A 71,822-nucleotide genomic window follows, 5' to 3' on the forward strand; every position below is an offset into this window, starting at 1 on the left:
TTCTACCAGGGAAAAAGCCACCCCTAACTTACGCAAAATGTAGGTTACATGAGGGTGCATGGGAACATAACCCTCACATAAATCGAGGGTCTACTGTATATGTCCCACATCAATCACCTTAAGAACAGAATCCACCTATTGGTTTTTTTGGATGTAATGAACTCCTATTTCTGAAAAAGAGTTTCCCAATATCACCAGGATGTAATGTTAGTTGACATTCTTGCAGGAGAGAGACAATAGAAAAAGTGTTACAACACTGTTCTAGTTCCTGATTTTTATCAATTTATTTTCAAGATAAATTAAATATAATAAATGACTAAGTTGTCTTGATTGTTTAAGTCATGGCAGCCTCAAAAGGCACAGAAACAAACTTGTATCAGAGAAACAATTATTAATAATTTGGACTTGCCCATCTCTGTTTCTCTAGCCTGTAACTTTAGTCTTTTTGAGTTACAATTACTTGGCACAAAGTGCCCTATCTCACATGTGAGACACTTCTTTCAAATGAAGTCTTATAAAGATTCAACCAAAACTGGAAAAGAAAGCTTTTCAAATTGCAAAATAAATTGCTGGCAATGCATCCATAAACTGTAAAAAAAGCATCATTTTCTCTTCTTGAATTCAATGATGACGATCATTCTACTTTTGCTGAATGTCTAATGATTTTCTTACACAGGTATATGACAATTTGAAAGCATATCAGTTAAAGTGCTTGAAAATAAAGAAACCTGCATTAGTAAAGTGTATGATGATGAGATGATGAAATCAGGCAAAAAATTTGAAGGCCAGGCTGAAAATATACTTTTTTAACCTTTTTTTAAAAACTAAACTGTGTTTCTGTCTAGGAAGTCGTCCTTTTAAGGGTAACTAAAATGTAGTTGTCAAACATATAGCCAGTACACGTGATACAGCCTGTGAGATGTATTTGCTGTCTGCAAAGTGTTTTCAGATTCTAAAATACTTTTATAATAAAACTTTCTATTTTTTACTCATTTATGGAAAGTAACAAAAAATGGAACTGAACCCTCTCCATACAGTTAGAGTGATGGCCTTGGACTAAGTTGATCAGAGGAGCCTACAGAAAATGGAAAGGTTCTCTATGGCTATGTCTGGAGAGTTTTGTTTGTCGAGAAAACCCACAGAGCGTCCACATTCCCAAGGTGCCTGTTGACAGTAAATTGACAGAACATGGTACTTTTGTTGACTGCATTCTGATGCTCCCCTATAAGGCAGAACACCTCTGTCAACCGAAATTTGTGGACAGAAAGCCAGTCTGGACATTCCTGGGAGCCTTCTGTCAACAGACATGGCTTCCGGGACACTGGGCAGCCCTGTCTGCTGTGCTTTTGGTTGGCCATTTTGTCGAGAGAGCCACGAGGCAGTCCAGCCACTCTCTGTAGACAGAGCAGATCACTCTTTCAATTTGCTTTGCAGTCTGGTCTCAATTTGTCGACAGAAGTTTTGTCAGAAGATAATCTTCCGACAGTAAATTCTGTCAACAGATTGAGGGTATTGATTTTTGGCTTACTGCATTCCTGTGTCACATAAGCTGCGTCTACACGTGCACGCTACTTCGAAGTAGCGGCACCAACTTCGACGTTAGGCGGCGAGACGTCGAAGTCGCTAACCTCATGAGGAGATAGGAATAGCGCCCTACTTCGACGTTCAATGTCGAAGTAGGGACTGTGTAGACGATCCGCGTCCCGCAACGTCGAAATTGCTGGGTCCTCCATGGCGGCCATCAGCTGGGGGGTTGAGAGATGCTCTCTCTCCAGCCCCTGCGGGGCTCTATGGTCACCATGGGCAGCAGCCCTTAGCCCAGGGCTTCTGGCTGCTTCTGCGGCAGTTGGGGATCCATGCTGCAGGCACAGGGTCTGCAACCAGTTGTCAGCTCTGTGTATCTTGTGTTGTTTAGTGCAACTGTGTCTGGGAGGGGCCCTTTAAGGGAGCGGCTGGCTGTTGAGTCCGCCCTGTGACCCTGTCTGCAGCTGTGCCTGGCATCCCTATTTCGATGTGTGCTACTTTGACGTGTAGACGTTCCCTCGCTGTGCCTATTTCGTTGTTGGGCTGAGCAACGTCGAAGTTGAACATCGACGTTGCCGGCCCTGGAGGACGTGTAGACGTTATTCATCGAAATAGACTATTTCGATGTCGCAACATCGAAATAAGCTATTTCGATGTTGGCTGCATGTGTAGACGTAGCCATAGTGTTTCTTTGGGACAATTTTCACTCTGCTGATGATCAAGGAGCAATCACTGTCACAATCTACGCTGTGATACATGCGTGTAATTTTGATGGCATTGAGAGGTTTCCTGTGTATCAGTACAGGGTCAAGTTGATGCCAGTGACTGGATCTGTGGTGGCACCATGAAACCATGTGACAGTTTAAGAAAGTATTAATGATGCAGAGCTGATTCTGAGAGCTGAATTTGAGAAGTCTTTGACCATTTTCATTCATTTTCCCAATACCGTGATGACCGAAGCACATGGGCCAGGACTGATAGTCGTGTTCAACTCTTGCATTGAAGTTGCCAAGGATGTACAGTTGTCACCAGTTGGAAAGGAGTCGATAACTTTCTGAAGATTATAATAAAAGCAGTCCTTGTGTTTGGCACACGATGCCAACATGGGTGCATAAGCACATAAGCACTGATGATGTTGACATATCCTAACTTGGTGCAGCGCTTCAGGGATATAATATGTTCTGATTCAGCTGTGAGTCTATTGATAGATATCAGCAGCTTGTTCTGAACAGCTAATCCAACTCCGTAGAAGCGGTGTTCCTCTGAACTCAAGCCCTTCCAGAAGACGGTGTAATTGGTGTCTTTCACTGACTCAGCATCTGCGAGCCTGGTTTCCTGGAAAGCAGCGATGTTGACGTTTTGTTTGTGTAGATTTTGATCTATGACTGCTGTTTTTCATATTGAGTCACTGTTCATAAGGTAATGGACAGATTCAAGTCTTGGACACATGGTCTGCACATTCCAGCTACTGAGCTGGAGGCAAGTTGATTTATAATTTTGTTTTTTGGTGGGTGTGTCATTTACATCTACTTTTCCATTTTTGGTCTATCCCCATGCACACAGTGATGAAGACAATGTGGCGGGTCAGCACCTTATTGACCAGGGGCTGCCCAGCTTGAGGCAGGCAGTAGCTGACCACTGGAGACTGATGACTATTCCCGCTGACAAAAGTGACCCATGATGTACTCCTCTTTGCCAGTTCAGGAGAGCTTATAACCCATAACTGCCAATTCCTGCGTTGTTTCCATGCTATCAGCAAGGATGGAGTGTCCTTTCCATTTGGCACCCTCTTGCATGTTGCATTGCCTGGGCTAGTGTTTGAAGCAAGTGCGTTGCCCAAGAGGCCCTAGTCCCCTCTTTGTTGCCCCATTTGAATCCAAAGGAAAGACTGAAGTCAGTATGTTCGGAACTGAGGTGACTGCAAGGAGATGCTGCAAAGCAGGTTGGACAAATCCTCCCTGCTAACCGCCTTAGGGTCTCCACTCCGGATTTTCTGTCTGGGTTTACTCCCATAGCCTACCCACACGGCAGTGGGAAATTTTCTGACAGGGTTGTCTTCCCTTGGGTGACGTAAGGAGTCACGGTCCCTTGGATACCAGTGACCAAACCATGGTTCACACACCATTTGGATTAACCATAATAATCCAGGGACTCAAGTACCCCAGACTCTTGTCTCATGCAGAATGAGGGCGTAGAAGTCGGCTCAGTCCATGGACCATCATTCTTAGGGGTCCGCGCTGCTCACCTGGCGCCTGCAGGCTGCTGGTGCTGCTGCTGCTGCCCCTGCTTGGGGCTCGCGGAGGACCATGTGAGCAAGAAGAAATAACACATGGCAAATGGCAGGGAGGATCGGGCCAGCTCAATTCTCTCCACCACCTCCCTCTCTCCTGTCGCTGAGCTCCTCCCCTGCCCACAGCCCCCCCCCACATCCCCTCAGCCCAGCCTGCTCCCAACACTCCCCTGCCCACACCCTCTAGCCCAGCTTGGCCCATTCCCAGCAACCCCCCAGCCCACAGCTCCCCCCACACCCTCCAGCCTAGCCCACTCCCAATACCCCCCTGGCTCACAGCTCCCCTTGCACCCCACGGCCCAGCCTGCTCCCAACACGCACCGTGGCCTGGTCCCCAAAACCCTCGACCACTACTCTAGCTCGCCGAACTCTCCCCACTCAGGTACCACTGGTGCAGCCCTGAGGAGCGAGCTGCCACCTCCTCCACTGGAGCCACCATCTTGGAAAAAAGCCTCCCTGGCTTAAAAGTACATAAATTCAGTCACACTGTATACAATCACTTTTCAATTGTTTCCTGCCATCTTTTGAGACCAGGAAAGCTTTGCAATGCATTATTTGAAAAGTAAATCCCAAACCAAGCCTCTCTCTCTCCTGCTGGGTGTAGATACCATTGATGTTTTTCTCTACATGTTAGTCTGAGATTTTCCTCCATCCCTAGTTAGTCTGATAGGTCTGTTTACACAATATGTAAATACATTCCACTTGTCCTTCAAAATACTTTTGAAGTAGTTCCCAAATGGAGAAAACACATTTCTTTGTTAGGTGCAGAGCTGTTTGCCAGCTCCCCTGACACATCTGGCTTACATACGCTTGTCATAAGATCAATGACTTGTTAGTTTTCAAATGATACTTCACAAGGCATATTTTGCACAAGGATTATTACAAGAGCATGCTGGGTGTGAATATCAGAGTGCTTAATGTCACAGTGAGCTTTCATGTCAGTTTTCAGTTCTTGCACTAAGTGGCAGATTGCATTTGAAATAAATATCAATGCAAGAGCTAAATGGCCTGCAATGTCTATGGGAAAAAACTTCCTGCCAGCACAGTTGAACAATGGAATAAACTGCGTAGGGATGTTGTGGAATCTCCATCAACGGTGATTTTAAAGAGCAGGTTAGACAGACAGCTGTCAGTAATGATCTAAATGGTGCTTGGTCCAGCCATGAGTGCAAGGGACTGGACTTGACCTCTTGAGGTTCCTTCCATTCTGGTATTCTGTGACATTACAAATTCTGAATCTTGCATGGATGTACACCATTGGTGCAAAAGTTGGAAGCCATTCTCTCTCATGTGCTAGTCTATTAGTTATTTAAGTATTAATCTATGGTGGATCAGTCATTGGGCCAGAGAGCAAAAGTGACTGTAGTCCATCAGGTACTCAGTAACCCAAGATTCAGTCCCTCCAGCCTTTTCCAATTACTCTTTCATTAGCTAGGCAGAGTGCATCACCTTCAACAGGAGACACTGAAGGAGCTTTATATCAGAGACTATCCCATATCTTGAGGGTTACCATTTCTAAATAGGGTAACAGGATACCCCTGTTCAAATCCTTTCACATACTGAGGCAGAAGTGAACCTGGATCTCCTTTGCATGGTGACAAGTATCAGAGAGGTAGCCATGTTAGTCTGTATCTGCAAAAACAACAAGAAGGCCTGTGGCACCTTATAGACTAACAGATTTTTTTGGAGCATAAGCTTTCATGGGCTAAGACCCACTTAGTCTAAGATGTATCTGTGGGTCTTAGCCCATGAAAGCTTATTCTCCAAAAGATCTGTTAGTCTATAAGGTACCACAGGACTTCTTGTTGTTTTTGCATCTCCTTTGCTTCTGGCAAATGATGGGATAAAAGTTATGGTCTGGCCAAAACCTCTTCCCCGCTGCACTGATCTTATGGCTGAGAGCTGATTTGGTAGGTGGCCTGAAAGCATCTCCACCAGCTTGGGCCTTGCAGGTGAGTTAGCTGGCCAAATGCCTGTCTTCCCCAGTTTGTGGAATACTTTAGGGCTTAAGCTGGAATCTAGGCATTTGGATGTCTAGAGGGAAGCAACAGTATGCAGTCCCAAAATGTAACGGCTATGGTCACACTAGCGAGTTTTGCCGACAAAACACTGATTTTGTTGACAAAACTGGTAGAATGTCCACACACAAAACTCAGCACTTTTGCTAGCAGTGTTCTGCTTGTCAGCCATTTGAGATTCTGTCAACAAAAAAGCTGTGTAGACATTCTGCCGGGCCTTCTCTCGACAGATAGGATATCCAGAACAATGGGCAGCCCTGCCTGTTGTGCTTCCGCGTGCCTGGTTTGTTGAGAGAGCAGCCAGGCAGTCTGTCTACTCCGTCAACAGAGCCCAGTGCTCTTCCGATTGTGTGTGGTCACACTCTGTCAACAGAAGTTTTATTGGGAAATCTCTTCTGACAGTGACATCTATCGACAGAGCACTGTAGTGTAATGGTAGCCAATGCCTATGGAAATCTTCCTCTGAAAAAATTAAGGTGCTGAGTATTTTAGGCACCTCCAGGGTTTGGAAGATGTTCTTTAGATCCAAACTGGGACTTAGGTGCCTAAATCTAAGATTTGGGGCATTTAGGTGCCAAATATCAGAGAGGTAGCCAAGTTAGTCTGTATCTTCAAAAACAACAAGAAGTCATGGAGATGGGCTGCAGGCTTTCTTAGAAAAACGTGCAGCACAGATTCCCAAAGGTGAGCATAACAAGAATGATTAAAGGTCTAGAGAATATGACCTATGAAGAAAGGCTGAAAGAATTGGGCTTGTTTAATTTGGAAAAGAGAAGACTGAGGGGGGACATGATAGCAGTTTTCAGGTATCTAAAAGGGTATCATAAGGAGGAGGGAGAAAACTTGTTCTTTTTGGTCTCTGAGGATAGAGCAAGAAGCAATGGACTTAAAAAACTGCAGCAGGGGAGGTTTAGGCTGGACATTAGGAAAAAGTTCCGAACTGTCAGGGTGGTCAAACACTGGAATAAGTTGCCTAGGGAGGTTGTGGAATCTCCATCTCTGGAGATATTTAAGAACAGGTTAGATAAATGTCTATCAGGGATGGTCTAGACAGTACTTGGTCTTGCCACGAGGGCAGGGGGCTGGACACGATGCCCTCTCAAAGTCCCTTCCAGTCCTAGCATCTATGATTCTAGGATTCTATGACAAGCTCTACCGAAGACTTGCTCCCGTTGCTAGGCAACATCCTCCTCTGTGCGCCAGGGACCCGCGCGGCCGCACTACCCTCACCCGCAGTCGGCAGTGGGCCCCCCCATTGGTCAGCTCGGCCCTGCGCTAGTTCGCACTGGGCGGCCTCTCCCTGAGCCATCTTCCCATTGGCTAACAGCAATCTGCCCAGGACGCGTCACGCTCTCACACCATGCTCCAGCACCACCGCCGCGGGTTGGGAGTGGCGACAGAAGTGGGGCCTGAGACGGGGACTCTGATTGGACGGATGAGCCGCCGCTTACTGTTCAAGCGGCCGCAGGGGCGGCGGAGCTTTTTTAAAGGCGCCGCTCCTGTTCTCAGGCCGCATCCAGTGGCTGAGGCGCGGAGAAAACGAAGCGGCGAGCCGCAGCCCGCAGGTGAGAGCTGGGCAGAGGCGCGTTGTCCGCCGCCCCAGCCGCGCGGGGGGCGGCGCTGAGCGACCCGGCTCCGCTTGGGCTGGGACCTGTGCACGCGCTCGCTTAGGACCCGGGACCTCCGCGTCCCCGTCCCGCTGCGTGCGGCGGGGCTGTCGGTGGGATCCGCCCCACCTCGGGCTCGGCGCGGGCTGCGGCAGGTGCCAGGGCCCATTAGGGCTGCGTCGCTCCTGCTCCGCAGGCGCGGGGGCAGTGGGAGGTCAGCGCCGCTTGGTCGGCTGCGTGCGCCAGGCCAGGGGCGCCCAGCTGCATGGCGCGGGGATGGGCGCGTTTGCCTGCAGGAAACAGTGACTCGGTGCCCGGCTGGCCGACGAGCCGCCCGGCCAGAATTGGGCCCAAGCTGCTGGTCTGTCCCGGGGTCGTCACAGGCTCAGTGAGCCTTGGACGTGTGAGTACAAGGCGTCCTCCGCGGTAGGCTATAGCTCATTCCAAACCTGCTGGAACAAGGCACGTCCGTAGACACTCAATGAAAATCGGGGCTGAATGCCAACCAGGGTATGGTGCGGTGCTTGGCTTTGTGCTTTATCGACTATACCACATGTGCCAAGTTACTCCGGGCGCATAGCCAGACGCAGTCGCTGCCCTAGTATCAGCAATAGATACTACCAAGGTAGACAGTCTCTTACTGCGTGATGGTTGTGCCACCAGACCTTCCCAAGAATGCTCTTCAGCTGATAGATGATTTCCATAACCAATCTTCCATGCATCTGGACAAGAAAGCAATCATGTAGCACTTTAAAGACTAACAAAATAATTTATTAGGTGATGAGCTTTCGTGGGAAAGACCCACTTCTTCAGATCAATAGCCTTACAAGATCAGACTCAATATATAAAGCACAGATGTCCAAAAGTTATCAAGGTTGACAAATCAGAAAAATTATTATCTCTGTCATGACTCATCTGGGTGTGAATGCTGCAGGGAATTTTACCTTCCATGTATGGGACTGCTGAGGTCAGAAAATTTAAGGACTTTTGTATGTCTTAGAAAAAAATAAATCAAAGGAGTTGGAAGAATTGTTCTACTGACATTCAGCCACATACTAAAATGCATAGTTTAACTGTTTTTTCCACTGAATGTCTCTTCTACACAAGCTTAAAAGTGAAGCTCAGTAAGCAAAAGCAGGAATGAGTGCAAGCCTTAAGTTCATGGATAATAAAACAAAAAGGCAGTTGTGTGGCACCTTTAAAGACTAACAATATTATTTATTAGGTGATGATCTCAGACTCATTTATTAAGGGATGAGCTTAAAGATTAACCATATTACTAGGTGATGAGCTTTTGTGGGACAGACCCTTTTGAGTGGCTCTGTTCCACAAAAGCTCATCACCTAATGATACTATTTAAGGTGCTACAGGACTGCTTTTTTTTGAGAAGATAGACTAACAGGGCTACCCCTCTGAGACTTTGTGGATAATTCCTATTATCTGTGTATATGCATTAAATACATTTGTTTCTGCTCTACTTCACTACAGTCAAAATTCCAGGTTCTGCAATCAAATTGTTTTCATCTCCTTATGTCAGCCCTCTTTACCATTGATCATATAGTAAGCCAGCTATTAAATCTCTCCCCCACTGTAGCAAAATCTTATTTGTGGAATCATACCCAATCACAAAGTTAAACCTGTGTTTACTGTACAAGGGCTTTGTAATAACTGAAATCCTGTATTTGCTGCATTAGTCACGTAAAACCTGATATGGGGAGAGAGACTATGTCTTTGAGTAATTCTTATGTCCTAGTTACCTTCAGAGCTTCTTGAGAAGTGTTGCATGACATTAATCTGAGGGATAGACATATGAGTCTGTATCTTCACAAAAAAACAAGCAGTCCTGTAGCACCTTTAGTCTTTAAGGTGATACAGGACTGCTTGTTTTTATTTTTTTTGTATGTGATATTGTATATACACTGCACTTCTTTTATAAATGCACACTGCCTAACATATGAGCTGTAACCAGAAGAGTGCTGCATCTCATGAACTTTCATGGTCTACCAACACCTTTCTTAAAACTGCTGAATAGCTGCAGGTAGTCTGCATTCTCCTATATTTGGTAGAACTAACAACTTGTGGAGCATTCAGTGTCTAGTACATGCTATGTTCAATGCACATGGATTAAATATATTCTGAAATGGGTGGAGAAAAGAACTACATTAAATTAATGGGCACTTAAGTGATTATCAAATTCATCATAGCAATATTTCTTCAGAAACAAAAACAATGTTTTTTATTTTATTTATGAAGCATATTTCAGGAATAAAAGGAAGAAAAGTGAATGACAAATTGTGTTGCCTGCAAGAAACAATTATTTGAGTTCTTATCCTGTTTTGTAGCTTTCAGCAGACTTTTTTCTGTGGAAAGTACATGTTCAAAAATAAAATTGTGAAACAGTCTAGAGAATAATCTCAAGTAGACTAGCACAGCTTGTTCTAATTTAAAAAATAAAATATGTGCCACCACATTATGTCTTTCCCATCATGGAAAAACTGTGCTAACAGCATTTTCTAATCATGGCAAGGACTGATGTGGTTTGCATATTATGCTTCGTAGATATTCTTTAAAAGGTACAAGGTTAAGTCACTTAATTTTTTCTGACCTACGTTAAAACAACTTGCATCATTAAAACTGAGAAAAACAAACCCACGTTAGTTTCATTTCTCTAACTTCTAACAATGAAAATAGATTATTATGGTAGAAGGTGGAAATTTGATTCAGAAGGCAGATGGGCCTCCTTGCCCTTCCTCTCTTTCCCCATCTCTTCAAGCAGTCCTTTCTTTTCTGCAAAAATTAACTTTTTTCAGCTGTACCATTGTCTCATTGGGCCTGTAAACTCTCCCTGCAAAAGGAATGTATCTTCCTCCAGGTGTGTGAAAGTCTATGCAACAACTAGAAATGGACTGTTTTCAGGTGCTTTCCCCAGAGAGCTGTCAGATGTCAAAGACTCTTTAGTCTCTATCAGTGTATTAGTTGGATTTGAACTGAAGGGAAAGCTGAATTTGAGACCTTTCAATCCTCTGAGCCGCGTGGTCCTTCTTGGTATTGTTACAGTGACAATGCTGGCATCAAAATATTCTTGTTTTTGACTCAACAGCATTTGATATTAAAGTTCCAATTTAATTTTTGTATTTTGGTAAGTCAAAAAACATGAGTAATATTTGAGCCCTGTCTTTTATATAGTGTTTTATCTCGAAATGTTCTGTATACATGACAGTAAAAAGTACTTTAACTTCAAGGCATGGACTCACTTAACATAGCAGGAGAGTAAAACTTTTGATAGTCAGTGCACTGTTTCTGATTCAAACAGTTTTGCAGCTGCATTTTATTTACCACTGACATTCCCTATTTAGGGAGTTCCTACTGAGTGTTACAAGTGAGGAAACTGCATTTTTGTTATGTAGCAGGTTTTAATCAAATCCGTGATTGTCCATCCTCAGTTGACCCCAACTGGGCTGATTTAGACCAGTAAACTGTGTTTAGAATCTCTTGTAATAAATGGCCTAATTAATCATTAACATTTCATTTCAATTTTGGGTTTATCTGATTACATGTAAGGAGTAAATAAATAATAACTTTGTCGTATAACACTAGAACTAGGGTGTCACCAAATGAAATTAAGCGACAGTGGGTTTCAAACAAATGAAAGTATTATCTGTTCCACACAGTACAGTGGCAACCTGTGGAACTCTGTGCTAGGTTGTGAAAGTCAAGAACAGCAGCTGCACTAGGGAGGACAAGCCCACTCATTGCCCCCTCTCCAGCCCTTCCTCCGAGTTCTGCCTCTGCTGTGCTTCTTCACACCCCCATTCCACCCCTTCCTTCAAGCCCTCTTCTCCAAGCAGTGTGACCAGGGGAGTTATTGGGGGAGCCTGGCAGCAACAGTGGTTCCCCCCTTCACCCCACTCATCATGGCAGCAAGAAATAGAGCAACCTGGCCCCAGTCTGCTGCTGCTGCTTCCCTGGCCCCATGGCCCCACCCCCCTCAAAGCACAAGGTCCAGGGTGCCTTCCCCAAATTGGCCAATGGACAGCACAGCTCTGGCCGAGACTATAACTGGGTTCAAAAGAGAAGTAGATACATTCATGGAAGACAGGTCCATCAGTGGCTGTTAACCAGGGTGGGGGTGGGGGGGAGCGGGGGTGGGGATGGTGTCCCTAGCCCGTTTGCCAGAAGCTGGGAATGTGCAATATGGGATGGATCACCTGATTGCCTATTCTGTTCATTCCCTCCAGGGTACTTGACATTGGCCACTATAGGAAGACAGGATACTTTATCAGACAAAAAGTGCAACCTGCTTTTGCTTTGCATTCTTATAACAAACATGCTAATATTTCAGACTATAGGATACTATTGTGATTTAATCTCTTACTGAGATGAAGCTGCAGTGTCCTGTTTCATTTCACTGATACTCAGAAATACATGTCTGCAGTATTCCACATGCATCACATAACTACCTTAGCACTTCAAGAATAAGCAAAAAGAACAATATCTGAATTACAAACAAATTTTAAGCCTGTTGAATGCAGAGTGAGTAATTTAAACTGATTAGGAACTTAAAAGTTAAGACTAATTATTTTGGTTCTTCCAAAATGCATGAGAAGAGAACTTAGCAAGTGGAACACAGTGTGATTAAACAGTTGTGTTGGGTCATAGTATCACTTCAAAATATCATATGTGCTGATACTTCTTTTTTTAGGTATCCTTACTTGTCACTTCGAAGCATAAGTACAATCAGTTCAAAACCTTTGGTTCCATGTTTATACAGCAATAAATGCATGTGAGTGTTTATATCAATCTTTTAGGTAGCAACTAAATGGGCAAATTAAACATGTATAGTTTTTCTTAACCCTTCTGTAGACATTCATCCCTAATTGGTGTGAGTAGTTTTTTTTTAAAAACAATCAGTTGCCAGTCTATGTAAAACATGATCACAAAGCCACTCCTTGGACACATGCTTCCAGTAAAACTTTTGACTTAAAGGAGGCTATTAAAACAGCATGGTCTAAGGCAATGTCTACACAACAGAATTGTGTTGACTTATGATAGACTACAGCCGCCAGTTATTACATTGCTTGTGTGTGTGCACACACTTTTTTCTGTTATCAGTGTATACTTTCACAGGGAGTGCTTGTATGGGGGTTAGGGGATATTACAGCTGTGGGTGGGCCCATAAGCCACCCACTACTTGGATCCCAATAGGAGGAAAGCTTGTATTGGTTGTACTGTCAGTGGGGGGGAATCTTAAGAGGCCAGAAACCGTTCATGGAAGGAATGAAGTTTCAACACATGACCTAATTACCTCAACTGTGACATTGCTGCTCCATAAGGTGGTGTTTCTAGACAAGTGGGGAGAGACATTCAGGGGGGAGGGAAGGAGTCAGTTTTAAGTGAACAGACTTCCTCAGCTAGGCTGCTGCAAAACGGCTTACCTCAACCTAACGACCTAGTATGGATCAGGCCTAAAGGGGACACCAGAAGTTTTTATAGCCATGCAACTTTCTCATACAGACAAGTCTATGCCTTCCCTTGAGGTAGCAACACCTACCTGTGCTGTGTAACAAAATTCCGTTCAGCTAAAAGAAAATCATGTTGCAACTTGTCATGCCTCAGTCTCTCTTCCCTGCTGATGGGCGTTAGCACCTCACGGAGGAACCACACCTCATTATCAAGGTGGTTAGGAACCTATGCCAGTGTTTCTCAACACCTGGTGTGTGGACCAACACTGGTTCCTAAGATTTCCCCGATGCAATTAAGGAAAACACCAAGCTAGTTCCTGGTGTTGAAAACAGTGGAAAACACCGCCCTAGCCCACCTCTAGCTTCTACAGAGCCCAATCCCCCTAACAGCAACGAAGGGTCCTGTGGCACCTTTATAGACAAACAAAAAAGTTTTGAGCATGAGCTTTCGTGAGCACAGACTCACTTCATCAGATGCTGGTCTTGGAAATCTGCAGGGCCAGGTATAAATAAGCTAGACCAAGGGTGGGGATAACAAGGTTAGCTCAGTCAGCAAGCGTGAGGCTTACTACCAGCAGTTGATCTGGAGGTGTGAACACCAAGGGAGGGGAAGCTGCTTTTGTATTTAGCTGGTCATTCACAGTCTTTGTTTAAGCCTGAGCTGAGGGCATCTAATTTGCAGATTAATTGTAGCTCAGAAATTTCTCTTTGGAGTCTGGTCCTGAAATTTTTTGCTGTAGGATAGTTACTTTTAAGTCTGCTACTGTGTGGCCTGGGAGATTGAAGTGGCCACATCAATACCACCCTGTACCGTAAACCCACTGACCGCTACGCCTACCTTCATGCCTCCAGCTTCCATCCCAGACACACCACACAGTCCATTGTCTACAGCCAAGCACTAAGATATAACCGCATTTGCTCCAACCCCTCCAACAGAGACAAACACCTACAGGATCTCTACCAAGCATTCTTGAAACTGCAATACCCACCTGAGGAAGTGAAAAAACAGATCAGCAGAGCCAGACGTGTGCCACGAAGTCTCTTACTACAGGACAGGCCCAAGAGAGAAACCAACAGAAAACCACTAGCCGTCACCTACAGTCCTCACCTCTACAGCGCATCATCAGGGATTTACAGCCCATCCTGGACAATGATCCTGCACTTTCACAGGCCTTGGGCGGCAGACCAGTCCTTGCCCACAGACAGCCTGCCACCCTGAAACAAATCCTAACCAGCAACTATACACCGCACCAGTCACTCTAACTCAGGGACCCATCCATGCAACAAACCTCATTGCCAGCTCTGCCCACATACCTACACCAGCAACACCATTACAGGACCTAACCAGATCAGCCACACCATCGTGGGTTCATTTGGCTGCACATCTACCAATATAATTTATGCCATCATGTGCCAACAATGCCCCTTTGCTATATACATCAGACAAACTGGACAGTCTCTATGTAAAAGAATAAATGCACACAAATCATATCAGAAATGGCAATATACAAAAACCCATAGGAGAGCCCTTCAATCTCCCAGGCCACACAGTAGCAGACTTAAGTAGCTATCCTACAGCAAAGAAATTTCAGGACCAGACTCCAAGGAGAAATTCTGAGCTACAATTCATCTGCAAATTTGACGCCCTCAGCTCAGGCTTAAACAAAGACTGAATGGCTGGCTAAATACAAAAGCAGCTTTCCCTCCCTTGGTGTTCACACCTCCAGATCAACTGCTGGTAGTAAGCCTCCCCCTTGCTGACTGAGCTAACCTTGTTATCCCCACCCTTGCTCTGGCTTATTTATACCTGGCCCTGCAGCTTTCCAAGACGAGCATCTGATGAAGTGAGTCTGTGCTCATGAAAGCTCACGCTCAAAACTTTTCTCTTAGTCTATAAGGTGCCACAGGACCCTTCGTGGCTGTTACAGATCCAGACTAACATGGCTACCCCTCTGCTACAATCCCCTAACTGTCCCATCCGGGAAGGGAGTCAGGAGAGGAAGCAAACGGGCTGATCCTTGCCCCTTCCACCCCGCGTAGGTAGGCCAGCTCCACTCTCTGTCGCTGCAGCATCCAGCGCGGGCTGTATTTCCTAGGGCAGCGCTGCATCCTGGACAGAGGCGCTGGTATCCGGCAGGGCGGGCTGCAGCCATCGCTGCGACCGGTGCACGTGAAGAGCCTCCCGCCAGGAAGGGAAGCGTGCGCTTCCCCCAGCTCGCGCACTGCAGGGGGCTCGCCCTGTCCGCGCCTGCTGAGCCGCGCCCGCGACTGTTGGTGTCTCCCTTTCTCACGAGCGCGGGGAAGGCGGCCGAGCCAGATCTGTCCGTCTTCCCTGCGCGCTCCCCGCCCTCGTCTCCGAGAAAGGAGCGGGCGGGGGTGGGGTGGTGGTCATCTACTGCAGCAGCGCGCATGCGTGAGGCGCGCGGAGGGCGACATCGGTCCGCGCATGCGCCCTGGGGTCTCCCCGCCCAGCCCGACCTGCGGGACTGCGATGGGATTCCGTAACATGTGAGTGAGTGTGGGGGTTAGGAGGGGTGAGGCGATTCCTGCCCGGGCCCGAGATCCCGGCGCCCGGGCCGAGCCGGTCCCGCGCAGTGCCGCGGCTGCCGGGCTGTGCCGCATGGGCCGGGGCGGGAGGCCGCAGGCGCGGGGTGGGCCGCGGCCGTGCAGCTCTGCCCTCTGCGGAGGACAGTGCCCGGGGCTGGGGGCGGCCTCCAGCGAGCCTGAGTCCGGGCCGGCGCGGGGCTGAGCGCGGGCAGTGTCCTGCGGCGGCCCGGGCGTGGCGCTCGGACTCCCACCTCCGCGTGAGGGGCGACCTTGGGCGGGCGAGTCCAGCCCTGCCTCAGTGTGTCCGCAACAGGGGCAGTGGTCCCGGTTCTGCTTGCGGAGCGCGGCCGGCCAGCGGCGGGAGCGGCGTGGGGACTGTCCGAGGCGGGGCTGTCACAGAGGAGGCGGGGGGGGGGGGTTGGTTTGGGGGTTCTGGCCGAAGTGTTTTGTCTTTCTGACATTTCGGCAGCAAAACTTTAGCCTTTCGGTTGAGCCCAGGATTGAGATTTGCCCGCCCAGCCGAGCCCCGCTGCACCGGGGGAGTGGGGCCAGCATTTGAAGGGCGCAACCACGTTGTCTCTTCTTCCCCGGCTGGATGTTACCGGGTGGTTTTCCTGTTGTGCGACCTGGCAGGGGTCTGAACTTGAATTCCTGCTGTGCTGCAGGTTGCTCCAACGCTGCAGCGTCTAACGCATTAGCCACATGTGGGTATTTGGCCAGTGGAGTGTGACTAGTTGGCTTGAACAATAAGTATATGTTCAGAATAATGTGACTCGTTCTCTGTATCTTCAGAACTAGTTAGACACCACAGCTCTAACGGATTCATCCCAGTTTGTTGAAATGAGCAATTTTCCTTCATAGTTAAAGGTATTGGAAATAAAGAATGATTTTGTCACCCTGCTTTATTGTTGACCTAAGCACGTATCTGTTAGGCATAGGATTATGCTTGGTTGGTGTTCCTGAAAGTTTCATCAAATGGCATAATACCAAATTAAAGACTTTAGGACAATCCTGGAGGGTTGGCAAACACAGACAGTGTAGGCAGGTGGATGAGAACCAAATGCTTGTATGGAATTGGCTGCTTTGGTCACCTTCCTGATATGAAGGGGTCTTATGTTTATTTTTTCAGATATTGAGACCTTTTAGATCCTACCCAACAATCTTGATCCAAGTGCTCGTCAGCACTAATGGTAGGACTCCAGGAGGGATGTGCAATACAAATGTCAAGATCAACCACTGACACCTACTGTCACTGAAGCGCACCTTTTTATTTTGAATAGTAACAGAGAGTAAGCCGTGCTAGTCTATACACTTTTTTTATTTTATTTTACTTATCAGGGAAGAACTTTAAATAATAATAGTGGCCTCACTACTGCAAAGATGGGGGGAGGGGGCTCATTGCCCCTGATTTGCTTTCTTTGAGATGAGGAACACTGAATGGGTGTCTGCTCCTAAGTATACAAATTGGAATGCTAGCATCATTGCATTCTGTGTCATGCTTAGACTTCACTTTAAAACTTTGTTCATGTAGTAGTTATTCATGAGAGCAAACCTCTGAGCCTAGATCTCTATGGGAGACCCCGACTAGGTACCCCATTTCCATTGGCAGTAATCTCCTCACATTACTTATCCAGTTGACATCAGTGAGCTTATTAATGTGCATAAATGGTTGCATCTTCAGGGACTAAGTATATTTTTTTAATGATTTCAAGAATTCATAGTCATATCAAACTAGAATTGTTACTGACGATTACAAAATCAAAGAAACCAGTACAAAGCATCCACTAATAAAATGAGAAGAAACTAAATAACTAATAATACATACGTAGAAACTTACCCTTAAGAAAATCAAATTGTACTTTTTTTAAAAAAAAAAAAAAAAAAAAAAGGGGATCTTTCTGGAAGTGAAGCATGTTTATGATGTGTGTCACTAATGAAGATAGCACTCCATGTTGGTAAGAGAGGGTGGGACATGTCATAGCAAACAACATTAGACAAAATATGTAGGAAATAAAGATTTTTTTCCAGGAGTTAGTAGAACATTAGAAGTTTACTGCACAGTTACTTATTAAAGTGAATGTATCCAAACAAGTTTTGGTGCATGTTTGTTTCTTTTTCTCCTCCTCCAAGCTCTACCACAATGCCTGGGTCACTTCCTGTGAATGCTGAAGCCTGTTGGCCGAAAGATGTGGGAATTGTTGCACTGGAGATCTATTTTCCTTCTCAGTATGTTGACCAGATGGAATTGGAAACGTTTGATGGTGTGGATGCTGGGAAGTACACCATTGGTTTGGGTCAGTCGAAGATGGGATTCTGCTCAGACAGAGAGGATATCAACTCACTCTGCTTGACTGTGGTACAGAAGCTTATGGAAAGGAACAGTCTCTCCTATGATTGCATTGGGAGATTAGAAGTTGGAACAGAGACAATCATTGACAAATCAAAATCTGTAAAGACTGTCTTGATGCAGCTCTTTGAGGATTCTGGTAATACAGATGTAGAAGGGATCGACACAACAAATGCATGCTATGGAGGCACTGCTGCTATCTTTAATGCTGTTAACTGGGTTGAGTCTAGTTCTTGGGATGGTAAGTTTGGTGTCTTTGTGGGAAACCTGCATTTTAAGTCTTTGTCCAGTAGTCTTCGTATCAACTACCTTGAATGCACCGCACATTGCTTTTTGCTTGGATACTAAGTCTTAAAAATATTTTACAACATACATTTCCATTTCTGTAATTAAAAATGCCAAGCAAGACAGACATTGGTCTTCAACTTAGTTTTTCTTGGAAATACACGAGACGGAAGATGTGTATTTCCAAGATGACTTGCATATCTAGAAATGTCAAATAGGGATGTTAAAGAGCAAGTAATCTGTTGACCAAATAACCACCAAGATGTCTGTCAGTTACTTGGTTAACCCCTCTCTGCTCCTCCCCCAGTCACCGCTGCTGCTGCTGCTTGGCATTTAAAAGGCTGAACTGCACAGGCTGGATTGGTTCTGTCCCTGCTCCCCACCAGTGCTACTCTGCATTTAGAAGGCTGAGACAGCACACAAGCTGGCTCGTTTTCTGTCCCTGCTGTGGGGATTGGGCTCTTCCCCTGCTGTTCTGCATTTCCCCAGCCTATGTGCAGCTCAGCCTTTTAAATGCAGTAGGTGTGGGGATCAGGGACAGATGCTGAGCCAGCCTGCTTGCTGGCTCAGCCCTTTAAATGCAGAATAGCAACATGGAGAATCTGCCTGATTCTGCCACAAGCAGAGACAGAGGCTGAGCCAGCCACTCCTTATTTATTTGGGCTGGTGGGAGACAGGGAGTAGCTAGGAGCACTAACCGATGAGCAGATGCTTATTGTTTAGCCAAGTAACCAGATACTCTATTATATCCCTAATGTGAAATTAGAATGTATTAGCTCAGTGGTTTGAGCATTGGCCTGCCAAACCCAAGGTTGTGAATTCAATCCTTGAGGAGGCCGTTTAGGGATTGGGGCAAATAGATGTCAGGGATGGTGCTTGGTCCTGCCAAGATGGCAGGGGACTGGACTAGATGACCTCCAGAGGTCTCTTCCAGTCCTAGGAGGGGTGTGTGTGTGTATATATGTATTACAACGTGTTTGAGATCCCTACTTCTTGCTGATCTTTTCTTGTAAATCTATATGGAAATGCTTTATGGAATGAAAATGAAAGGTAGAAATAAATTCAGAGAAATGTCAGTTGATTGGAACACTTACAGTCCTGCAGCCATATCTTCCTGGAAATTGAAGAACCAAATGTTGCAAACTAAAATTTCCAAGGGACTTCTTTTGATAGTTGTTTTTTCTCTTGCAGGTCGTTACGCGCTTGTTGTTGCTGGAGACATAGCTGTGTATGCCACTGGAAATGCCAGGCCAACTGGTGGAGCTGGTGCTGTTGCTATGTTAATTGGTCCAAATGCACCTTTAATTTTTGAGAGAGGTTGGTCTTACGTGGAAAGATTTGAAATAGATACCATGCATGAGGCTCACAGAACATCTTCAACTCTCTGATATCCTGTCCAACAGCTACTGTCATTACAGGCCTCCAGGGAGCCACGTTAACTTTTCTGGTGTTAGAAAATGCACCTTCTATCTTGTTGGTGTAGACTGATCTATTGTTGCTCTGGGCAGGATTCACCTACAGGCAGAGTAGGAGGTACTACCTGCCTGCTTGTCTTCATTCAGAGTTTCATCAGTGGAAATACAGGGGCTGCACTGTCTAGTCTAGTGCATGTCAGCGCCGTTTCCTCAAGGAGGAGCGGGGGTCAGTCAAACAATGTAAATCACTATTTATAGACAGGATAGGTTAGATTCGCAAAGGAGCTTAGCTGTGCTGAATTTCAGCTGTACTACACTTAACTTCTGGAAGCCTAGAAAATTACTGGGATAAGCAAAGCGTGAATTAGGCATGTTGACTCCTTATATAGTAAATAGGAGGAGAGGAGCTCCTCAGAATGGGATTCACCAAAGAAGAGGGAGGGCCAGTGGTGGTGCTGCTAGCCCTCCTGTCACCCAGGCCTTGTGTCCCCTAGAAGTGTGGGGCCCCTGAAAATGAGGGACCCAGGGCAGCAACTTTGAACCATCCTATGGATGGGGTGGCTCTGGCAACTAAATATAAGAATAATTCTCTTTACTTAGACAAGCCATTAGGAGCTGCCAAGGCAGGAGGCACAAAGCTTAACACATACCTCTCTTAGAGATAGTTGCCTAAGTCCAGGCTGCAGGGACATGCCTGCCTGTGCATGGGAGGGATTCTCTGCGGCCATGCACTTGGTTTTGGGCGTCGTGTTGTTTTGGCAAGCGCCCAGAGGGGGTTCTTGGAGAAGCTCCCATATACCTATCAGCCATGCAGTCAGGGTATATGCCAGGCATTTGGAGACCTCTTCCCCATGTTGAAGTCCCCTCCACCTGAGTGGGAGAAGAGATTTGAACAGGGATCTGTCACCTCTCAGGTAGGTACCCTAACTTCTGTTTTGGGATATTCTGATGTGGGCCCCTCTGTCTCTCCTATTGAAATTGTTCTAGTTTTCATTTAAAAAAAAAAAGCCATTGGGCCAGAGAGCACAACTAACAAGGTTGTCCCAAAGAGGGGGCCTGGGCCACCCCTGCCCTCTCTATCCCAGGCCCTGCCCCTTCTCCACCCTTTCCAGCAAGCTCTGCCCCATTCTGCTCCATCTCCCAAGCCCCTGCCTCTTCCTGTCCCAAGCAATACTGGGCACTGTTGCATAGCATAGTGAGGCCAGTAGCACTGCTGCTGTCCCCTGCACTGCCCAGATCTTGCATTCTTAAGGGGGAGGGTAGAGAAGAGTGGGGGCTGGGGTGTTGTTCCCAGCCCCCATGTCACCTTGATCTTGCATCCCCCTGACAATGAGGGGCCTGGGACAGCCACACTGAACTGTTCTTTGAGTGGGATGGCTCTAGCAATTAAGAGTAAGAATGACTCTCTTTCTTGGTCATTAGACCACTAACCTGGGAGGTGGGCAACCCAGCAACCAGTGCTTCTGCAGCAATGACTCCTTTGGATTATTTATCCATAGCAGAATACCTTCAATAGGAGAGAATGAGGGAGTGGTATGTCAGAATAGCTCAACAGAAAGAGAACTCACCTGAAAGGGGTCAGATTCCCGTTCAAATCCATTTTAGAAGAATTAGGTGGAGAAATGCGTAGTTTCCTAAATTAATGAATCACATTGTGTCCAGATATCTAGAAGGGAGCTGTAGTTCACATGCTCAAACAGAAACATAGGCATACAGGGAATTTTTACTGCACAAATTCAGGTGCAGTGTGAGTTAGACATTTAGAGTGTTTGGCATCAGCTCAGGTGAAATTTTTGCACATTCAACTGGAGCCTGATGTTGAGACGAGGAAACCTAAATCCTTCTGTGAATGTAGTCTTGTGTTTTTCCAGCACTTCTACTCTCACCTGGGTAGTGAGAGATCTGGAGCTGTATGCCAGACCACCATAGACGTGAAAAGGCACTACTAAACTGTGTAGCCAGCACCAAATCTTATCTGTATGCAACTAACCCGGGGTGACATGGATTCAGATTGACTTATGAACTGGTTCTCTAAGCAATATTGTTGTTTTTTTAAATAGGACTGCGTGGGACCCATATGCAGCATGCCTATGACTTTTATAAGCCAGACATGGTATCTGAATATCCTGTAGTTGATGGAAAACTGTCTATTCAGTGCTACCTCAGTGCACTAGATCGCTGCTATTTTGTTTACCGCAACAAAATCCATGCTCAGTGGCAAAAAGGTATGTATTACTGTAAAATGGTTCAGGCTAGAGCAAATAGTGAGAGTGCAGTATTTGTACAATCATATCTTTATGTCCAGCCAGCGGAAATTTTAAATATGTATTTATATCAAGGTTTATAGTGAAATGAACACAGCTTGACCCACTAGTCTTTTTGGTTTTTTGTTTTCATGGGGAAAGAGTAGTGCCTGTTGAAGTATTAGTCCACTTCTGTTTTGGCGCATACAACATTAAATGAACATCAGGGAACCAATATCGGACACAGAGACTTTGGCTAACTCGCACCTCCGGTGTACGTTACCTAGCATGGTGTGAGTGTATATTTGCTTTATTAATGGTCCCTTAATCTGGTGACATTGAGATTTACGTTAAATTATTCAACAATTACACTGAGTAATGTAAACAATTGGTTTCCTATTTATTGAATAGCACAGTTTTGGCTATAAATATCTCCTGATGCTGCTAAAATCTGATATGTGTGCCAAAATTCTACTCTGTGTTTCTGTGTACCACCATAATCAGGCCACTTCACCGTACAGGCACAGGTTGCCAATTATTATCTAAAGAGCTGCTTTGATTGGCCAGAAATTACCTTATGTTTTGACATATAAATAACTTTAGTGTCCCTAGTAACTTTCCAGCTCCGGCTGGGTTTTACAGTAATCTGGATGTTACCATACCATTGCTTGCTTGTGTTAAAAAATGTGGTTAATGTGAGCAACTGTACATGTATTGTAACAAGTTCCTGTGACCTTTTTGCCTTTTGCAGAAGGTACCGACAGAGACTTTACCTTAAATGACTTTGGTTTCATGATCTTCCATTCACCATACTGCAAACTTGTCCAGAAATCTGTGGCTCGACTGTTGTTGAATGATTTTCTTAGTGACCAGAACTCTAAAACAGAAAATGGCATTTATAGCGGCTTGGAAGCTTTCAGGTGAGAAGTGCTACTATCACTTAATTAGTCAGAAATAATCGGGAATCTAAAATGTGCTGCATATTTTATATTGTTTTCTCTTTCAGCTGTTGTACTGGGTAGCAGCAGTTTCTAAACCTCATTATTTTTTCAATAGGGATGTAAAACTGGAGGACACTTATTTTGACAGAGATGTGGAAAAGGCCTTTATGAAAGCTAGTGCTGAACTCTTTAATCAGAAGACCAAAGCTTCTTTACTTGTATCCAATCAAAATGGAAACATGTACACCCCTTCAGTCTATGGCTGCCTTGCTTCTCTTCTAGCACAGTAAGTGTAAAGCTAGAGAAATAAGGTTATGACTTGATCTGTTAATGCTTGAAAGCTCTAGAAACAAAATTTTTCCAACAGGCTTACTGTAACCACAACAAATTTGTGCCAAAAACATTTTCCCTTGGATGAAGTTCAGGTAGCAAAGTGCTCTAGATACTCGTCATGCAGAATGAAGTGGGAAAGCAGGCTCTGTGCATTCCAGTTGTCCTGATAGCTGTCTTTTGTCAGACAGCATACTAAGAATTGATTGTGTATAAACATAGTTGCAGCAAGTACCTGTGCCTTGAATTAGCAACATTTTAAGATGATCTTTGTAAACAATCAAGAGAATCCCCACCTGGTTTCAATCTTAAAACCTGAACACACGAACATTGTTGCTGAATCAGGTATCAGAAGCCTTTCCTCTCCTGCCACAAGTTATGGCAGGGTTGATTGTATGATTACTAGAATCTGGTTGCAGCTCAGATGATTCTGCATATATACGTAATGCTGTAAAACCAGCCTACACAGATGACTTCTTTGTCTATACTCTAATCTTACATATTTTATCTGCCCATCTTTTGTGAGTAGCATTTAGGAATAACTGCTTTCCTAGCATCCAAACTAATTAGCAACTGACTAAAATTCTCATTTGCTAGGTAGGGTAACCTCTGCCAGCCTTCAGACAAGTTCAGAGGAGAGAAAACCAGACACCATCTTTTCCCCACTAAAACAAGCATACCCAAAGAGCAATTTCATTTGTTTGCACAGCTCCAGAGTGGTCCAGCCACTGGGGCTGGGACTGTACCTAAAGGAAATCTAGCAGATTCACTCCTTAGCATCCACTTTCTCTGAGCCGTGGCTTCTTAGTTTTCTTAGAGGTGGTGGTGCTGCTGCACTTTAGGGCTGGAAAACGCAATCTGGACTTCACTTAACTTCATTCTATTTAAATTAGTTTGAGGATAGTTGCACTGCAATCTCAGATTTTGTTTCAGATATTATACAGCGCTGTAGATGTATGTGGCGCTTCTCAGTTAGAAAGTGAGAAGACTTCTTCCCTGAGAGGCATAGTCTAATATTGGTAATGCAGCGTGTAGATTCCCTCACCAGGAGAGGTGAAAAAACAAGAAATGACAAGCATGCTGTTTTGTGTGTTTTATATGAGGGAACTGTGGCTTGTAATCAGTTAAGGTGTGAGTTGCACTGATCCAGTAAGCTGGTCTTAGCAGGCTTCTTCCTGGAAGCTAAATATCATACTTGGTTATTTAAAATTGGCACTTAAGGGTGGTTCTCTTAATTCTTCTCAACTTTTGCATGGTATACAGGTACTCTCCCCAGCAGCTAGCAGGACAGAGAATTGGTGTGTTCTCCTATGGGTCTGGTTTTGCTGCTACACTGTACTCCATTAGAGTTACACAGGATGCTACACCTGGTAAGTTAGTTAGACTATAGCGTTTCTCATTCAGACAGCTCACCCCAAAATTGGCTATACTGAAACATCGGTATAAGGAAAAATGCAACAGACTAGCTAATAGTGATGGAAGTATTTCTGTACCTTTGGGAAAAGAGTAAAAATCAAGATGCTGTTTCACCATGTTTCAGCTCTCAAAAGACTACCTTTTAAGTTTTTGGCATTTATAATGGCTAAAGTTAAAGTAATATAATCTTGTGTCCTGGAGGCCATGGAAATTGTATATTAAGATAAAATAATCTTCCAGATTGTATAAACATCTTTTTGAAATACTGTACAAAGAACCCGTGTGGAAGAGTGTTTAAAGTGGAAAAGCCGTTGCATAAGGGGCAGTTCCACTCTCTTGACCTCAGAAGCCTGGTTCCAGTGGTACAAAAAGTCATCATGGCTGGGACTTCCTAGTGCACTGGTATTTACTTAAAGTGTTAACATCGACTTAGGGGACATTTTGTGTGTTTGCAGGCTCTTCTCTGGATAAAATAACTGCTAGTCTGTCTGATCTGAAAGCAAGACTTGACTCAAGAAAGCGTATTGCACCAGATGTCTTTGCTGAAAACATGAAGATTAGACAGGAAACGCATCACTTGGGTAAATGCATTTTCATATAAAGGAAATTACAGTACGTTTAACCAAGTGATTCCTGTTGTTGTTGTTATCTAACCCATGAATTCAGTTAAGGTTTAAAGTCTAGGGCTTTTTAGTTTTACATAGTTTCAATCAAGCAGTGCTGCAGTTAAGTGTTCATGGCCCAGTTTGAGCTAAAGTGAAGGCCAGACTTTGGTGCTAATAAACTTGTTCCTCTGCTAATGTTGTGCTTGGGAAAGGGGCAATGGATGTTGTGGTAAACATTAACCATCTACAATCGATTAACAATGTTTTCCTGATTTCCTCATAGCGAACTACATTCCACAGTGTTCAGTGGATGATCTTTTTGAGGGAACGTGGTACCTAGTGCGAGTGGATGAAAAACACAGAAGAACTTATGCTCGACGTCCGGTGCTGGGTGATGGACCCTTAGAAGCAGGAGCTGAGGTTGTCCATCCAAGCATTGTTCATGAGGTGAAAATTCTGTATTTTTAATACTTGATATAAATAGAAAAACTATTTGTATATAGTGATGCTGTCCAAACCGCCTATAAAAGAACAAGACACCAATAAGTTATGTCCAATTTGTTAGAATAGGTAAAATAAGAGCCACAAAAATCTCACATACATTTAAAAAAAATCCCACATGCAGAATGTAAATTTTATTGCAAGAGAGACTGAGTTAGTTTGTTTATAAACCAAGAGTGCAGAAACATCCAGTCAAACTTGAATAGCTAAAGCCAAAGTTCCAAACTTGTCTGAGAAATAATACTGCGGACTAGGAAGAATCTATGAAACCTAAAAGAGTAGGAACTGGAAACTTGTATTTAAAAACTCTCTTTTCCTCCTCAGCTTATCCCAAGCCCTGCTAAGAAAGTGCCAAGAATCCCTGCAACAACAGATTCGGAAGCTGTTGCTGTGTCTGTTTCCAATGGAGAGCATTAATATACCTCTGTGAGGTGGGAAATTAATTAAAGTGGGGGTGTAATGGAAAGGAAAAGGGATTAGATATTATCTAAGTTTCACTGTACAGTAATACTTTATTGGAGCATGGAAAACTTTTTAAACTCCTTGAGGGGCTTTGTTTAATGTGGTTCCGTAACACTAAAGCATGACTGTGTTGGAAAAGTTTAAAAAAAAATCAAAGGTTGAGTGGGCTTTTGTAATGCTGGATGTTGGTGTGGTTTAATAAATGATGCAGGAGTACGTGCACTAATTACAAGATCTTGGTAGCTGGACACAGAAAAAACAGGAAATTTTGCATGACTTCCCAGATGTTTTAGTGAAACGTTCTAAAGTAGGTTTAAATGCTCATGCATGTTCTGGGAGTAAAATCTTCTAAATGGGGAGGGTGCAGTTTTTGTGGAGAGGAAGGGAACCCATGATCAAAAGCCATTCCCCCTGAAGTCACTTGGGTTTTTAATGTTGGAGTCCTTGGTGCCTTGACTATAAGCACTCAGTTCTCTAAATACAATATACCCATTATCTTTCCCTTCTAAGATTGTTAGGAATAGGCATTAAGTGATCAAAGTCTGTGACCACTGGGTAGCTGTGGCCTCTATCTAATTTCCAGTGTCCAAATCACTTTCATCCACATTTTTAAAGCCCAACCCCATACTGTTTTGGCAACATTAGGAGAGGCCAAGGACTGAATGAAGTTGGAATCTTCACTGTCGTTCCACTGAGAAGTCTTTGGCAGCGTAATAGGAAGTAATCTGTGCCTAACTAATACAGGCTCTAATCCTGTTTCTTACAATCCGGCACCTTTTAAAAGATTAAACATAAACGGTGATTTTTTTTTTTGTTAGCTTGATCAGAGAGCAAACTCCTAGTTCTCCATTTTCAAATATTCAGAGGACCTTATTCAAACTGACAAACGACAAAAGAAAAAGATGTTCCTCGTTCTTGCTGCTTTTACTATATTTTTCTTAATGACCATTTCTAAGTCTGAACTCATGAGTGGCTTCATACTTCAAACTGCCCCTGCACTTCTTTAAAAAGACTGTTTGCAGGAAAACACCAAAATCTGTTCCTACCCAGTCTGAAAGCTGTCCATCATGCAAGGAATAAATGCCCAAAACTTGGGGGGAAGACTATTCTGAGCTGTGAAGAGCATTGATAGCTTGTAAAATATATTTAAATTGTTCTAATGTGCAGAACTGAGTCTCTTTGTTTAATTTTATTCCACTGTCCACTTCAAAACGTTGTCTAATATAAACTTGCAGAAATGATGTGTTGCAAAATGCAGGTTTTTTGTAATGTGTTTGTATAATACACTGTCACTTACTAAGATTTGGTAACTTTTTTGCTGGACTTGTATAGTCAACTTCATAAAATTTCATTTAATATGAACTGACATGGTCAAATGGTCTAAGTGCTTTTACTGAAAGTGATGGAGAAATGATGCATGATGATGCTTTTGCAAATGTTTGGGGTTTTAGTTTCATAAGAGCAACTTAATTTGTTGCCAGAAGACAAATTTATCACAGAATAAAGTCTGTTGCCGGCAATGGACAGGCCAAGAAATACTGGCACAAAAATAAAATTAATCTGCCGTCCTCTCTAACAGTGAGGCAGATCCTCTTGTAAATAAAGTTTTAGAGCTGTTTGAAACTTGTGTTGGTGTAATGCTGAACTGGTGCAGAATACAACTCTTAAATGGACTAGAAAGAATCTGACCCAGCAAACATTGGCGAGTTTAAACAGGTTACTGACCAGGGAACCCAAGCTATGCAGGTGTTCTGATATACGTGCTTCCGTTTTCTTGCATAGTGGAATGTTAAGAGGAAAGTTAATCAGACTGCCTAGTTAACACTCTAACCCAAAAAATATTTAGAATCATGTTTTAGAGCTGTATCTTTCAATGTTACATACAACCCATTCTTTAAAACCAAAGTAGTTCTCACCCAGATGTACACTGTATGGCTGGGTCTACACGTGCCCCTTCCTTTCGAAAGGAATGAATATGCAGCGCCTCATTAGCATAAGGGCGGCCGCGGCCTGTGGAGATGGGACCTTCCGAAAGGACCCCCCCAGTTTTTGAAAGCCCTTCTTCTGATCAGGCCTCTATATTTACCTGCACCTCTTCAGCCATAGGGCCATCGAAGCTCCATTTGGCTGCGGATTGCCATTCCTGGCCAATGGGAGCTGCAGGTGTTCTGGTCTATGCTGCTCCTTAAGGCCACAAATAGTGATCCACAGGCAATGAGAGCTGCGATCGCCAAGACCAGTGAAAGTGCAGGTAAACGCAAGAGTGGTGGCCCGCCAGGGACTAACCCTGCCCACTTTTTTTTTTTTATTGCCCACCCTTGGACTTGCCACTAGCTGCCAATGTAGCTATTGTAACTGCCAGCTCATACTGGTATAACTATCAGGGAAACATTTTTAGTTTGTATTTGTTGATGATGTGGGGCACAGAGCCCAAAATGTCTGATTAAGGCAGACGTATGGGTATCCTGCCTTGACACAAACATTGCCTATGGCAATTCTCTTAAAAGGGCACATAGTCAAGGAACTCTTTACTACATCAGACTGGTAGGCTATCAGAAAATCCCCAGAGCCAACCGCCAACCCTCTCCCACTCCTGCAGATGGGTTATGGAGGTGGTTTTGTTTTACTTTTGATTACAAGTATCAAAATCAAACTGTTTTGGTTTTCTATTCTAATCTTTACTGCTGATGTAAGATGAACCAGAAGCACTGCACTGTGGTATGTTTCCTTAATGTCCTATTCAAGGACGTTAGCAGTGAAGCTGAAGCCAGACATAGTTGGAGCCTGGTCCTATTAGTGGTATCCTATGGACTTTTTGGAACAGGACTGGGTACTCTGTAAAGTTCTATGTTCTTGTTGCCTCATCTCTGTAAGTCGCAGAAGGATAAAACTCTATGAAGTCCAGTAGATGGCAGCAGCGTAGCTGACTGAACACAGCAGTTGCAGCCTTTCACAGTGGTACTAAATGGTACAAAATGATTTTGAATCAGTGGAGCAGAATGTTAGGGTTTGACTTTAAATACAGGATAACTTTTGATATATCACAGCAAGAAACAGCTTGACAAACCAGAAGCAATGTTAAGATTTTTCCCCCCCCCCAAAAGCTGATGCTGGATTAATTATGAGAAAGGGGAAAAAAAAGAAAAAAAAAGTTATCTGTCAAGGTGTGATCTCAAAAAATGAAGTGCTAATATTTAATGCCTAATATATGCTAGTTATTCTTGACTTAAGTAAATAGTTGTAGATTCCTTGGAAATGAATATGCACACATGCACAGCTGTTCAGGAATTACTCTTTCAATAATCAGATTTTATCTGTGCAAATTGAGACATTTAGCTTCTTGTACTCTGGTGACAATGTCAGGATAACAAAGTAATATGTCTACAAGTAACCATATTACAAATATCAGTCCAAAAGATCATCCCAAATATGTTGAGGAATTTTAAAAGGCAACATCCATTAGGTAACTTATATCATTTTAATCAGTTAATGTGTCTTTCGTTTTATATGTGATGTCTGTGGACCAATGGGGAAACACAAGCAAATCTCTTTGCGAACTAGCCCTCTGAATGAACTAAAGCATTTTGAGATTTAAGGCAGTTTTGGTTTATTTAAAAGTTACAAAAATGTAACATCAAAGCTTACTGTGAAATGAATAAACTCCTTGTTAAATTTACTGACTGTAAAGTCTGCTATATGCAATTCATAAAATTGAACATAACTTGGATGTATGTCTGATGCCACGGTATGAACTACAACCTTTCTTTAAGTCCTGCTCTTTGGGTTCTGGTTGCGTGATTATAGGAACAGTCTCCAGGGCTCTCTTCTTTTGTACTCTGTGCAAAACAATTCGGTAGATACCAGTTATTGAACTTCGAGAATCTCTCCCGCGGTTATTTTGAATGTGTTCTTCTGTGATTCCCAAATCTTCCAAAGTGTTTTTTACTTCAAGTTCCTCATCTCTGAGGTTACTAGTCTCTGTTAAATACTTTGGATCCAGTTTAAATGGGTCCAAAGCTTTTGGATACTGTATCCCTTGCATCCATTCATTCTTCATAATACATTCAATAGAGTATCGTGCAGTTGGGACTGGCTGAAGAACTCCTTTGATCAGTTTCTGGCAAGTGTCTGAAAGATATGGGGGGAGGCTATATGTCCCATCAAGAATGCACTTCTTCAGTTTGGCCACTGTGTCTGCTCGAAAAGGCATTGTACCTGTTGTCATAAAATATAAAAGGATGCCTAGTGCCCATATGTCCACATAAACGCCAACATAGTTTTCGTCTCGGAAGAGCTCTGGGGCAGCATAAGGAGGAGATCCACAGAAAGTGTTTAAAGTTTCATCTCTTTTACTGATTGTGCTGAATCCAAAGTCTCCCAACTTCACACAGGTGTTACTGGTGTAGAGCACATTTTCTGCTTTCAGGTCTCGGTGAATGATATTGTTATCATGCTGTAGAGCAAGAGGAAAGTAAGGTAAGTATTTGTATATGAGAAGGTTTTCCCAGCTATTTTTGTCCCTATATTGTTACCATATAGAAGTTGACATTTAAAAAGTCAACATGTGGCAAGTTATACTACATAGTGGGTCTGAGGGTTTCCAGTGTTTTCCCAATAGCTAGAATAGGAAAATCTACATGTAGAATATGGAACTTCACAGTTAAGGTGCTCAAACAAACTTAATTTTGCCTGTGCTGACACCAGTGGTGGGGAGGAAGAGAGAGAAAATAATTTCTTTAAAAATCAGTGTAACCTGGCACCTTAACACTTGCATTAATCATAGTTGTATGATTATTCCAGAGCATTGCTACAGGACCGGGTTAAAGCAACTGAACCACCTTTCCTTAACCTAATATTTACGTTTCTTTTAAGGAGTTAATAACAGTGATTTTGCAATAATTACACCATCTCTCATGGTTTTTTGCCTTATATTCCTGATAGAGCTGATTAAAAATACTTATCTTAATACTTTTTGTGCAGGCCCATCCTGTATCCCAACTGAACATCCTCTGATCTCTTTTTGAATGTTTCTGTGGATGATACCTCATCACCCTTTAGACTCGATAAAAGGCAGGCCAAACTTCATCGACTTCTATACGTTTAGGCCAAGGTTGAATCTGAGCCATAAAGATCTTTTAGGGTAGACCATTATCACTTCATAGATCTCGACTTGCTCTAGAACTACACCTATTATACCAGGTGCCATTATGCTATTTCCTTTCATCCATTGTGTTCTCCTTCCTCCCAAAACCAGAAACCTGCTATATATAGAGTGCTGATTCTTGGGTCCAGGAATCAGCATGATACACGTTAGCTTAGTCAGCATGTTTCCAGATGCAGCATGATTTCACATCTGGACAGGAGTGCTGTATGACAACAAAGAAAGTTGTCATGCTGGCATGATGTTCTATGTGAAATGAGTTTTGTGATCTCAGTCTGCTACCCAAGGCAGAGGTAACGATCAGAAAAATACCATTCAGGAGGCATGGTTAAGCTGTAAACAGGCAGGGCACTGCTTTTAGGTTGTTGCAGTTCTACTCTTGCCCTGCCTGTTTACTGCTTAACCGTGCCTCCTGAATGGTTCTGATTGTCACCTCTGCTTTGGGTAGCGGACTGAGAAGTATAAAGTTATGTGGTGAAGTCTACATTGCCACTGCATGTGGGGTGGCTGTTCTGTGGGGACTTGGGTTTCCAGAACTGTCTTTCAGGAACCTTTCATTAACACTACACCTATCTGGTGCAAAACAAAAATACATTTATGAAATCTGCTAAAGTAATGAAGGGTAATTTAGACCTACAGCAAAACAACTTACCATGTGCTTTACAGCAGATGCGATCTGGGAGAAAATTAATTTACTTTCCATTTCTGTTAACTTTCCCTCTGTGCTGATTTTAGCAAAGAGTTCTCCACCTCCTGCATACTCCATCACAAGGTGCAGTTTTGATAATGTTTCCACCACTTCGTAAAGTCTGATAATGTTTGGGTGGTGTAGTTTTTCCATACTGGAAATTTCACGGGATAGTAAACGTTGAGTTTTCTGATCTAACTTGGTCTTGTCCAAAATCTTAATTGCTACTTTTTCTGGAGAGAAAAAATATATTTGAATATATTAGGACAAATGTTTGCCTTAAGACTCTTGTTTAAAGCAATACTTATTTATGGGGAAAAACTTTTTAAAAATCTCAGTTCTTTTTTCCATTTAATATTCATTTACTGTCAGTCACAGCCAGGCATCCACGTCAAATTCTAATACAGCTCTGCACATACGCCACTCCTTCAGAACCAAAGCACCATTTTCCAGTTACTTAGTATCCAGCAACATAATAGGAAGCCAGAGGTGGTTCTAGTTAACCTAAACTGATGGTCAGATGGTAACAGAGAGGTAGCCGTGTTAGTCTGTATTCTAACGAAACAAACCAGCAGTCATGTAGCACCTCAGAGACTAACAAAATGATTTATTAGGTGATGAGCTTTCGTGGGACAGACCCACTTCTTCAGATCTATAGAATTTCAAGTCCAGACCCAGTTATAAAGCATAGAGTTCCAAAGAAACTTGCAATAAAAACTGACAAATCAAATACATAGAACCCCTCACCTCGCTCCTTCAGGTTTAACTGAAGCCAAGTAATCAGTTTCTTTAAAGGACTACAGGCACTTGGGTGGCAATTAGTGGACTAATAAGGCTATTGGCTCAATAAGTGGGAGGAAGAGGAAGAAAGGGGAGCTCAGTGGGTGAGTCTGGACTGAGAGAAGAAGCTGCATAGATGTCCCTAGCTGTAAGCCTGCACTAGATTCTGTTATACTGTATACATGGTGAAAGGACGATAATCAGGTGTATGTTTGTGGTTAAGAGAGCAAGAAACAGGTGAGGCAGCATGGCATGCTGGATAGCAGGGGAGCTGCTCTGTGACAGAAGGCTCACAAATTTGTTATTGGATGTGAACAAGCCTGACCTGACCTCTTCACAATGTCTTCTGCCCTTCCCCCACCAAAAACCACAGCCCCAAACTGCCTGATTATACTCAATGCTACTGTTAAGGTTTGTGTTTTACCGGGTTTCCTTTTGGGGTTCTTGTCCATCATAGTCAAAAAATATGACTCTAATATATCATTTACTCAGGCAAGCACAAACTTCAAAGGGAAAAAAAAGATAGGAAGTATGTCTACGGGAAAAAGAGAGTTCAGGAGATCTGGCAGTTTTTAAAGAAACATTATTAAGGGCACAAGAGAAAACTATCCCAATGCATAAGAAAGAAAGTATGTTATGAACTATGCTGACTTAACCAGGAGATCTTCAATGACTTGAAACTTGGTCATACGAAAAGCAGAAGATAGATCACATTATAAAGAATGAATATTAAAGAAAAGATATGGACAAAATAAGAAAGGCCATGGCCCATAATGAGTTAGCATAAAAATATTGTCCAAATAAGAAAGCATTTTAAAAATTTATCATACCCAAAAGGAGGACCAAGAATAGGACAGGTGCACTAAATGAGGAGAGAAGGTCAGTAACACAAAGTGTAGTTGCCAGAACTGTACTGATCGCAGACGGTGGGGCCCCACAAGAGAGCTTAAAAAGAGCTTGTCTTTATAGGGTTCTGCTAAAAAGCTTCCCAAAGTCAAAGATTCCCTGAGTCTAGGAGGTAGCTGCCACCACCCAAGTGGGAAAGCTCCTCTTCAGAACTTAGGAAGACACACTTGGGATGTTCCACTGGGGGTTAACCCCAAGCTTTTAACCCTTCCTTAGGAGACAGCTTGACAACAAAGAGGAAGAAATTAAGCTGCAATCTGACAGATGACCTTTCAGTCTTAGGCATGCATTTACACAGACCCTTCTCTAGGACACCGGAGCCAAATCACTGCCTTTAACAAAAGGTGAATTGTAAACAAAAGATTTAGATAGTAAAGCCTACTTCATTGCTAAGTGTTACAGAGCAACTAAAAAGGTAAATTAAAGCACAAAGTTACTTCCCTGGGATTCAGTTATAAGTTACGGTGTACGGGGGGGGGGGGGTGTACATCAACCAGGCTTTGAAGTCCCCCCACCAAACCCAAAATAAAATAACCTTGATTGCATCTGACTGAACATTTCCTTTCCACTTAGATATCTGTATGCCCAGATTTCTCTGAGGTCTGGATACATACTGAACCCTCCAAGCCTGCCCAGGCTTAAACCATCTCTGTGTCTCTTGTCTCTGGTGACATAATAGACAGTTTCCCTCTCAGCAGGTAACTGCTTCAATTCAAAAATCCCCCTCTGGCTTCCCACTGGCTCACCTGGATGCCTACCAACAGAGAACCCCCTTGTGCTCTGGGTTTAACCCTTTACAGGCATTTATATATGACAGTAGCAATGGCCAAAACATTAAATGACCCATCAAGTGACACATCAAGGAACAGTGAACATCAGAGTAAAGGGGGTAGAATCTGAGGCTAAATTAGGGAACAATCAGTTTAAGACTTACTTAGATGTCCATCATAGATGACCGGTACCACTCAATACTGAGGAAGCACATGCTAAAGGGGAGGGATCTTGACTGTCACACGTGTCGCTCCCGACCAGTGACGCTCCCTGCCCCCACCCCTCTATGCTCAGCCCAGGGCTTCAGCATTCTCCCAGCTCCATATTACCTCTGTCTTTTTCCACATTCTTCCCCTGCTACTCCCTGCCCTCCCCCCACAGGTGCTCCCTGGGAGCCTGATGGGGAGCAGGGCAGAACTGCTTTTACCTGAGGGAGCCTGTCTCGAAGGCATCAGCGGCCAGGTACATGCACAGGCTCAGCTGCTGGGCACGGGCTGAGTCCATCAGGAGGGAAAGAGGGGTACTCCTGCTTGCTCAGTCCCTCTCCCCGTCAGCCAAACCTATATGGCTAGAGGGCTGCTGCTGCCTCCCAGCCAAAATCATTCAGAAAGCAGCAGCTTTGGCCTGCTCCCTGCCCAGCTACCAGGGAGGGAGGTGCAGGCTGAGAAGCAGCGTCTGGCTCCTGCCCCTGGCATGAGGGGACCGACTCCTCTCTCTACTCCTCTATGTCACCTCTGGATTTTCTTCAAGTCAGCAGAGCCTGATGAACTATACAGAAACTAACTGAAGAAATCACCGAGCCATTAGTAAAGCTGCGATTCTTACACAGACATCACACACGTCATGAATTCTGTGACCTCCCATGACTGCTCCCAAAGAATGACTGCTTCCCCTTGAAAGCACACTCACTGATGAGCCAATAAAGCAAGCAACACATTGTTGAGGGGGGAGGGGGGTGTCACATGCGGCAGTCAACTTTTTTCCTGGTATGAGTGACCAATATGAAAAAGAGAACAAACACCTCATGCCTGGGGATAGATGGAGGGGGCTGACGATTGTGTTTATGTCTACAGAAGAAAAGAATAAAGTGTCATAAAGAGCAAAGGGCTTGAGGAGCTTTAAAACATCTCTTAAAGTGATGTGGATGTAGAGCGAATACAAGAAAGCAAGGGCCATGAGGAGGAGATGAAAATGAGGACCAAAGGGATAAAAGTGCACAGAGAAAAACAGGAAGTCTTAGAGGAGGCACGTGGGCGCTCTCTTTCTCTCTCTCTCTCTCCCCCCCACCCACCCCCCGATTTCAGACAATGGTAGGGTGAATTCTTTTTTCTGCTCATTGACTGAATCATAATTGAAATCTACATATGTGTGCCACAGGTTTTTAATCCTAAAAATGTGACATTCAGGACTCATGATGACACATTTGCATTTCCCTGCACCAGTCTCCAGACAAAGATCAGTGTTACAGAAGGTTCCCACTTCTGTCACAGGCAGCACTCAGTACCCACTCGTTGCGGAATCTACTGTTTATTTAACTGAAATTAGAAAGAGGCGAAAACTACAGGGAATACTGCTGAACTCTGTTCTTTATATGTATTTCCATAAGCTGGAATTTAAATGCTGATGCCTTTAGCAGTTTGTATCGCAGCCAATGAATGCTTCCTGAGAGGGCCTGAGTAATAGCTTCTATTCCAAGCTTTTATGCAGCTGTTGATTTGGAAGCCATAGCATGGTGGCATGGTTCCACCAGAAGTGAATGCTGCTATATAAATGCTGGTGATCCTCAACTACACTGCAACATGTGAATAAGGTGGGTTTTGATTTTTGCAATGCTCAGTGGAGGACTGACAGTTGGGTGCCATTCACCTAAGAAGCTATGGACTGTAGTGGACAATGGTATTTCTGCTGTGCTAGATGTTGGCAGCTAAAGGGTGGACAGATGGGGGGGGGGGGACGGACACAGCACTCCTACATGTAGGAAAGCTGGGCCAGGGCCTGTTCTGAAGTCAGTGCTGCAGACAGGACAGTTAGGGGCAGAGTTAGAGAGAGCCAGTGGACACAGACCCCCTATATGCTGGGATTGTGCAGAAGTCACAGCCCATAGTCCAGTCTAGAAATTGGAGTCACAGTTGCAGAGCAGCTGCAGAGGGGCAGTATTTCCTTAATGCCTCCAATACAACAGCATGCTGCTGTCTCTCTCTCTCTCTCTCTCTTGTCTAGTTAAAAACCACCTTTTTTAGGTTCTGCCAGAATTGGGTAGGGTGGGGAGGAGGAAGTGGAAGTACAACAGTACAGAGACAACCTGGCAAACAGAATCCCCTTATCCAACCCAGTGCATGCTGCATGTACACAAAGGTTGTGTGCACCCAGACCTTGGGTACCTTCTCAGCAAAGTTCATTTACAACCTGTTTGAACAACACCATAATAGTTTGTGGCTCATAATAAGTGTGTCTCCTGAGGGCAGCAAGTCTTTGCTCTAATTTCAGTGGTGGGTTTAATGTGTGGGAGCCTGGTGGCCTGTGAGATAACAGCAGGTCAGAGTAGATCAGGGGTGTGGCACCTTTTTTTTTTGGGTAGGGGCTCACTGACCCACAGAAAAATCAGTTGGGGGGGGCCACATAAAAGCAAAAAACAAAATGAAAAACACCAAAAACCCCGCTCCCTGATGTGGCCCCTGCCTGAGAGCTCTCACTCCTCTCCTGCTCCAGCAGCACAGTCAGGAGGCATGAGGTTTGTGGCTCCCCCCGCCCCCCCCCCCCCAGTAGATTAACCCTCACAGGGGCCTGCGGTAGGACAAAAAAGAGCGGGATTCAGGGTTCAGTGTGTGGGTGGGGGCGGCTGGGGAGCAGGTGTGGGGTCTTGGAGGAAAGGAGGGTGCAAGAGCAGGCTGGGGGAGCGGATTGGGGTCTGGATGGGAGGGAGGGTGCAGGAGCAGAAGAGGGTTGGGGGATCTCGGTGGGAGGTAAGATCCAGAAGTGGGCTGGGGACAGCAGTCGGGGGGGGGGTCAGGAGTGGCTAGCGGGGAGGGGGTCAGGGTGGCAGGGAAGGTGCAGGAGCAGCGTGGGGGAGTCTAAGCAGGAGACAGGAGCATGAGTTACCTGCCGGTGGGGTCGCTTGCCTCCATACACCGCCACTGCCGCCCTCTCGCCTGACTTGCGGAACGGCAGCCTCTCCGGGGAACTTTTCCTCCCACCGCTCTCAGGCACCTGCTGCTCTGATTAGCCAGAATTTCAGCCAATAGGAGCAGCAGGCAAAGCCTCTCTGCAGGCAGTGCTGTGCCACCATTCCCCCAGCCAGCAGAAAGGATGAGGAGTGGCGCCGCCACTGCTTCCTGCCTACCACCCCACATGCTCCAGCAGAGCCCATGGGCCAGATCTGGCCTCGGCTTGCCTGATCTGTCCCGTGAGGCTCCGGGCTCCCCACCTCTGCCCCGCTGCAGGCTGGCTGCTGGGAAGGGGAGCCCTGAGCCTCGATCCAGGCAAGCTGTGGTCCAGAAGTGGCCTGGGGGTTCTCCACCCCTGGACCAGATGACCTTGTGGTTCCTTGTGGCCTTAAGTTCTGTGACTCTCTCCTTATAGGGCGTTTGAAAATAGGCATCATCCTGTGCACCCAGGAAAGTGACCATCCACCAGGCCTGCTACTGGCACACAACTACTCCTGAGGGAACTTCCACACTGCAGCTGAACATCCCTGACTGGCCAGAGTCCACTGACTCAGGCTTGAAAAGCTCAGGCTGTGAGGCTGCTTTGTGGTGCAGATGTTTGGGCCAGACTGGAGCTGAGGCTCAGAGACCCTGTCCCCGCTCACTGGTTTCCAGAGCCAGGGCTCCATCCAGGCCTCCCCTGAACATCTATGCGCCAATTAAACACCTCTGCAGCCTGAACTCAAGTCAGCTGACACAGGCCAGTCACAGGTGTTCAAATGCAGTGTAGATGTACCTTTGGAGAATCTAGCACAGCTATTACCCACCTACTCCTGTGGACTGGCTTAGGCAGCAACAGCAATAAGATAAGGTCGGGGGGTGGAATACCTTTGGCTTGGAACAAAAAACAAATTGAAGGAGCTTTTTCCCCCACTGCAAGAGAGGTATTTTCCACTGCTGTTGCACAGGTCACATTGCACTGTTCCAGAGTCAGCAATCTGTGGCTTCCCCATGCAGACATGAAGCCCTAAGGTTGAGTTCACATGCTCAGAGTGAACTTCACAAAAAGACGGGACTCAAATGGCCCCATTCACTCTCAAAACAAAAAAGAAGGAATGCTGAGGACACTTGGGGCTTGATTCTGCTCTTGGACAGCTGCAGAGGCCACTGGCTTCTGTGGTGTCTGAGTGGGTGATTTTCCTACATGGCTCTGTACATTGCCCATACATGCAGCTGCAGGTCAAAGCACCTACCCCTTTCTGAGACTTAACACAGGAAGAGCTGGGAGGAATTCTTTGCTCTGACTTGTGCAGGTTAGAGTAGCTCTTATCACAAAAACAGCAAGAAGCCCTGTGGCACCTTATACTAACAGGTATTTTGGAACATAAGCTTTCATGGGCAAAGACCTGCTTCGAAAATGCTCCAAAACATCTGTTAGTCAATAAGGTGCCACAGGACTTCTTGTTGTTTTTGCAGATACAGACTAACATGGCTCCCCCTCTGATCCTTGTTCTTATAACTGTCCCTTCTGGCTTTAAAATCTACGAACTGTGACTATCCAGTGGAAGTCTTCACACAAGGCAAGGCTACTCCTAGCATTCCTCTCCGAGAACGGCTTGGCCAGCATGTTACATTGCCTCCCCCTAGAAAGCCACTCCTAGCTCCCTCACTTGTGCTTGAGATAATGAGCAACTTGCAGTACCAAGTGAGCAAAACACATAACATTTGCCATCAGGATCATCATTACCTGCACACAGTAACTTTGTCTGTGCTGGTTAACAGTAGCTCCGGCAGTGTGGAGGAAGGACTGCAGAGCAACACTGGTCTGGAGGACCCTGGGAAGCGGGCACAAGCCCTCCAAATGCTCCAAGGAATTCAGGGTATGTGCACACAGAACCACCCTTTAATGATCTGTGTTATGTGATATTGGGGCAGGCCCAAGGGCTTCATTCCATTTGGGGTGGTTGGAAGTCAACGGATACAGCCTGTGCAAGCCCTGCAACGCAGCCCGCAATTTCCCTTGAATCTGGCACAGGAGGTGCTAGATAGAAGAATGCTCCTTCCCCTATTCAAGGGCAAGGCATAATCCAACCCTAAGGATTTATCTGTGTCCCTGCCAATAAACACATTGCGACACAATCAAACTGAATAGGTGCGTAGGATTTATTCCAAAAAACTCTGCACCACACACAGATTGAACCTCTCTCGTCCGGCAGCCTCAGGACCTGACTGGTGCTCAACAAGAGAATTTGCCAGAACTCAGGAGGTCAATATTGGCTAGCACATGACCAACACTTCCACTGATTACAGGGCTCTTAGAAGACATTTTTGGGGCAAATTACAGCTAAATAACAGCACAGAACCCTGAGAGCCAGGACTGGTGGCTGTGAATAAACATTATGTGACCACGGGAAACTTGGCCACTCCCATGATAAACTAACCCAAATCATGCTGGATTACGGATGTTGCCCAACAAGCAAGTGCCGGATTTGAGAGGTTCAACCTGTACATATACACCACCACCACAACCATAGTGTGATGCAAATGGCATTGCCTACCTTTGGTTAGAGAATGAATCCCAAGCTTCACTTGTGAGAAATTCCCACTCCCTATTTCCCCTCGGACTCGATAGAATCCAATCCTCTTCCCCAGTGTTAATTCCTTCACCACCTTTTCATCCTGGGACATATCCTGGGTTAGCTTCTCGAACGGGGTCAGCCTGTGCTTCCTGCCCTCCTCATCTTCTCCGTAGCACTCAGCCCGCCCATAGTCCTCTCCACTGTCCTCACGATTCCACCTGGCATATCGGTGGTTTCCAAGACCTCCACCATTCATATAACTTGTTGTCATAGTCCACAGAGCAGCGGTCACGTTTCCATTTGATTTAACAAGCTGTTCCAGTGGAATACGATTCAATTCTGGACATAAAAGAATTGTGATAACCTGAACAAAAACTACCAGATGTCCAAAGATCGCTGTGGAAATGACTTAAAAACCAAATTTGCCATCATAAATATATTGCTTGTTCTATCCAACACGAGAAGTAAAATTAAAACTCCATTGGCCTTTAATCTCCGATGAGCAATTTTAAATCTTTATCTGTAAGATAAAAAAGGCTGGCTAATTAAATCTGTAAACTGTACACATACAAAAGCAATGAGTCCATTTTCAGTGGAGTGCAAACACATGCAATACATTTGACACTTCTTTAACTTTCAGGTTCTGGTTTGCTGCCCTGAAAACACAGACAGGCGCACCTTCGACTAGCAGCTCAATAACCACTTTGAATAAGTCCAAAAGCTTTCAGATAATTTTGAACAGCTGATCTTAGGTAGGATTTGAAGCAGTCCTTCTCGGTTCAAAGCCAAGTCCCAAAGTTGAAAGTTGGATTTTCCTTTGATACATTTTTCAGCCAGCAAGGTTTTCACCATGACTGGGAAAAGCTTGATCCTTCTTTTGCAGTCCTGCTGTAAAATACTCAGCACTGCATTGTTTAATTCCCATTGCCACTTTGATGTATAGAATTGCTTCTGCAGGATGCCAGGAGCAGCATAAGCTGTGCACCAGGAAAAAAAAAAGCCGCACCTCAGTCTTACTCAAGTCACATGGAAGGAAAGTACAGGATTAAGTAACTGTAATGTCACTTTAACCCTCCTTTATTTAGACGAGCCTTCCTTAAAGCCTTGAGCCTTCTCAAAATTTTGCCTGACATGTTGTCTTCCTAAGAGAGACAAAGAAAGTCATAAAAACCCTTTATATAAATGGCCTCATGTTTTACTGAGCTATCACAGCATAGATTGTTTAGCAATTTTATTGCCATCCTGTTTGGCTTTGGCACACACACAAATTAGAGCTTGTACTAAAACATATTTACAAGCAATCACTTAACATGATAATAGTAAGATGTTCTCTCCTCGCTACCTGCTGATAACTGTGCATAAAGAGGAATTTTATCAGGCACTGTTAATCATTTGTATGTATCCACAATAAGAAATAAAAGACAATTGGCTTTTAATCTCCAGCGAGCAACTTTAACTCTTTATGGGTAAAATAAAAAAGGCTGGCTAATTAAAGCTGTAAACTGTACACATACAAAAGCAGTGAGTCCATTTTCAGTGGAGTACAAACAAATGCAATACATTTGACACTCTTTAACTTTCAGGTTCTGGCTTGCTGCCCTGACAACACGGACAGGTAGTGCAGCAGTTTGTGCGTAGAAGGTGTTGAAATGTTCATGAAGCTGCTGCCTTCTAGCCTTCCTCGCTCATGTACAGACACAGGAGCAAGAGCCTTACATCAACTAATGAAATAATCATTTTGCTGGCCTAATTCTATCACTTTAAATATGTGGCATTTGTGAGGTATGCAAAGGTGATGAGGACTGCCAACGAGTCAAGGCTTTGAGATGGTGCAACGTTTGAAAGGGTTGCTGCCACTCATGCCTTGGATCTATTGCAGGGTGAAGCTATCTGGATAGAAGACAAATTCCCTGTGCTCCTAGGGTTAGGTAGAAAAATGGAAGGTATTGTGGGTAAGGCATTAGGTTGAGAGTCGGGAATACTGGTTTCTCTTCCTACTTTGCTGTCAAAACTTGGGCAAACCAACATTACCAGGCCCTTCCGCAGAGGTGTAAAACCATTTTAAGTAGGCTTCCCTGAGCACCAACCCAGGCTCTACCCTAGCTATTGCTGCTATTTGAGGCTTCCAACATAAAGTTGTGGTTTCTTTGTTGGCACCAGAACAGAATCAGAAATGCAAAACCATATGTGTAACCCACATGCTTCCTGGGCATGGCGTAGTGTCCCGGCTAGTGGCGATGAGCCCACTTACAGAGAGAATAAGGAGACTGCACCACAGCCTAGCTACTAGCTGGCTCTTAGCTCCTGCAGTAGAGGCGCATGCACTAAGCTCCAGAGGTTCCAGGTTCAGTTTGACCAGACATATCATGTTACAGATGCACTAAGATGGTGCTGATGGCAAAGAAAATTAACCACAGAAGTCAGGCTCATCATGTGAATATCAGCTCTTTCAAAAGCCTGTGTCAAACAGTCAGCCTACCCATGTGGGGGCACACCCAGATTACGCAACAGTAAAGGCTCATTTTCTGCAATCATTATATATGCCAGCTGTACGAAAGTCTGAAGAAAAATGTTTTTATGGCCTATCAGGCCTATGTGAACAGTCCTAGTGTAGTGCTCATTCTGGGCAAAGAGAGGACAGCTACAAGGCAGCTACAAGGCAGAAAGCGGAAGCTCAACATCATGGTGACAGAAATATCATGGCCATGAGAATGCTTTAACCCTGATTTCTCAATCTGTCTGTCTATCCCAACATAGAGGAAACTGGTCAAGGCATTCTCACTAGCAGGTTCTTCTGCAATTTGTGCCTAACAAGTATTTGCTTGAACCCAAAAATGGTCACTTTGAGAGCACAGCCTAAGATTAATTTAATTTCTTTTTCTGGCTCTCATGCTAATTGTAGGAGCTGCAATCTCCTGGCACTTAGGCCACTGGCTAGGTTTCCTCAGTCCTTTAACACGAGCTATTTCAGTGCTGCAGGAGGTAATGCAGTATCTGCTCCCTATTCGTGGACAATGTGGTCTTTACATTGTGTAGAACAGTGTTTTTTCTATCTTTTTTCATTTGCAGACCTCTACAATTGTTTTGAATGTAGGTGTGAACCCTTTGGGAAATCTTACACATAGTCTGTGGACATCCAGGGGTCTGTAGGCTACAGACTGAAAACCACTTTTCTACAGTAACAACCATCTTTCACTGACCCCTTAGATACAGTCTGTGGCCCCCCTGAAACGGCAGACCACAGGCTGAACGCCACAGCTGTAGAATTCACCTAAATACTGTGGTGAATGGTACTGCACAAAGGCCTATAACAATAAATAATATTAAGTCTAGGAGAGGGAAAGGGAGATTGACATTACCACAGCCAGGAGGCATATTCACTGAAAGGCATCTTATGCCCCGCAGTGCTTCACTTTGGTATCTCACCTGGCTCATTAGTGCCCCACAACAGAGGGGTCACCCGCTGTGTGTCAGAGTTAGCTCCTTGCTCAAAACCAGTACTTGTGATATCAGAGTCAGAAAAAACAATGGGAATGGAGGCATAAAACTTTAGAAAAATCTCCAGATCCAGCGGTGCTGTTGTGTTAGTATTTGACTCCATTATTCAAACATTTATACCCTCATTCTTTCCGCTCAGTAACTAGGGATGGAATCCATATGCACTGGTCTCACTGAACAGTGCAACACAGAACCGGCTCGAGCCACCACCCAGTAACTTAGGAAAATTAAAAACCACTCCACGGTGCCTCTAGGAGGCAATACTTCCGTGCTGGCAAGCACTAAGTCTGCATATAGCAGAGATAACTTTAAAAAAAAAAGGGGGTGGGGTGGGGTGGAGGGAAAGGAATCTGGCGCTGCTTTGGGAAACACCATAACCATGATTTGAATACATTGGACCATGAGCAAAACTCCTCTCCGCTCCGGCTCATAGTACATTTGACAGTGTCCTTTTCCCCCATTTTTCACTTTGTGGTGTAATAGTCCAACAAACGATCCTTTAAATGCACCAGCGGGCAGCTGGGGGGCTAAAACCCTTCTCCCTGCCTTCCCAGAGTGGCGCTGCTGTCAGCTGGACAGCAATACTGCTCTGGGCAGGGGGTTTTGCTGTGCAAAATCAGTGAAGTTAATTGGGATGAATTGTTAAAGAGAGAAAAATGTGAATGAAAATTGGGACTTCCTAAGGAAGATGACCAAAAAGCTACACACTCAAGAAAGAAGGTATCCTTGACTAAAATCACATCATGGTCACGGGTTAAGTGAAAGCAGCAATTAAATAAATAAATAAATAAAAGCAATACGTCAAATGAAATATTGGGGAATGTATATAGAAATCAATATAAATCAGAAGTTATGAAGCTGTCGCTTCATAACTTTGATAAGAGAAGCTAAAGTTATCACTTGAAACATCCACACTTAGCAGGGTTTTGGACCATAAAAAGGATTTTTTTTAAAATAGGGGGAAAATGGCCTTATACTCCATGAATCTACAAAACAATGATAGCAACAACAACCAACCCACAATTCTCCTTTGCTACCTTTCATTTTTTAGAAGGAAGTGTTTCCTTGATCTCTTCTCTTGCCTCTGATGTTTTAATAATACTATTAATAGCAAACTTAGACATATGAGAAACCCTTTCACTAAATCAAGTATCATCAGGATTAGGCAAAGGGCCCTTTCCTGATCTCACTGAAGTCAGTGGGAAATAAGTTTAAGTGATTTGCTGGATCAGGGTCAGATTACTCAGCACTTTTCAGGATTGAGTCCTCAATTAGATTCATTTTCAAATCTTGTGTTAGGAGCAGGGGTGTTAGCAAGAGAGAAGTTCTATCCCTGCCCACTTTTGTGGATATTGGGTGGTTAGGATGCTCACTGCAGCCCTGTCTAACCGCTGATCCAATAAAATCTTACCACACATGTCCAGTGCAATATGGCTCAGAGATCCTACTGTAGGCTAAGGCACTCTTTCCACTGGCCTTCCATCTAAAGATGGACTTATTCAATGGCTGTGTGACAGTCTGTACCTTTATGTACATCCTTGTTACAATACTAAGAAATTCTGTGCAAAATAGGCCTTGCAAAGTATCATCTGAAAACTCATAATTTGCTGGTCATTAGTCTCCTGGTAAAATACGTTGTATGTAAAATTATAAGAGTCTACTGTATGACTTTGCTGAGACATGTTCCAAGTTTAGAAAAGCAAGCTCAGACCAGTTCTTCAGAGACAAAGGGCCTGTAATTACTTAAAATCTTTTTGTAGTTAGTACACTTGTTCTATTGTTTTATATAAGCCAGAGTGTGTTTGGATTGAAGTGTTTGGGGAACTCCGTTTGTGACAATAAGGTCTGTGAATATCATTGATATGAGCCCGCATTGCAAGGAGGGTAATGGGTAGTACAAGACACACATTTCTGGGGGAAAGTCTGGGCGTGGGAATTTCTGGTGTAATTCAAGGGTGTCAGGCTGGCTGCCTGCCTGAAGCACTCTTGTCAGCTGGCTGGGGGCATTTTACAGGTAGTGGGCTGTGGGTGAGCAGGCCAACAGTGAAGCAATGTAAAAGGCACCACAGGCTGGAGAACTGAGGAGACAGCTTCCATCAGTGCAGCTGGTACCAGTCTAACGCCACAGGCTGCCAGCAATCCTCAGTGAGATCTGCTTTGGCCTTCCTCATCGTATTTGCTCCCAACTCATTGTTTGTATCAGTCTTTAAAAGAGATGCGTGCACTTCCAAACCACCACCATTCCAAAACCACCTACCCACATTTCTGCAACCATATTCAAGCCTGGCAAAAGGCCTGTTTGGAACTTAGTGAAAAGAAAACACCAAATAGGCAGGCACAGTATATAAAGACTTGGTTATTGTTTCTTTAAATAGTTTATGAACCTTCTAATGGTCCTTACTGTGTTTCAGAAGCCACACAAACCCTGTCAAAGAAGCACTGTGTATACATAGGGTGTCCTTGTATGTTATATATACTTTGTAAAACATATGTTGTGTAAAGAGCAGAAGACATTACAGTGGGCATAAAAAGTTTAATCTTCTTAAACTCTCGGCCTGTCCTTCCAAAAACAAACACTCCCTCCTTAATCAATGTGAATTAGTGAGAGGATATACTAAAAGTAAACTGCTTCTCAAAATCCTTTTAACTTTTTAAGTGGCAGAGTGATTAAATTAGTCAGCTGCTGCTATGATAAAGGGCAGCAGTGGCAGAAAGTTCTCCATGTAGGAAGTTGCACAGTGATGTTAGCTTCTGACATCACACAAAGGACAAACCCTTCTTCAAAACTTACAATTTCTGGATACAGGGAATGCGTTTTTCTTACTTAGTATAACTCTGTACTGGAGGCCACTCAAGATATAGTCAGACATCATGTGATCTTTACTGATTGCTGGCAAATTGTCTCTGAGCTTTCTTAGAAGACTGAAAGTAGACTGGGTCATACTGGGTCACACGGCCATCAGGAAAAATAAATGGAGATCTCTGGAGAGGGAGGCCACCTAATTACTGGTGAGAAAGCATTTTGCATAAGTTTAAACAAGCCATTGGAACCCCAATAACATTACAAACCAATGAAATATAATCAGTAGGAATTGACTGGCAGATCTTTCAGACAGCTGCAAGCACAGGTTTTAATTGCTCTGCCTGCCTAACTTCAGATATCTCTAATCACCATTAGCATTAGTCCTTTCTCACCCATTTTGATAAAGGTTGGGTTGTGAGGCAGATTAAACTTTTTTTTGGATTTGCATAGATTATTCACTTCAAACTCAATTTGAGACTAGGACTATTTCTCTAAGCAAAATGCATAAGGCAAACTAGTCACTTTCTTTACATAAGTGTTCAGTTTCAGAATATTTGATGTAAAAACATTAAGGCCGTGTCTACACTAGCCAAAAACTTCAAAATGGCCATCCAAATGGCCATTTCGAAGTTTACTAATGAAGCGCTGAAATACATATTCAGCGCCTCATTAGCATGTGGGCGGCCGCAGCACTTCGAAATTGATGCGGCTCATCCAGACAGGAATCCTTTTCGAAAGGACCCCGGCTACTTCGAAGTCCCCTTATTTCCATCTGCTCACAGGAAATTTCCTCTTTTGAAAGAGGTATGCAAATGAGGCAAACTGAAAATGCAAATGAGGCATAAATTTGCATATTCACACATCATTTGCATGTTCTAATTTCGAAAGAAGAAAGCCAGTGCGGATGCTGCTCCTTCAAAAGTAAACCCCATCTTCAAAAGAATCTTTCTTTCCATTAAATAAAGGGAAGAAGGAGTCTTTCAAAGATGGGTTTACTTTCGAAAGAGCAGCATCCACACTGGCTTCCTTCTTTCGAAATTCGAATATGCAAATAAGGCACCAAATATGTAAATCTATACATCATTTGCATTTTTGATTTGCCTCATTTGCATACCTCTTTTGAAGGAGGATTGCCAGTGTAGGTACACCCCAGCTAATAAAAAGGCATTTACAAATCAGCAGACCCAGATATCATGTATCTGAAAGAGAAAATGCAAATTATGAGAGATATTGCAACCACACACACAGCATCTGTGGGGGGGGCCACATTAGGTTTTCTGGTTAAGGTAGGAAAAACCTCAAAAATGCCGCTCTATTGAGATGGACTAGAGATGTAAAACATTTATAGCCCTATGTATCAACACAAGAAATGTATATTTGTGAGTTCCTGGCTCACTGGGGAGCATTTACCTACAGACTCTGGAATCACATCTTATGACTAGTGCAAAATCTCGACTGGCTAAGTAGATTCCCAGCCATTGAAGCTAAACATGCAGAAAAATAGGGGATGGGACTGGCTGCACCTGTTTTCAAAAGACTGGGGGAACAAAGGAGGACTTTTGAAATAAAAGGATGAGTTAAAATAAACTGCGTGCCTCCAGGCTGAGTGAAGGAATTTGCCCCTACCAAAGAAAAGATCCAAACGCTTGCTGAAAGGACATTGCCTATCAGGCTACTCAAGAGAAAGATGGGCAACTTCTGGTATATTTATTAGTAAGCATGAAAGAACTTTTATTATTTTAAAATGTTTTGTCTGTAGAATCTTTTGCTATGGAAAAACAGCATAATGACTGATAAAAGTTGCTTTCATTTTCCTCAGAAAGGAAGTAACACCCAAGAGCAGTCCATTAGACAGCCTTGCTTACTGGGGTTATCACAGGGGGCTGTACAGCCTTCAAAAAACCCAGACTGGCGGGAGAGGGATGTGAGTCTGTACCCAAGAGAGGTGATGACTGGAATGGGAGCGTGAAACCCACTGGTAGGAAATTCAGGTGCAGTTACCTTGAAACTGTGACAGCTAAAAAAAAAGTTTAGATTTTTTTTGGATACTTGAACAATTTGGCAAAACTGACACAAATTTACAAAATGTTTCAAGGGTGCTGAATCTGCATTTTTTGCCAGAAAAGTTTCAGTCAAAATTTTCAGGGATCTAGCGATGAACAAATTAAATCTCACATAAACTGTATTCTGAAAACTTAAATGATACATAGACTCGTGTATGGATCTTCTACCTGAGGATGAAACTGAATACATTACACACAAGAGTATATGCACTCTGAAAAACTATAGGCATGCTTTGATGAGTGCCTAAAGACAATGGATCACTCAGCGTGTACATATACATTTGAATCTGTTGGCTATCCTGCTGTCATCCATACTTTGGCTCCATCACTCCATTGCATTTTATTTGCCTGTCTATCATAAATTCTCAGCAGTACTTTTCCTGTCTTGATTTTCAGAACATTTTATCATTTTCTCTTAGATAAAAATATTTTGTCTGAAAACTATATAATGGGTTGTTCTACAGGAATTATCAGATAAGCACGCAATGCCTATGACCATATTGGGACATTAAATTCAAGTCCTATTTTCAATTTTATCAATTTCTCTGAAAATTGCCTTTTAGATTGAGTTTGTCTAGGCTCAGAATTGTTTTGTAATGTTTTAAGATAACCTATTTAGCTATTTCTGACCTATTGAAGCATGAAAGACGGGGTTTCAAAAATCATTTAAAACAGTCAGATCTGGGGGAAGGAGGAGGAGAGACTTCGAGATAAAGTTATCTGGATTTACAACACCAGGCAGCACAGTTTTACACAGACTCCATCCTTTTCATAGAAATGACCCTTTATATAAAGAATGTTCACAGGCTCACATATTATCAACAGTAATCCAAACAAGCAAAATATTAAACTCTTTAGACTAAATATTCTTAAAAAAATTTTTTTCTCCTCTCTGAATCAATATTCATCAGATATGTAACTTGAGCAATGATGCCCTAAGTAGGACTCTGTATTTTCTCAAAAGACTCAGGGGAGACTTTTACTTTATAAATAACCTACTCCCAGAGTTCAGACATGCAGGGCATGAATCTGCTTCTTAATTGATGTCATTCATTTTTTAACTCCAATTACACATGATGCAGTTCCTTGCTACCGATTAGGCAGCTCCATTACGTATGCTTTGCATCAGCAGGAAACTGAAAACCGACTCACAGGAAGAAACTAAGGATTACCATTGCCCTTGCAGCATAGCAATGGGAACACTGTGGCTCAGTCATGCCCCAGGATTTATAGTAGGTGGAGAAATGACAGCAGCTGTACGTAGGTTCTGGACTACGTCCTGATCCACAGAGCCAGCTGTTAGTGTTATGAGAGAACTTGATGTAACCGAACTTGCAACCATCTTATACACTTAGCCCTCATAAACTGGAAGTGAGAATGTCACAGAGTCAGAAAATCTGGCTTTGGCTTAGGCAGACAGAACAAAAACAGCTGCAGAAGCTGCAGTACTACTAACAACATAGATACAGTGAAAGGACAGACACGTGAGGAGGGTGGGATGGAAAAATGACATAGGTCTAGGTGCCTATGTCTATACATTTTTGTTGCTGCTATTTCAGTTGCTTTGCTGATTAGTAGAATAATAATGTTTTATTTGCTGTTGGTAGGATGATTGTTACCCCTACTGGGGACATTATAAATTGTGTGCTTGTCTCTGAACCATCAGCCTGCTTAAGGCCTTTCCTCAGCTATGTCTGCATTGCTCAATCTACTGGCAGGATGGCTATAAATTTGCATGTCTCATTCCTGGCCCATTTGTATGACTAGGAAAGCCTCAGAAATGTGTTATACTAGCTGTCCATGGACCCAAAGGACCAAAATACAGTAGACCTCCGAGTTATGCATAGGTGGTGTTCCAGGGCAACCACGCGTAACTCCATTTTCATGTAAGTAGGAAGGAGCTGAGAACCTCTGCTTGTGGGAGCCAGGAAACTGACCAGCCCTGCTGCTGTCCTGGTCAGTGTCCAGGCTCTGCAAGCACAGGGGAGTGGGGAGCTGGGTGACTGCCTGGTTCCTGGCTCCCTGCCACTTGCTGGAGCCAGGAAACTGACCAGCACAGCAATGCTGGTCAGTTTCCCCACTCCTGTCAGCAGGGGCAGCTAAGAGTCAGGCTGGCTCCCCTGAGAAGAGCTGGGAAACCACTCCTGTCAGGGGCAGCAGCCTGACTCTAACTGCTCCTGTCAGGGATGTCCAGAGTCAGGCTGCCACCCCTGACAAAAGCAGTTTCTCTGCTCCTGCCAGAGGCTGCAGCCTCTCTTATCAGTGGCAGCACCTTTGCTGCCACCACTGACAGGAGCAAGGAAATCTCTTCTGTCAGTGGCAGCAGGGGAATCAGCTGCCACCCCTGACAGAAGCCAGGGAACTGACCAGCGCAGCAGCGTCTGGCACCAGCTCCCCACCACTCAGAGTCATGTTAACCCAAGATACGTGCAACCTGAGTGCGCGTATCTCTGGGGTCTACTGTAGTAGTCAGAGAGCAACAGAGAATAGGTAAGTTCCAGACACAATGCCATTGTTCTGGCCCTGTCCTCTACCACAGCAGCAGGGAGAACAGGTGGCATGGTAGCTTCTATGCTGGGTGTATACCACCACAAGAATCCCCCGGCACAGGGGCAATCCGCCCATGGCCAGTTACACTGGCTCCATCAGCTGCAGCTTCAATGCACCTGAAAATCTGGACCAGAATCTTTAAAATAAACAGAGTTGATTATATACAAACATAGATCAGATGGGTTTGTTTTGCCTTGTATATTAGAAAACTAAAATATGGAAAAAATGCCTTTTATCGTGCTGTTGCTTTACATGATTAAAGTGACTAGGCAAGGCATCAATTAATGTTCCAGCAACGCACACATGTACATTAAAAATACCTTTCTAGTCTTTGTTAATAAAGTCCATTGATATACTGAGTCTTTGAAATACATGACAGAATTCACTGCTAATTTTAATAAAAGGAGGCTGTGTTCAGTTCATTTTAAAATATCCTGTACTTTCCTCAGATTTTGACCTTGATAGTAATTTTGCTTTTTGCCTTGTGGTTAATCATACCTTGGCCAGTCTGCAATAGATAGTAGCTTCTGCTAAACACATATCCAGAGGAGCAGCCGTAGTAGTCTGTAGCTTCTTCCCAAAAAAGCAATCTTGTCAACTTTAAAGACTATCAATTTTATTTATTAGGTAATGAGCTTTCATGGGGTCTTAAAGTAAAACCCCACAAAAGCTTACTACCTAATAAATAAAATCGTAAGTCTTTAAGTTGCTGCCTGATTGCTTGTTTTTTGTATATCCAGAGGAAACAGAAATAGCATAAAAGTCTCTGTTAGTCTTTTAAGTAATGCACTAAATTTACACCTGACTGTATTATGTCACTGGAATTATACCAAGAATTAATTTAGCTCCTGACTTCAAATGAGAACATAAGGACTCAGGAAAAAGAATGACACATCAGAACAACTGGAGTTTATAAAATTCCACAGGTCCATGCCAAATCTTTCAAGTAGAAAACATATAGCACAATTTACTGTCTACTAAAGAGAAACAACTTTTAATGAGAAGTTTTTATTGAAGGAAATGATGGTGCATTTAAAACACAATACAAACAAGAAGTTGAAGACAAACAATGCCAATTTACTGCAGTGATTTTGCAATGACTGGACAATAAGAGAAAACATGAATGCACTATTTGGCATCATACTGGAGTTATTTCAAGTTACTGTGGTCCCATTATTCCTAATTTGCTATTATGTGGTCTTGACAGATGTAAATATAAATATCAAGATATTACATACAGCCCCTGCTCTTTTGAAAAAAGGGCCCCAGGGATGTCTACATGTTTTTTTCTGAAAGAAACTTCCTCATCTGGGGGAGGAAGAGGGCTGCCAGAAAAAGTGCCACATTCTTTTGATTTAATAGCAAAAGAACACATTCTGTGTGTAGACGTTACAGGGGATTTTTCAAAAGAACTCCAGCTTTTTTGAAAAAACTCACTAGCGTAGACATAGCTAAAAAGGACAAGGGCTGCCAGAAAAAGTGCTGTGTTCTTCCGATTTAATATCGAAAGAAAGAATTTTGTGTGTAGACGCTCCGCTGGATTTTTCAAAAAGAGCCCTGTGTTTTTTTTTAAAACCTCAATAGTGTAAACGTAGCCACAGAGTGAGAGAGTGACAAATATTCACATTGCCCCTTTAGGTATGCTGAGCACATTCAAACACAGGAGCCGCTGTTGGCAAGCTCCTCCATCCTGAGCACTGCCATGTTGCCCTCTCTGTGAAGATGGAATACTGGAGTAGGGAAGGGGGACCTGCCCCCTTATGCTTCCCCCACCCTGCATAGCAAGCAGGAGTCTCCCAGAGGGTAGGTCCAAGGTAGAGGGCAGGAGCAGCATGGCAAAGGGTGGTGGGGGTGAGGGGCAGCTGAAGTGGCTGTACATGAGAGTCTTCCAGCCAAACCAGTCAGGATCACCTGCTAGAGGCGCCAAGATCACAAGCTGGTGACTCTGCTCTATAGTGGGGCTGGGACACACTAACCAGGAAGGTTGAGCTGTTTAATGCCCAGGCTGTAACACTTCTGTGATTAGTGGAGGACTTCCACTCCAGACCCTCATTCTACAATTAACTGTAGACACATTTAACAAAACATAACTAAAAGAGATTACAAACAGAAGTTCAGACTCTATCACAGTTGGTTATTCTGTACATGTAAGAACTTACAAAACAAATATCTGAAAAGCAGTCTAATTTCAAAGGAATTCTATGTCCATGACTTGAAAATGTATTATGGTTGGAAACTTTTGGGTTAGTAAAAACAAATTTCACTACACTCTTTTTAATGTGGCAATGGAGAAGGCTCCCCAAAGGGAGCAAACCAAAGTATAGCTTGTTTTGCTCTTCAGATGCAGCAGCTGGTTTAGCAATGAATTATAACTGTGCAACTTCATGGGGGTGCATGTTAAAGTGTTCCCCTGCATGGGAATTAATGCCATGTTACCTCCAAGTTGTTTAGGATGGCTCTTTGTGGCATTACACAATGTACTACTGAGCTAGCTGACTGGTCTCTCTGGAAAACATTTTTAAGGAGAGTGAGGAAAGGAGATAATGACTGATACTCAATAGAAGGAAGAAGTGAAGTGAACGGAAGTTGACTGAAGAGCCTATTATTTTATCTGGTGAATGTCAATGAATGAAGATGATTGCCACAACGTTTTTTGAATGGTTGCCGTTCAGTTCTTAGGCAGCCAGATTTTGATAGCCCTGTTCAGGCTGAGCAGTTACCGATTTCACAAGTAGTCCCATTGGTCCAAACAGTAACACCTTTGCTCACATCTGAATAACAGCATCAGTATGGCTAAGGGGCTCACAATCTGATTCATTAACTTCAGTGGGGCTATTCACAGAATAATTCAACATGAGAAAAGATGATCGGACTCAGATAATTATTTATTATCTAATAATATAAATTTCATCTATCACATAATTAGATTAACTGCTGCATTTAATTTCTAATAATGTCCAAGCAGGGACATTTTCTCTGATGGCCACCAAAAAGTTACTGTTGCACATATGTCACAGAAGAACCATCAGAAGGTACCAATTAGAGGTACAAATACAGTAAACTCTTTCATATCTGGCAGCCCAGGACCTGGAGGTTGCCGGATATTCAAATGTTCTGGATAATAGAGAGGTATACCTAGCAATGCATAATACTAAAGAAAAACAAGATTAGATATTAAGAAACGAACAAAAATGTATGCAGAGTAGTTTATTTACAAACAACAGTTGTACTGTACACTGTAAACTTATGCTGTATTTGCTGTATTTACTTATATTTGCTGTTCTTTCACGATACTACGCTTATGGAAAACATAACTAAAATTTACTTATGGTTAAAATGACAGTTATTGAAGAGTTCCAGATAATAGAATGATGGATATGAAAGGGTTTACTGTATAAGCTAAAATGGCATACAATTAGTCATACCTGTAAACTAGAGTGGTTACTAAAAGTTTAAAGGCTGCATATTCCAGGACCAATCCCTTCAGAATACAGTCTTCCCATGTCACACTTCAAAACCCCCCAACTTAACAGCTTGATTTATCTGAATCAGATTTTTGATTAAAAATAAAAAGGAGCAGCCAAAACATGAAAGCAAACAAAATAGAGTACTGTACAAGATACTCAACTGCTATTAATAGTGACAGATCCGTTGATTTCAAAGAGATACACTTATTACAGCCACTGAGTATCTGACCCAGAAACTCAAAAGGCCCAATAAAACTTTGGATAAACGGAAAACCCTATACATTTACATACTTAAAAAGCATTGAATATCTTGCAATAAAAGGGTAATCTGTAGGAGACCATCCATTTCTAATTAAACATATTGATTATGTATATTATTCCAAAGGATGTTGGTGCTGCTAAATTTGTACCATAGAGGATTTGAACCACCAAGGGAAAAAAAACAATAAAAAACAACCAGAAAGTATATTTTTAAAAGTAGGATAAAATACTTGTTTCAACTTTTACAAACTTTTACAAAATACAATCTCTTCCTAAAGGTTTGGGGCCAGATTCTGACCTCATTTTGAAGAGTGTGAATTCGGAGTAAATCCACTGACAAACTACGGTGTTATAAAAGAGATCAAAATCAAGTCCTTTGTTTTTAGGAGACTAGAGTTTCTTAATTATCACCCTATGAATAAATATATACTTACTTCTGGTTAGGAGACATTCACCCTAGTAAATTTAAATTTACCATATTTTACCTCCAATTCCTCAAAAACACTTAAGATCCCTATATTTTATTCTTCCACTTACCTGATGAAGTTATAAACAATACACAGTAATTGCACAACCACTGCTAGCACCACAGGTCCAATACCAAAAGTTTGTGTAAAATCTTTAAGCAGAAGCCATTCGGAATCCCCTCCTCACAAGAATCTTGAATAAAAGTTGTAGCTAAGAATCCAGACTTCAAAACAAATTGTGAGAACTGAGGCATAGTTTATTTTTAAATGCAGTAGAAGCTATGGGCTAATACTGCTTGATGGAAGTTCTGAAATAGCCAAAGCTATTTTTACATAGATGCTAACAGTGCTTCTGGTGTTTCATTCACTGACTAATCCATCCTGGATTTCCTTAATGCTGTGCCTCTTCATAGCAACCTGCCACCAATACAAGGAAAGTCGGCTGCATGAGTGGAGCAGAATTAGATGGTGAGCAGAATATGAAAGGGAAAGCAAAACAAACAAACAAAAATCAAGAAAAAAAATCTCTCCTTTCACTTCAGTTACTGAGAAAATAACTAAGCAATACGCAATGCCATTATAAATACTAGTTTTAATATACTTTTCAACAGTTTTAAAGTCTCAGTATTAAAAAGTACATAAAGTTACTCAGGAATACAATAGCTTTTTAAAATGTATTTGCACAAATCTATGTGCCTGCAGCAACAAAAAGGATACTAGTGGAAATTCTGTTTCTTTAAATATCAAAGCAAAAAACTAAGCCATTCAGCAGGAGAATGGCTGCCACCTGGACTCTCAGCTTACTCTTACCAGCTAGGAGCACAGCTGCTGCCCAAACAGGGAGTGGAGGTGGAAGGCACCCCATCAGGGTTCTTGTAGAGAGGCACTGTGCTGCACAGAGCTGCGACCCTGAGCACCCACCCTCAGCTGACATGAGAAACGGCTCCATCCACCACTTTCCATGCCCAGCTGCGAAGACGGGGCCCAATCATATCAGAGAGAAAGGGGGTAGTCGCAGAGTGAAAAAAACAGAGACGCTCCCCCTGCCTCCCAGAAGACAGAGCAGAAATCTGGGGGCATTTGACCCTGCATGCCTCCCCACCGCAACACATCAACTATGGGGAGCAGTGTGGACATGGTGGGGGCTGTAAGCTGACCTAACATGGATCAACTTAATTGTGTAGTGTAGACAAGCTGTAAGTCGGATTAAATCAGTGCCCCTGCTAAGTGCTAGAAAGCACTGTGAGCTGTATCCAAAGCCCACTGAAATCAGTGAGAGTATTTGGTGGCACTGGGCCAAGTTCTATCATAGTGCAAGCAACTTTTCTGAAATCAGGTTGAAATGCCACGAAAGAAGGTGAGAGACAAGGTGGGTGAGGAAATGCCTTTTATTACCTTTGCTTGTGAGGGAGACAAGCTTTCGAGGTTAAACAGAACTCTTCAGGTCTGGGAAAGGTAGTCAGTGTCACAGCTAAACATGAAGCCGGACAGATTGTTTAGCATAAGCAGTTAACACATAATTTCAAGGTAACATTCAATGTGAAACAGTCCATCAAAGCTCCCAGTTCATCAGAGCTGTGCCTACACTACAAAAATAACTTCGAAGCTTACTTTGAGTACAACTTTCAAGTACACAACTTCGAAGTAGAGTGCCTACACACACCCTATTTCGAAGTTAAACTTCAAAGTAGGGCACTATTCCATTCCTGGGAATGGAGTAAGGACTTTGAAGTAAGAGAAAATGTGAGTAGACTCTCTGCTATCTACTTCAAAGTAGTGCCTAACTTCAAAGTTAACTTCAAAGTTAGTTCCTAGTGTAGACACACCCAAGGAGACTGAAAAGGAGGAAAATACTGTGCTCTGGAGGGAGTTTAATGGACGGGTGGTGGCTGTTGAAGTTTTCGTGGAAATGTGCAATATCTATAATGTCAACAACCTCTGACAGAACACCAGTCTTTCCACCAGGGATGTCACCTGCTATACACCAACAATCTTGGTTTCGAATGTAGTAAATTATAAACATTTTTAGTGTTGTATGTTTCTAAACAGTTGCCAGCAGGGTAACTTGATATGCTTTTTTAATATTAAAACTTTAAAACCCACCTGTCAAAAAGTAAGTAAAGACAGCACTGCTGTCTGCTTCAAATATTTGCAAGCAAATGGACAGTACTCAGAAAACCACATAGAATACATTGCCAAACTCATTCATTTCATTCTCCCCATAACTTTTTTACATTCAACAACAAAGACTTTGTCCAAGTCATGGGAATGAAAATGACTGCCTAATATGCCAACCTCTTTATGGGCCAGCCTAAAGAAGAATCTTTGGATGTATGTACTATGCCAGCAATTATACACCCGAGATACATCCATGATATTTTCATCCTCTGGACAGATGACTTAAACTCCCTCATAGAGTCTCATCACAATTTCAACAGCTACCAGCTATCCTGTCATCAATTCTTGCAAAATTCCCACACTAGCATCAGCTTTCACAATGTAACTCGACAGACAACAATAGACAAGAAACTCACAGATCACCACAGCTACCTTTGCAGAATCAGTAACCACTTCAAACACACCAAGAAATCTTTTCTCTACAGCCAGGCACTCAGATACCACAGAGTATGTTCTAAAGAGGATGTCCAGGATTCACACATTAACATACACCAAACAAGGATATTCCACTAAGAAATAGATCACATCATGGAACAGGCCTCCCAAGTACCCCAACAGAACCTGCTTCAATACAGAAATAACTAGGAAACTGTGGTTTGAGGGACGTTTGTCACGTATCACCCACACTGGGATCCATACAGGATATCAGCAAGCCACTATAACCCATATTCAATGGATATCCCATGCTGAAAGAAATCTTTCCTGAACTCTCTGTTCTGGCCTTCAAACAACCTCTCCACCTCCTCAAGCTCATTGTTAGTAGGAAGCTCCCTGAGATCAGGCCACACCATCTCAAAGGAAGCACCAGCCCCTACCAGAATGACAGCTCCACTTCCCCAATGATCAACATGCCACAAACACACATTTTGAGATCCAGGAGCCTATCACAACACAAGGCATATCTTACCCACTGCACTAAGTGTCCTAATAAAAGCTGTGTGGGTGAAATAAGACAATCACTACACAGGCAAATAAAAGATAAAGACACCTTATCACCTGAGGGTGAACAATTTTCACAAAAGGAGCACCGTGTATCTGACCTATCAGTGCTCATCCTAAAAGGAAACCTGCACTGCGCTCACAAAAGATGAGCCTGGGAACTTACACACGATTGTGCTAGACACTAAAAATCCTGGCCTGGATTTATGGTGATTACAAGAATCTTTAATTCACTAACATCCCATTTTTGTCCTTTAGAATATGGGATATTTACACTAAGCCATCTGTTTGACCCTGTATTTAGCTGTGACCCTGTGTACATTTTCTAGACCTGAAGAAGAGCTTCGTGTAAGCTTCTAAAGCTTCTCTCTCTCATACTAAAAGAAGTGTGTCCAATAAAAGATAATTACCTCACCCAACTTGTCTCTAAAGTAACCTGGGATCAACACAGCTACAGCAACACAATACGGCCATGAGAGAGATGGCTTGTAATCATTAAACATCCAACATCTCTTTCACAAAAGCACCTTTCACACTTAAAAATGTCAATGTATGGGTGTTTTACCAGTAATTTGTCAACCATCTGCGATGACAAAATGCATTCACTTATCTCTACATACCTTAAATACTAAATTATTCATATTGGAATAAGGAATCCTAAAAGTCTAAGCACACGGCTATACAGTAAGGGTGCATACATTTAGATCTTATTTTTATATTTTATAAGGGGCATATATTTTAAATCTTCATTTAAATAAAATATTAATTTATGTCCAAAACAAAAGATTTTAATATTGTCTTTATTTATGGCAGGGGTGGGGAACCTTTTTTGGGTTTTGGGCCACTGACCCACAGAAAACTCAGTTGGAGGCCACACAAAAGTGAGAATCTCCAGCCGCATATGGTGGGGGGAGGGAGAGACGACAGACATTCAGGGCTTCCCGCAGGCCAGATTAATTCTTCTGGGGACCTGCTGCTAGCAGATTTTACAGGCCACTCTAGGCTCTGGAGTGGGGCAAAACGAGGGATTTATTGTGTGGGAGAGGCCTGCTGGGGAGTGGAACAGGGATGGGTGGGAGGGAGGGTGCAGGAGTGGGGTGAAGGTGTGGGAATCCAGCCAACATGAGCAGCAGGGAAAAAAACCTGGTGAGCGCTATTGCTTCCTCTGCCTGTGCTGGTGCGCCAGCCTCAGCAGGTGGGGGGATGGTGGGCCGGTGAAGTTGGGGCACCAGCGCTGGCTCCTTGATGCAGCAAAGGGGGGACACAGCGAGGACCACACTTTGAGAACCACTTTGAGAAAGATCAGAAAAGTGCCCCCTCCAGCTCATCATGCATCATTAAACTATGGTTTACATTTGGAAGAGTCAAAACTATTTTGAACTAGCAGAGCGCACTTGGCTGCTAAGTTTTCCACCCTCTGATGCATGGATAGACAGACTTCACCTTATTCTTATTGTAGAAAAACGCAGAAAGACCTTTCGCTATCCTAGGCCCAGGCCACCAAGCAATTTCAGGAGTAAGGCTGAGACCTTGAACTTGATTAGAAACTCCATGGTAGTAGTTGCCAAACTCTAGGTCATACCTCAGCTGGACTTTTCACACTCTTCAGAGACATAGCTATGATAAATTCAATGACTAGTTTTGACCAGGCCTTAGATACTTGGCTGGAGGGCCTTGTTCACATGCTCAGGCTCAAATTCATCACTCAATTTGTAGGTGTGAAGGAATTTTTACCCCAGCCTGAGCACCAAAATGCTTTATAACCTTACACAACTTATTGGGCTCAATACCAGGGTGAATGGATTAAATTAATGATCTGTGATATACACGAGGTCGGACAAATTGATCTAATGGTCGCTTTCTGGCCATAAAACTCTGGGAAACAGGCAGTAACTGTTATGTTTGCAAGGTTACGGCCTGTATCAACCCACCTTTTCCATTCCTTTGGAGCCCTGGGTTATGAAAGCCTAAATTAGTGGAAGGGACTGATAGGTCAGATACACAGCATAGATCCAAACAAACGATCCAATCAAGGAATATTAATTACTCCAGCCACTGGGTTTTAATCTGTAATAAAAATTTAAGATCAACTTTTGTTTGTTCTGTCTTTTGCAGAACCCTATTAAAAGAAGTTCTGTTCTAGCATAAGTTTACATTTCTGGTCACTATTTACGTAACAAGATTTTAATGTCAATAGTACAGAAGATGGGAATTCTGTTTTGCAGTCAGGTGAACACTAAGGAATGATTACAGATTAAAAAGTGAGAGGGAGAATTAATAAAAAAAAAACAGAGAAATGTGAAACCATTATTTACTTCTTGAAAAATAACTAGGTTATACTAATGGCTTTGGTGAACCATTTGCAATTCCCTTACTATGACTAAACATGTAGATTTTGGTTCCTCAGTATTCAGAGGGAAAGCACAAGGTTCCTAGTTTGATACTCTGTGATATTTGATTCACAGGGACAGTCTCATTATTTAGGAAAAGGAAACCCTTTTCCCTTAGGAACTTGTTTTAACACTGGCATATAGATCTCATTTGTACTTATCTCAATGTTAATGTTGCCAGGGCTCATTTGTTAATGTTGGCTGTTTCACTCTAGCTTTAAAGCCAATCCTGAGCTTTCTTAGAAACCCAAAATAATTTCATTAAGGTTTTCTGGGACTTTCAATGGGGCCTACAAGAGATGGCTGCTTAACACCCATTGTTTTTCAGTGGGAGATGGGCCCTTAACTCCTTCTGCCCTGCTTTTAGAATCCCAGCCTGAGTTTCAGCAAAGGTCTTTTTGAAATTTAAAAAAAAAAAAAATCCTAAATTAAATTTTGGACATTTTTGAATTACCATCTCAAACAAGAATGATGAAAGTAACTCCTAACAAAAAATATAGAACGAAGGCTCTCCCCCAGCCAGCCTCCCTTAAATGGGCCTCACCAGATATTTGGAGGGATGTGTTTGTAATGAGAATCAGATAAAATGTAAGCTTGCTTTTGTGCCTCTTCATAGCTTCAAGTTGTTAGGTACTGAAATGCTTTAAGACACACTGATTAATCCTCAAATTGGCACTACAAGCAGGTATGTTAGTTATCTCCCTTTTAAATAGGATAAATGAGGTAGTAAGATTAACAAAGTTGCCCAAGGCTACCGAGAAAATCTGCATCCAAACCAGGTTTAGCATTCAGGAGATCCTGAATGACAAACTGTGTTAAGAACACAACGCCCCTTGCAATAATGTAGTGCAGTATAACTATTATATTGGTCAAGTATCGGCGGGGTAGCCGTGTTAACCTGGATCTGTAACAGCAACGAAGGGTCCTGTGGCACCTTATAGACTAACAGAAAAGTTTTGAGCATGAGCTTTCGTGAGCACAGACTCACGAAAGCTCATGCTCAAAACTTTTCTGTTAGTCTATAAGGTGCCACAGGACCCTTCGTTGCTATTATATTGATGTCATTTAATCTCTGCTCTAGAGTGGAAAAAGCCTGCAGCTTGAGGAAGGGCCAGACTTTCCTCTCCTCTTGTTTCAGGCTCAATTCTCAGAGTGTAGGCTCTTGAGGATGCTGGTCCAATGAGATGATGTAATGCCACAATTTGACATCATGTAATAACATAGACACATCGCAGGTTACAATCTGCTGAAATGTAGCCTGCAACAACTTCATCTCTGCACTGAGCCATTTGCCCAGTCGTAGTTTTGACTTTATTTGGGTTCCTGAATTTGTACAGGATATCTAATCATTCTCCTTCTGATGTCAATTTCCAGTCAGTTGCACTTGTTTGACAATAAACAATTGATTTTGTGTAAGATGTCAAAATGACAACAGTAAGCTGAAAGAAAGCTCTTTCCACATGCAAATACAGTATACAAGAGAAGTACATGATCCTTCTAACATTTGCTGATACCAAAGATGTCATATGAGAGTCAGTGTAAAGGCTGTTACTGATGGAATTCTTGGTCCGTTTTTTAAAACATACCTGCATACAATTTTGGTTTTTAGGAATTTAAAATATGGCTTATTCTGATCCTAAATTTTAATCTGAAAAACCACCTCAGCTACATAATTCATGACTATATATATATATATATATAATGTTCTGCCTAGATAGATTTATACACAGGAGTGCATGATGGCCAAGGAAAGCCACCAATTGTGGAAAGATGGGATTCTTTCTTCTGCTCCTGACCAAAAGCTTCCTAGGTTCCTTCCATTTGGATAGTGATGTTAAAATATGGATCCTGCCAGCTTGTGAATGATCTTTCTTCACTTGAAAACAGGAACTGAAGGATGGGGCCAATGGGGCTTACTCCTTTTTAAAGCACTTTGAGCTCTACTAGTGAAAATGTCATCTTACCAACCCCAGGACTTTGTGGCCACTGCAGTTATAGCCCCATTTTACTAAAGGCTATTCTGTGACAGTGGGCTAACAAATCTCAGCATGTATGCAGCTAAGTATTCAGGGAACCACACAGCTGATTTGGAGTATACCATTCACACAAGAATCTTTAAGAAGGAGCAAAGCATAATTTAATTAGTATAATCAGAAGCTCAGATAACACAGGATAGCAGAAGAAGTCAGAAAAGAATGAAGAGTTGCCAAAACATTGTTTTCTCTGAAGGAAACAAGGTTCTGCAATATATTTGTAAAGGGATCTACAGTATTTCCTTGTTATAAACTGGGGACTTGACAGACAGCCTCTAGATTTACTACTTGATAAAAGTACAGATTCTGCCCATGCTGATAATGTGACTGTCTTTCTCCAATAGATAATAAAAAAGAAGCAGAGCTCTAAAGAGCTTATTTCTTGAAAATATTCCTCTGGGCCTTCAGTTCATGTTTTGCTTAATGTTACATGCTGCGATTTACTCTAATTCACACCCACACACAAGCCTTTTTCTTTCCAGCCATCAGAGCCAGATGCCAAAAGGATGATCTATTGCCTGATTTCAGTTCAATCTAGTTATATCAATTCTTCAGCAGCATTTATGGGCCAGATTCTACAGTCCTCACATAAGAAAATTCCGCGCAGCCAAAGTACTGCAAGAAGGGCTCTCTGTGAGGGTATGGGCAGGGATGACCCCAGTATCTATTCAGAGATATAACTAATCAATAGCTTGCCTCTTTTCTAAATATGTCCAATATGAATAATGAATATTAGCAATGCCCAGCTTAGCCCTGTCACACAACTTGTGTTTATATATATTTTTCTTGAAGTCTGTATTCTCATGTAAAATGGGTGGGGAAGCGGTTCAGTTTGTGGTGGCCAGGCAAATCAGCATTTTCATTGTTCTGCCAAGCAAGCATTCAGAAGCTGATCCAAACCTGGGTCATTCAAGGCCAAGAACACCAAAGAAGGGTTGTAATCTGTTGCTGGGAAAGTTGCCAGCCCTAATTCTTTACAAGAACTCGGGCTCTTTGACTCTGGAGAGAGTCCCTACATCATTCCTCTAGCGTAGCAGGATGTAAAATGTGTCAATGACATCTAGTTCCAAATGAAGCTGGGAGATAAAATGGTGAGAAGGGAGGGAATTGGTGGAAAGGCCTGACAGAAAAATAGACAAGGAAATCTGTAGTCCTGAAGCAAGCATATTAGCACTGAATTGTTACTAATGAGAGAAAATTCCTCCTCACATGAAGATCTGATTATGCTTCAGAATTAAGATGACATAAATCAGACAGCTGCTTCTCTAATGGGTGGCAGCACACATTTACCTTAGGATGCCTTTCAGATGCTTGCCTTTGATGTTTTTTAGGTGGACAATTCTACCAGGTACTGAGCACTGCTCGAGAGATGTTGTGAGCTCCCCACTCCATTTAAATTGATGGGAGCTCCAGGTCTCAACACCCTGTAGGATCAGACCCTGGATCAGGGCTGCTCAAGTGTAGTCCTAGCAATGAATATATCTTGCAGCATCCTAAAATGAGAAATGTAGTTTTCCTCATCCTGTTAACAGAAGAGTGCTGGGAAAGGATTCATTGCTGGTGAATTCAAACATTAAGAAGTTAGTATTGCTCTGTCAAGAAGGTACAAGGAAATATAGAATCAGAGTATCATGGGGTTAGAAGAAACCAATCCCCTGCTGAAAGCAGGACCATTTCCAACTAAACCATCCCAGCCAGGGCTTTGTCAAGCCGAGACGTAAAAACCTCTAGGGATGGACATTCCATCTGCTCTCTCGGTAACGCATTCCAGTGCTTCACTGCCCTCCTCAAAAGACAGTCTTTCCTAATATCTAGCCAAGACCTCCCACACTGCAACTGAGACCATTGCTCCTCATTCTGTCACCTGACACCTGTGAAAACAGCCTCTCTCCATTCTCTTTGTAAACTCCCCTCCCACATCCCAGTACTTGAAGGCTGCTATCAAATTTCCCCTCACTCTTCCCTTCTGTAAACTAAATAAGCCTAAATCCCTCAGCCTCTCCTCGTAGGTCGCATGCTCCAGCCCGCTATTCATTTTTGTCGCGCTCCACTGGACTCTCTCCAATGCATCCACATCCTTTTTAGTAATGGGGGCCACAGACCTGGACACAGTATTCCAGATGTGGCCTCACTAGTGCCAAATAAAGGGGAATAATCACTCCCCTGGATCTGCTGGCAATGCTCCTATTAAAGCAGCTCAATACGCTGTTAGCCTTCTTGGCTACAAGGGCACACTGTTGACTTATGTCCAGCTTCTCATCCACTGTAATGCACAGCTACTTTTCTGCAGAACTGCTGTTTAGCCAGTTAGTTCCCAGCTTGTAGAGGTGCTTGGGATTCCTCTGTGCTAGTGGAGGACTTGTTTTTTTGGCTCAATCCTACACTTTGTTTATATATCCTTGGCCCCTATCCCTACCTCCCAATATATCTACATCTCCTCTTATCTTAGTGTAATCTGCAAACTAGCTGAGGGTGCAATCCATCCCCTTGTCCAAGTCATTAATGAAGATGTTGAACAAATCCAGCCCCAGAATCTGGCCCATGGTGTACTCTGCTTGATGCCAATCACCAACCAGATATTGAGCTATTGATCACAATGGCTGTGTCTACACTAGCTCCCTTCTTCGAAGGGGGCATGGTAATCAGCCTGAGCAGAAAATAACAATGAAGTGCTGCGATGAATTTGCAGCACCTCATTTGGCTAATTCTCCCCTAATTGGGAGTAAGGGCACTTTGAAGTTACATGGGTATTTCAAAGTGCCCGTGGCTACAAGGCATGCCAGTGCTTCAAAGTTTACAACTTCAAATTTTCCGCAGGGAGAATTAGCCTAATGAGGTGTTGCATATTCATCGCAGCACTTTATTATTATTCTCTGCTCCGGCTGATTACAATGCCCTGTTTGCAGAAGGGGGCTGGTGGAGACAGCCAATATGTCCATGAAGCACTAGTTATTTTTTAAAAGAAGACATGCACATGTAATAAGATTATTACTTCACATTTGTTTAAGGTATCATAAGCGCACAATGCATTTACATGTAAATCAGCAGCAAACTTTGGATTCCTGGCAAGTTGTCTCTATGGCCTTTAGCATTGCAAAGTCTGCATATTGAAATGAAGAATACGACAGTGCAAGAGACAAGGAAAAATTCCCTTACCTCTGATGCAACTGCCATAACATTATGCTTTTAGCATGTTTAAGCAGCAAAAAGACCATCTCTGATGCACAGTTGAGACTAATTATAACACTCAAGAGATTTACTGCCCGACTCATCTAAAGATGTTACTCATGAGAGAACATATTGCAGGGAATTCTGCATAATGTAAAAAGAGAGGAAGAGGTATTTGCCCACTGGTGCTGAAGAACACCTTTTCTACTCACCTGTAACCCTCCTCTGTCTACAGGAGCCTCTGACTTTTACTGAGAGGATCCTTTCTGCTTCAGTCTCACTCTAGAGACTGCAACTCCCATGATGCCTTGGAGAAAAATGGAAGGAAACTGTGGCTTTTTTTCCAGGCAGAGAGAGAAGACGGTGGTTCTCCATGTTTTGGGATGCTAAGGTCTGCTACCGAGGGCCTGATGCAGTCTGTGATCGAACAGACCACTTCAGGGCAGGCATGGAGCTTTTTCCCAGTACAGGAATGGCTACTGAAAGCTACAGCCCACTGCTTAAGGCTGGCTGAAAAACTAGCCAGAGAAGTCACTGTAATGATCTGTGCCTGTTAAAGTGCTTCAGGGGCCAGCGCCAGTGTCACAGGGACTGGTCATCTTCTTGCCTCGCCTGGACCGACCACACCAAGCTGTCTCCAATCTAGCTGAAGACCTGCAAGTGTGCCAATGCAAGCTGGCATCTGCAACTCTGATTCCAGAGGAGTGCACGCTCTGGGGTGGGATAACTCATGGCAGTGTAAATGCCAGTTGGATAAGTTTCATTTATTTCTGTGTACTTTTTTCCCCTTAACTTGTTAAGTAAAGGTGTGTTAATTCTAATTTGGTCAATTGGATGTATATTATTTATAATTGCTATTTTGGAGTTAAACCCAGATTGTTACTGGAATAAGTATTCCTGGAGGTTCCCAAGGCGCACCATTAAGTGTGTACAGCGGCCAGCCAGGTGGAGGCACTGCCATTTTATACACTTTTAGTAATGAGAGATTGCAGCAAAGGGGTAGGAAGGGCATTCCCAACTATTTACCCTCACCACTGGAGCACTCTGTATCTCCTTTAATATTAAAATCATCAGGCACCCAGGCACACAAGTTAGTGTTGCCTGATCCCGAGTAACACAATGAGGAAAGCGGTGGCAGAGAGTGTGGTGAGCACACCTAAGCTACATGTTTTATTGAAGAATATAGAGTGGGCCTATAATCAACTAGATCTAGAAAGAGAAACCTCTCCCACTCCTTGCTCCCTATTCTAAAAGGTAAACAGTTTATTTCCTGAACTCCTGTCTCTGCACAGTGACGACATTACGCAATGGATAGCTGCGGCTTTGAAGTATTATTTTTTTATTGAGGCATGCTGGATAAGGTGGGAGTAAACTTATTCTAGAGTACTAGCCCTTGGATTATGATTAGTATATTTTAAAATGTTATAAATACAAAACAGAAAAGAAAGGAATATGGTGTCCCTGTGTATGCATGTACATAACATGAACATGATTCATTTATTAATACTAGATATGTGGAATGGATTAAATCATTAATAAATATAATGCTTTAAAGCAGGCGTGTCCAACCTGCGGCCCTGGACAGCTAGTAATGCGGCCCCACAAGATCGTAAACTTTTAACATTATTATGTGATTTATATACATTAACTATAATATATATTTTATATACGGCCCAAGACAATTCCTCTTCACTCAATGCGGCCCAGGCAAGCCAAAAGTTTGGACACCCATGCTTTAAAGGAAAGAAAACTATATACTGCCCAAATTACCTGCGTCTTAGTCAATTAGGCACGCACAGCTCTCTCCAAAGAGTGTTACATTGAAACAATAAACAGGCAATCACAAAACTGGCCCTGAAGGCCACAAAATGTTAATAACCTACAGCATCTGGAAAGAGAGAGAATTTGTAATATGATGGCCCCTTTAGGTCACATTTCCTTTAACTGTAAGAAGAGCAAAAGCACCCTATCAAAACAAAAAGCAGTGTATAGACTAGCACGGCTTCCTCTCTGTTACTATTCAATAAGCACCCTAGTGTTAAATCACACACTGTTCTCACCTGTTTGCTGGAAGGAGAAGAGCACAGCATCTGGGCAGGATTTCCAGCTAACACACAAAAGTACAGGGGTAGGCCACTGCACTGATGAGCACTCCAGTGGGGCTCAGACGCTTAACAGAGGAGGTACCTTACAGGAAATCAAACGTCACTGACACCTGTAATGAGTGTTATTTCTGATCAAGTAAAATTGATGGACAATTAAGAAATTCTACACAAACAGGTCTGAAACAGGGAATTAGAGTCTGAACTGTACGGTATGCAAAATGACTCCACAATCCCTTTGGATTATGAAAACACGAAAAATTTAAAAAAAAAACCAGGAAACTTTGAGCAAAACTCGTATGGCAAAAATAAACAATAACAACAACAATTATGGGTGAAATCCTGGCCCTACGGTGGACAATAGCAAAATTCCCTTCTGCTCCAGGCCCTGCCTCCATTCCACCCTTTCTCTCTAGACTCAGCCCTGTCCCTGCCTCTTACCACCCCCCAACTCCACCTCTACCCCATTCCACCTCTTTCCGCAAGCCCCGTGCTTTTTCCACACCTGCCTGCCCACAGTCCACACCTTCCCTCCAATACCAACCCCCAAGTGTGCCCAATCCCTGCTCCTCCCCCAACACCCTTGGGCTTCCTGAATGCTGCTAATCAGATGTTTGTTCTGGTTCTGCAGTGCTGGGAGGGTCAGCGGCAGACAGGCCACCAGTGGACAGAGGCATGCATGTAGGGAGACAGAAGGGGAGCGTAAGTTGCAGTGAGTGCTTACTTATGGGTTCTCAGCCCCAGAGCACCCATGGAGTCAACGCCAATGGGTTTGACAACATTTGTCATTCAGGAGAATGTAAAAAGACAATTAAGCTCCTTTATGGAATTGGCAGTTTGGATATTAACACAAACCACATTCAAGGGTGGTGAAGAATCTAAGCTCTGCCTGCAAATGGTTTTCCCTGGGGACTGAATGCAAACACAGAGCTGCTGGACGCATGTGGAGAGAGGCAGCAGAAAGAGCACCAAAGGACACAGAGAAGGAAGCCCTGAAGAAGCACTTCCACCATGAATCTGAGAAGAAGCTAGGAGACAGTTTCTGGGCCACGTGCTGGTTGAAAGAGGCTTGCAAGTGTTGGCAAGGAAAAAAGTCTCCTGCCATTGGGTTTGTTCAGGGAAAAAAGGACTTTGTAGGTGCTTTGTAAATAAATGAGATTGTACCAAATAAAAGACCTGACTCCATCAGCAATTTCTCCACTTAACAGTAACAACCAAGCAGATCCACTTGGATCAAAAAAGGTAACCATTAATTTAAGTGACGTTGCAAAATTATGTGTGCCCGATGGAGCCAGTTATACCACCCTTATCCAGTTTGTTGTCTCTTTCATGTGGGGAATTTATTCTAAGTTCTGCAATGCTCTGTTTCTGCTAGATTGATAATACTTTCTGCACCTCCTGCACTGACAGTATTTCAACCTTGACTTTGGCGAAATTAAATTTTTTGTCTGAAGACAGGAAGACAAGGGCTTGGCTTAAGTACGGCAACACAGACACTACACAGTACAAAGAGGCCATAAAGTGTGATGTGGGGAAGCTTACATGGTCTGTGCAGATTCCCTTCATTGGAGAGTGGTCCACAATACGGTATACAGCTGGCACAGAGAAGGCTCCACTCTCCCCACAGCCCCAGTGTTGAAAGGGGTTAAAGGAAGTGTGGTTAGACTGTAATATGATCCACAGGCTATAGAGGGCCGTTACCAACTGGACAATTTAAGCAGCACTGGGGAAGGACTGGCATAGAATTGTTAGGCCTGCTCCACACTGCATGGTGAACTGCCCCATGGCTGTAATGAGTGTATTCTGTGGAGGTCCCTTATGGCTTCTCTACAGCAATGGGGTGGCATACAGTAGACATTTGGCAACACAAAATCTGGGTCCTTGTCTTTCTCTTCACAATTACGGCTGATTTGAGATTTTTACCTACATTAGGACTGAAATACCTCTGTTGTGTAGGTTAATTATAAAATTTCATTTGAATTTTCTTTATAATTGCTCTTGAGAGGACAACAAATAATTTGTAATTCATTTTCGGATGACATACTTTCTCACTTTAATATGATAGACATTTTATTTTTTTAGATCAGTGCTCTTTGACTTTAACAGACTAACACAGACTCTTCAAACTTTTTATATAGTTTAGCTCATTGAAAAACTCATGGCTAGGCTAAATTTTAGAAAATTAGGTTACAGTTAGCCTAAATTACTAATGCTTGCTGTATCCAACTGTTATGATTATAGTCAAGACCATGCTGGTAGTTTACATCATTTTTAAGAAGTACAGTTGTTATATCAGACTTCTGACTACTAATAAACAAAAATATACAAATCTGAAGGATCTTTTATTCCAAAGAATTGCAAAAAGATTTGTAAACATTAATAAAACCTTACAACACTCCTGTGAGATACAGTAAATATTAACATATCCGCTTCACATGTGGGGAAATTGAGCTACTGAGACTATGAAGCCCGCTGTATGCTTAAAACTTAGGTCAACATAAGTATCATACTTAGCAGGAAAATCTACACCCCCTGAGGACAGCTGATAGATCCCCAGGTCCCTCAGGCTAGACACAGCTAGGTCAATGGAAGAATGCCTCTGTTGACCCACTTAACACTATGGCTATGTCTAGATTACAGGCTTCTGTGGACAAAACTTCTGTCCAGACTGCACATCTTTCAGAAGAGAACTGTCAGGCGGGAGCGTTCTGTCGACATCCCTGTACACCTCATTCCATGAGGAAGAAGGGGATGTCCCAACAGAGGGGGTTTTCCAACATTTGGCCCCGTGTAGATAGGTCAAATGTTGGAAAAGCGTCTCCCGACAGAACTGTCAGCAAAAGATACTCAAATTGTGCTGTGCAATTTGCATATCTTTTGCCAACAGTTCTCTGACATCTAAACACAGCTTGAGTGAGGTGGAGTTACTATAGAAGTGTGAAAATACCCTTCATTGTTGTGCTATTCATTTACAATATTGTGTCATAGCAGCATAGCTATGAAACCAGAGCAGTAGCACCTGTAAGCCGCATCTACACGTGCCGGCTACTTTGAAGTAGCCGCACCAACTTCGAAATGGCGCCCGCCACTGCTACACGTGGCGGGAGCGATTTCGAAGTTGACATCAACGTAAGGCGGCGAGACGTCAAAGTCGCTATCGCCATCAGGAGATGGGAATAGCGCCCTACTTTGACGTTGAACATCGAAGTAGGGAACGTGTAGCCGTGTACCGCCATGGTGGCCATCAGCTGAGGGGTTGAGAGACGCTCTCTCCAGCCCCTGAGCTCAATGGTCGCCGCATGCAGCTGCCCCTTAAACGTCCCCACCCCCTGCCTTCCTGTGCAGGAAGCTGAGAGAGCGTGCAGGCGGCAGCCCAGCCACGCGGCCAGCCTGCACGCCCCTCTGCAGCCACAAACCCCCCTCGCTGCAATGGCCGGCCCCCAATCCCCCAAGTGCCCCCAGGGCACCCCCCGCAAGGGACCCAGGGCTCCCAGCCCAGCAGCCAGGTTGGGAAGCGGCAGCGGGGCCCCTCCTGGATGGAGGCGGAGCTTCGGGACCTGCTGGGGCTCTGGAGTGAGGAGGAGGTGCTCCAGGTAATGGGGAGCAAGAAGTGGAACGTGGATGCGTTCGCTCGGCTGGCCGAGGGCCTGGCCGCCCAGGGTCACCCTGCCCGCACTCCTGACCACATCAGGAGTAAGGTGAACGAGCTGCGGTAGGGTTATGCCCAGGCCTGGGATGCAGCCAGCCGATCTGGGGCCGCCCCCGTCACTTGCCCCTTTTACAGGGAGCTCAGGGCCATCCTGGGCCCCCGGCACACCTCCTCCCCTCCGACCACTCTTGATACCTCGGCCGACGAGCCCCAGCAGGCCCCGGAGGCGGAGT

The 71,822-nt window shown here is 43.5% G+C and overlaps 2 protein-coding genes across 9 annotated transcripts; one reads left to right on the forward strand and one right to left on the reverse strand.

Moving 5' to 3' along the window:
- The first annotated feature begins 7,341 nt into the window (after positions 1-7,341).
- On the forward strand, positions 7,342-27,620 carry HMGCS1 (3-hydroxy-3-methylglutaryl-CoA synthase 1). 7 transcript variants are annotated; one of them, XM_074995601.1, is made up of 11 exons: positions 7,377-7,397; positions 16,578-16,737; positions 17,579-18,036; positions 19,272-19,397; positions 21,556-21,720; positions 22,490-22,658; positions 22,795-22,965; positions 24,273-24,379; positions 24,881-25,006; positions 25,314-25,477; positions 25,856-27,620. In XM_074995601.1, exons 3-11 carry the CDS (start codon positions 17,589-17,591, stop codon positions 25,946-25,948), a joined length of 1,569 nt encoding a protein of 522 aa, XP_074851702.1. In that variant the 5' UTR covers positions 7,377-7,397; positions 16,578-16,737; positions 17,579-17,588; the 3' UTR covers positions 25,949-27,620. The 7 variants fall into 7 exon arrangements, with proteins under 7 accessions (XP_074851704.1, XP_074851702.1, XP_074851700.1 ...); XM_074995599.1 differs by lacking the exon at positions 7,377-7,397 and adding an exon at positions 15,354-15,409; XM_074995603.1 differs by lacking the exon at positions 16,578-16,737 and having other exon boundaries at positions 7,342-7,397.
- Positions 27,621-27,763: 143 nt separating this feature from the next.
- Positions 27,764-55,347, reverse strand: NIM1K (NIM1 serine/threonine protein kinase). Of its 2 annotated transcripts, XM_074995606.1 has the most exons (5): positions 55,201-55,347; positions 46,344-46,525; positions 40,001-41,163; positions 31,807-32,075; positions 27,764-30,446 (listed from the first exon to the last, which is right to left on the reverse strand). In XM_074995606.1, exons 3-5 carry the CDS (start codon positions 40,290-40,292, stop codon positions 29,697-29,699), a joined length of 1,311 nt encoding a protein of 436 aa, XP_074851707.1. In that variant the 5' UTR covers positions 40,293-41,163; positions 46,344-46,525; positions 55,201-55,347; the 3' UTR covers positions 27,764-29,696. The 2 variants fall into 2 exon arrangements, with proteins under 2 accessions (XP_074851707.1, XP_074851708.1); XM_074995607.1 differs by lacking the exon at positions 46,344-46,525.
- Between the last annotated feature and the right edge of the window lie 16,475 nt (positions 55,348-71,822).

Source organism: Carettochelys insculpta, chromosome 5, assembly GCF_033958435.1.
Source record: "Carettochelys insculpta isolate YL-2023 chromosome 5, ASM3395843v1, whole genome shotgun sequence".
In the NCBI taxonomy this organism is placed as follows: domain Eukaryota; kingdom Metazoa; phylum Chordata; order Testudines; family Carettochelyidae; genus Carettochelys; species Carettochelys insculpta.

Excerpts from the sequence above, each read along its gene's own strand:
- HMGCS1 (XM_074995598.1), top strand. Across the intron at positions 21,721-22,489 it reads CCATGCTCAGTGGCAAAAAG|AAGGTACCGACAGAGACTTT; the intron begins GTATGTATTACT and ends TGCCTTTTGCAG. Across the intron at positions 22,659-22,794 it reads AGCGGCTTGGAAGCTTTCAG|GGATGTAAAACTGGAGGACA; the intron begins GTGAGAAGTGCT and ends TTTTTTCAATAG.
- NIM1K (XM_074995607.1), bottom strand. The coding sequence starts at position 40,292 with ATGACAACAAGTTATATGAATGGTGGAGGTCTTGGAAACCACCGATAT. Across the intron at positions 32,076-40,000 it reads GATTCATTCTCTAACCAAAG|AAAAAGTAGCAATTAAGATT; the intron begins GTAGGCAATGCC and ends TTTTCTCTCCAG. Across the intron at positions 30,447-31,806 it reads CATCTGCTGTAAAGCACATG|CATGATAACAATATCATTCA; the intron begins GTAAGTTGTTTT and ends CTTGCTCTACAG.